The sequence below is a fragment of the Bidens hawaiensis genome, unplaced genomic scaffold, assembly GCF_021521415.1.
Source record: "Bidens hawaiensis isolate Kalapana, Puna unplaced genomic scaffold, B.hawaiensis_p1.1 tig00004748_1, whole genome shotgun sequence".
Classification (NCBI taxonomy): Eukaryota; Viridiplantae; Streptophyta; class Magnoliopsida; order Asterales; family Asteraceae; genus Bidens; species Bidens hawaiensis.
Genome location: NW_027491294.1, coordinates 1,149,578 through 1,221,666, shown reverse-complemented (window position 1 = coordinate 1,221,666; position 72,089 = coordinate 1,149,578). Strand labels below are relative to the sequence as shown.

The 72,089-nt window shown below is 38.2% G+C and overlaps 3 protein-coding genes across 3 annotated transcripts; 1 reads left to right on the top strand and 2 right to left on the bottom strand.

Moving 5' to 3' along the window:
- Positions 1 to 19,170: 19,170 nt before the first annotated feature.
- Positions 19,171 to 24,480, bottom strand: LOC143627981 (transcription factor E2FA-like). The gene is made up of 14 exons (XM_077097682.1): positions 24,254 to 24,480; positions 23,412 to 23,601; positions 22,702 to 22,755; positions 22,520 to 22,605; positions 22,349 to 22,437; positions 22,226 to 22,280; positions 21,998 to 22,050; positions 21,858 to 21,908; positions 21,704 to 21,752; positions 21,552 to 21,617; positions 21,396 to 21,472; positions 20,647 to 20,845; positions 20,471 to 20,537; positions 19,171 to 20,344 (listed from the first exon to the last, which is right to left on the bottom strand). Exons 1-14 carry the CDS (start codon positions 24,446 to 24,448, stop codon positions 20,220 to 20,222), a joined length of 1,356 nt encoding a protein of 451 aa, XP_076953797.1. The 5' UTR covers positions 24,449 to 24,480; the 3' UTR covers positions 19,171 to 20,219.
- A 7,940-nt stretch (positions 24,481 to 32,420) lies between these two features.
- LOC143627979 (2-Cys peroxiredoxin BAS1, chloroplastic-like) lies at positions 32,421 to 35,537 on the top strand. Its single transcript, XM_077097681.1, has 7 exons — positions 32,421 to 32,719; positions 33,896 to 33,967; positions 34,095 to 34,176; positions 34,294 to 34,373; positions 34,844 to 34,969; positions 35,064 to 35,177; positions 35,264 to 35,537. The coding sequence occupies exons 1-7, from the start codon at positions 32,522 to 32,524 to the stop codon at positions 35,378 to 35,380; spliced, it is 789 nt and encodes a 262-aa protein (XP_076953796.1). The 5' UTR covers positions 32,421 to 32,521; the 3' UTR covers positions 35,381 to 35,537.
- A 111-nt stretch (positions 35,538 to 35,648) lies between these two features.
- On the bottom strand, positions 35,649 to 40,297 carry LOC143627917 (cytokinin riboside 5'-monophosphate phosphoribohydrolase LOG7). Its single transcript, XM_077097632.1, has 7 exons — positions 40,168 to 40,297; positions 39,297 to 39,394; positions 37,867 to 37,897; positions 37,257 to 37,356; positions 37,107 to 37,177; positions 36,830 to 36,973; positions 35,649 to 36,027 (listed from the first exon to the last, which is right to left on the bottom strand). Exons 1-7 carry the CDS (start codon positions 40,276 to 40,278, stop codon positions 35,932 to 35,934), a joined length of 651 nt encoding a protein of 216 aa, XP_076953747.1. The 5' UTR covers positions 40,279 to 40,297; the 3' UTR covers positions 35,649 to 35,931.
- Between the last annotated feature and the right edge of the window lie 31,792 nt (positions 40,298 to 72,089).

Genomic DNA, 72,089 nt, shown 5'->3' with positions numbered 1-72,089 from the left:
CACCTTTAACAACATATGAGCCATTAAAGTGGTTAGCCATCAATAACGAATCTACATATACTTGAAGATACCTGATCCTCATGTGTTTAGCTAATTGCAAACCTGCGATCAGAGCTTCGTATTCCGCTTCATTATTGGTGGCTTGGAATGCACACGCAATGGACTAGGGTATTATGTCCCCCTGTGGCGATTTCAGTAGGATACACAATCCTGTTCCTCTTACGTTGGATGCTCCATCAGTAAAGAGGATCCAAGGATCCTTGGTTTCTTCCAGTTGTTGAACCTCCAAATCAGCTTCCTCTTGCATGTCACTACTGAAATCAGCCACAAAGTCTGCAAGCACTTGTGACTTAATGGCTGTTCTGGGCTCATACTGAATATCATATGCACTCAATTTCACAGCCCATTTAGCCATCCTTCCTGACAATTCTGGTTTTCTAAGCACATTCTTAACAGGATAATTAGTTCTTAAAATAATAGTATGTGTTTCAAAATAGTGTCTCAACTTGGTTGAGGCCATAATCAAAGCAAAAATTAATTTTTCAAGGTGAGAATACCTGACCTCTGCATATAACAGGCTTTTACTTACATAATATACCGGGTGCTGTTGTCCTTCATGATCCTTGGCCAGAACAGCACTGATTGCATTACCTGACACAGCTAAATACAGAGACAACGGCGCTGATGATAGATAATCCTTAAGAGCCTTTAGTGCATATTCATGCCTTTGAGTCCATTCAAACTTTTTATTTTTCCTCAAGATATCATAGAAGTCTTTGCACTTCTCTGAGGATTTGGAAATGAATTTGTTGAGAGCAATTATTCTTCCCGTCAGTCTTTGGACATCTTTAGCATTCTTAGGAGACTCTAAATTAATGATGGCTTCTATCTGCTCGGGGCTCGCTTCTATTCCCCTTTTGGTCACCATGTATCCTAGAAACTTTCCAGCCTTAACACCAAAATAGCATTTTGACGGGTTCAGTTTCATGTTATATTGGTCAAGTATGTTGAATGCTTCTTCAAGATCTCTAAGGTGATTCTCAGCCCTCTTTGACTTCACTACCATGTCATCTATGTAGACTTCCAAGGGTTTGCCTAACTGATCCTTGAACATCATATTAATCAATCTTTGATATGTTGCCCCTGCATTTCTTAGTCCGAACGGCATAGCAATATAACAATATATGCTGGTAGGAGTCATGAATGTTGTATCCTCTTGATCAGATGGTTCCATCTGAATTTGTTGAAATCCAGAGGAAGCATCCATAAAGGTAAGCATTTCATGTCCTGCCGTTGCATCCACCATGGAATCTATATGTGGTAACGGGAAAGGATCCTTGGGGCATGCCTTGTTTAAATTGGTGAAATCGACACACACCCTCCACTTTCCATTCTTTTTAGAAACAACAACCACATTAGCCAACCATCGAGGATACTTAACCTCTCTGATCATACCTGCCTTAAGAAGTTTTTCAACTTCTTCTTGTATGATCGCGTTCCTCTCAGGAGCGAATTTCCTTCACTTCTGATGGACGGGTTTAATAGAATAATCAAGGCCCAACTTATGAGTAATTACCTCCTTAGAAATACCTGTCATGTCTGAATGTCTGAAGGCAAATGTGGATTTTCGTCGCTTTAGGAAGGATATCATATCCTCCTCGATCTCTTCAGGGATACATGATCCTATGAACACCTTCGCATCTGGATCTTCAGGATCTAAAGATACTTCTTTTACGTCTCGCTCCCGAGCTTCCAGCACGTCCCTAGGATGTTGCTGTAATTGCTATGCTATCGTTTGTTTTAGTGTCGGCTTCATGGATGAAGAATAATAATTCTTGGCTTCCACTTAGTCACCATCTATCCTTACTACTCCCCAAGGAGTTGGTAATTTGATGCACTGATGGTAAGTAGAGGCTACAGCTTTCATTCCATGTATCCAAGGCCTGCCAAGAATAACGTTGCAACAAGAAAGACTGTCAATAACACAAAATTTTTTGTAAGAGTTTAACCCTTCGATGTATATTGGGAGTTTGATGACCCCCAATGTTTTCTTGGTTTCACCACTGAAACCCACTAGCACCGACATTCTCGGGATAATTTCCAAGTCTGGGATGTTCATTTTCTGTAGTACGTCATGCTGGATGATGTTGACCGATCTTCCACCATCGACTAGGATCCCGCGCACATAATGGTTAGCAATAAATAAAGTTACAATCAAACCGTCGTGGTGAGGATCCTGGATGCTTGTCTTATCTTCTTCATCAAAGAAGATTCTTTTGTTAGTCGTCAAAGTAGTGGATATGACTGGTCGTTCTCCGTTCTCAAACTTTGTTTCTTTGGCGTTTTTTTTTTGCTGAGGAGAAAGAAGTACCGCATATATCTGAGCCACCGGAGATGAAGTTGATTACTTCTGCGTCTGGTGGGGGTGGAGTTGCTTTCTGTGGTACATCTTCAGGATCCTGGATCCTAGGCTTTTTTCTTCCCAAGAGCTCTTTGAAATGGCCCTTGCTCAGGAGGTATCCAATTTCCCTCCTTAAACCAATACAACCTTCTGTCTGATGGCCAAAGTCTTCATGGAATGCACACCACTTGGACTTGTCTTTGAAGGATGTTGTTTTCTCATTTTTTCGAGGCCACCTTGCTTTCTCTCCAAGATCCTTCATGGCACAAATCAAACCATGGGTATCAACGGAGAAGCAATACTCGGAAATACTTGGGTAGTCCTCATCATCTTTTCCTTCTTCAACTGCCCGGACATTTTGATTGTTGAATTCGGAGTACGGCTTTGAGTCGTTGTTCCTAAATGAGGATTCTTGTTTCTGGTTAGATGACTCTTGTTTTGTTGGAGCTCCTAACCGTTCTTGGATCTTCTTGTCATCCCCTAGCCTTATAAATCTAAGTGCCCTGCTTCTGACTTCATCTAAAGTCCTGCATGGAGTCATCACAAGATCGTCATAAAATAGGGAGCCCCTTTGAAGTCCCATCTTGAATGCTTCAACAGCCGTAGCCATATCAAGATTCGGGATTTTTAAGGCTTCCCTTCCAAACTTTGTAACAAAATCCCTTAAGGATTCATCACGAAGTTGGATAACTCTATATAAATCACTAGTTAATTTCTCGAATTTTCTACTACAAGAAAATTGGCTATTGAAAAAATTAACTAAGTACGAAAAAGAAGTAACAGAATAAGGAGGAAGACTTAGCAACTATTTGAGTGCGGATCCTGTTAAAGTGGATCCAAAGCCTTTGCATAGACAAGCCTCCTTGAGTCTTTCAGGAATTGGATTAATTTCCATCCTTTCCCTATACTGAGCCACATGCTCTTCCGGATCAGTGGTCCTATCATACACCTTCATGTTGGGGGTCTGAAATCGTTTTGGGACTTAAGTATCACAAATAGGTGGAGCAAATCTGGACAACTTGTGGCTTCCTTCTGGTATTTCAGGAATTGGACGGACCACTCCTGGCACGCTGGATATCATATCCTTAAGCTTCTGAAGTTCCTTAGCCATAGCCTGGTTGATACCTGTATCCTGCATAGAGCCCAGGTTAGTGTCTAAGGATATATGATTATACATGTTACCTCTCGGTTGATTGAACGTTGGCATCCCAGGAGTGTAGCCAAGGTAAGAAGCATCTGCCATGGTAGCTGGTCCACCGGAGGCAATGGTTGGTATGGGGATTATGTCTCCTTCATGAACCTTTGAGGATCTTTGATGTTGCACCCCTGAGGGTCCTTGATTCTGCCATAAGGATCCTTGAGGTTGGGAGCTGAAGGATCCTTGGTGATACATCCCAGAGGATCCTTGTTGAAGGAATGAGGATCCTTGAGTTTGCTGACCCATGGACCTGTAACACCCCGACCGATGGCGGATTATACATCGGGGCGCTACGAATTGTTTCATTACTCGTGTCACTATTTGGGTGTCAATATTTAATAAATACATTTCATTGCGCATACGCGTATCACACCATAAAGTAACATAAATCACATATCATAACTCATAATATTCAAATACATAAATTTGTCTTGTTATATTTTAAACTAGGTCCAAAGTAAAAGAAAACATCCTACGTGTCCTCGAGTTTCCAAAAGCAGCTACAGCAAACCTGAACATGTGTTAAAATAAAACGTCAACACTTGCGTGTCGGTGAGAAATCAAGTTTAATAGATATAAATAGATAATAACAAAGCACTGCGTGCAACATGTGTATAACTGGTGTTCAACATAGTGTGTAAACAGATTGTGATCAAGCCTAAATAGATCATAGCTCATAGTTCATAGCGTGCTCCAAATCGAGCAAAAACAAACGTGTATGTGCAAACAAACCAAGAAAATCGTAACAATAGGTCTCCCGTGTTCATCTAATGGATCCATGAAAACTTCGGAATAGGCCGATCAAAGCGGTTAATGATCAACACATACAAATATACAGCACTAGTAAACGTCCATAACACATGGGTTTTGCGCACATAATTTCATAAACAAGTTTAAGACTCAAGTTGTACGAACACATGAACATCCCAAAACGTTAAAAATAAAAGGGGATTAGGTACGAGATTACTCACTTGTAAAAGGTGCGTTGAAAGATAACGTAAGAACCAACTTTTAAACAAGCGAAAGTTAACCTATAAATAAGAGGTTATTGGTTTAACGATTGGTTTTTATGTCTTGAATATATGCAAGTCACTTAAACAAATTATTTAAAAACAAAATTATATATTATATATTTACCGAGATTTCTGGGCAGAAAAGAAGAGAAGACGGATAGCAAAGAGGGGAGTTGGAGGCGTTGCTGAGGATCTTCGGCTGAGAGTAAGGGAGAAAGATTTTGGGGAGTGTTTAAGTGTTTGAGTGTAGTGTTTAATTATCCAAGAAATTAGTTTTATTTATAGGAAAACCCTAGGGAACACATCCCTAGAATTGGGGAAAAAGATCTTATCAAATCAAAGCAAAAGATATCAAAAGCAAGAGATATGGTGGCAGCTGCAGGGGATGGGGAAGGCTGACAGGTTACTGTTCATAGCATGGGAGGGGTCAGTCAAGTACTGCTCAAGACATGGAAAAGAAGATTTTAAAAGATTATGTCAGTTACTTTTTCTAACAACCAAGAGGGTTGGTAAGCAAGCTGCGCCGAAAGTGACTTTTCGGACAGATGTCAGATCTGGCCTACTGTACCCATACCTTGGCAGGTATAGCACAGAAGATAAGATATTTCAAAAGCATACAGGCTGGCTTAAAATGGAGAAAAGACTTAAGTGTCTAGCGCGAGAAGGCTTGAGTGCGCGAGGGCGAAGGCAGACAGAACAAATCCTTAGCGCGCCGCGGGAAGAACTACAATCCTTAGCGCGCCGCGGGAAGAACTACAATCCTTTGCGCAACGCGGGAACAATTCGTCTCGCGTAACGCAGGAACAGCTGGTCTTCACGCAGGCTTCCTTGTAAGGAGTCTGGCGCGTGGAGCTGCGCAGACATCCTTAGGCGGGAAGAACCAAAGGACAAGCAAAGAGTTAAGAGAAAAAAAGGGTTCAAGGCTTAAGGGTTAAGCAGAGGGGCGGGACGGCGACAAGAGAGAAAAAAGGGGCGGGACGGCGGAAATGAATTATTATTATTATTATTAGTAATATATATATATATATATATATATATATATATATATATATGATAAATTTTATAAAGATTATAATCAAATTTTAAATCTTAAAATCGGATCCGGAAACGGGTACCTGGGTCGGGTCGGATTGGGCAGTTGCCACAGTCTCCCCTACTTTAAGAAATTTCGTCCCGAAATTTATCTTGAAGTAGGATGTGCAGAGAAAAGGTGCGGGTATTTGATCTTCATTTGATCTTCCCTTTCCCAAGTGAACTCGGCTCCGCGCTTGGACTCCCAGCGAACTTTGACAATAGGGATGCGACTGCGCTTGGTTTGCTTCACCTCGCGATCCATAATCTCAACAGGCTTCTCAATGAAATGCATAGACTCATCAACTTGAACTTCATCAAGTGGTATGTGGAGGTTCTCGTCAGCTAAACATTTCTTGAGATTGGATACATGGAACGTTGGATGCACATTGCTGAGCGCGGGCGGCAGGTCCAGCTTGTAGGCAACCTTTCCCACTCTCGCAAGAATCTTGAACGGACCAACATAACGAGGTGCAAGCTTACCTTTCTTCCCAAAGCGGACAACACCCTTCCAGGGCGACACTTTGAGGAGAACAAGATCACCAACTAGAAATTCGAGAGGCTTCCACCTGCGATCTGCGTAACTCTTCTGTCGGCTTCTGGCAGTCAGCAGATGATCACGGATCTTGGCGATTTTATCGGTTGTCTCTTGAACTAGTTCGGGTCCTGTGATTTGAACTTCACCCACTTCGTTCCAACAAATCGGTGAGCGGCACTTTCGACCGTAAAGTGCTTCAAATGGGGCCATACCGATGCTGGAATGATAGCTGTTATTATAAGAGAACTCGATCAGAGGTAGGTGTGAATCCAAATTACCTCCGAAATCAAGAACACAAGATCGAAGCATATCCTCAAGGGTTTGGATGGTTCGCTCAGACTGTCCGTCAGTCTGAGGATGATATGCAGTACTCATGTCCAAACGAGTTCCTAACGCAGATTGGAGAGATTTCCAAAAGCGAGATATAAAACGGCCATCGCGATCGGATATTATGCTCAAGGGAGTACCATGACGGCAGACAATTTCTTTGACATATAGATGCGCAAGCTGTTCAACACGGTAGGTTTCACGAATGAGCAGAAAGTGGGCAGACTTGGTCAATCGATCCACTATTACCCAAATGCTATCATGTTTGCTTGCGGTCGAGGGTAACTTGGTGATAAAGTCCATTGCTATACTTTCCCATTTCCACGTAGGAATTTCTGGTTGTTCGAGCAAACCAGATGGGCGTTGATGTTCAGCTTTTACCTTAGAACAAGTTAGGCATTTAGCTACGAACACAGCAATATCCTTTTTCATACCGGGCCACCAATACATTTTGTCAGCGCCAGGATGAATGGAATACCGAGTTTTGTGCGCTTCACTCAGTATGTCAGTGCGAAGGATCTCATCATTGGGAATCCAGATGCGATTGAGATAACAGAGAGTTCCATTCAGGTTAGGGACTAGATGCGCTTCCGCACAACACGCTAACTCGGCGCGTAGGTTGCCTTTGCTGATCGATGCGCGCTGCGCGTCGCGAATGCGCGATTCAAGATTGCTTTGGATCGGCGCGAAGTGAAGCTGCGTGCGCGGCAAAATACAGTTGAGTTGACTGGGTTTGCGGCTGAGCGCATCGGCTACCACATTAGCCTTTCCAGGGTGATATCGGATCTCACAATCGTAATCGCTGATGAGTTCGCTCCATCGGCGTTGTCTCATGTTAAGTTCCTTTTGATCAAAAATGTGCTGAAGGCTTTTATGGTCGGTGTAAATGATGCATTTAGTACCATAGAGGTAGTGTCTCCAGATTTTTAAGGCAAATACAACTGCGCCAAGTTCGAGGTCGTGAGTCGTATAATTCTTTTCATGAATTTTAAGTTGCCTTGACGCGTAAGCGATAACCTTGCCTCGTTGCATAAGTACACAACCGAGACCTTGGTTGGAGGCATCACAATAAACGACAAGGTCGTCAGTACCCTCTGGTAACGTTAGAACAGGAGCTTCGCACAACTTTCGCTTGAGCGTTTGAAAGGCTTCTTCTTGCTTCGAGCCCCAAATATACGGTTTGCCTTTGTGCGTTAATGCTGTTAAAGGCAAGGCGATTTTTGAGAAGTTCGAAATGAATCGCCGGTAGTAACCAGCTAAGCCCAAAAAGGAACGGATTTCGGTAGGAGTGGTCGGTGTAATCCAGTGCTTGATTGCTTCAATTTTGGATGGGTCGACATGAATACCCATCTTGTTTACAACATGACCAAGAAACTGTACTTCGTCAGACCAAAACTCACACTTGGAGAGTTTGGCATAGAGTTGTTCGGTTCGAAGCTTTTGCAACACCAACAGAAGATGTTGTTCATGCTCGGCCTTGGTTTTGGAATATACCAGAACGTTATCGATAAACACGATCACGAATTGGTCCAAGAAAGGCCTACACACCCGGTTCATTAGATCCATGAAGACAGCGGGTGCGTTGGTTAAACCGAAGGGCATGACCAAGAATTCAAAATGACCGTAGCGGGTTCGAAAGGCAGTTTTGGGAATATCTTCATCGCGGATACGCAACTGGTGATAGCCAGAACGGAGATCGATTTTGGAGAAAAAAGAGGCACCTTGGAGTTGGTCAAAGAGGTCGTCAATACGCGGTAATGGGTACCGGTTCTTAATGGTGAGCTTGTTCAGCTCGCGGTAATCGATACACATGCGAAACGAACCGTCTTTCTTTTTAATGAACAAAACCGGAGCACCCCACGGCGAAGAGCTAGGGCGAATGAATCCTTTATCGGTCAATTCTTGAAGTTGACTTGCTAATTCTTGCATTTCAGCGGGTGCAAGTCGATAAGGAGATTTGGCTACGGGGGATGCACCAGGAACAAGATCAACACGAAACTCGACTTTCCGAGCGGGAGGTAAACCAGAAAGATCTTCGGGAAAGACTTCAGGAAAGTCACGCACGATGGGGATTTCATGAAGTTTCTTCTTTCCTTCATCGGGTTTGACCACATGAGCTAAGAATGCGACACATTCCTTTCGTAAAAGTCTTCGGGCTTCAGTGCATGACATAAGTTTAAGACCGTTAGATGGTTTCTCGCCGTAGATATGAAGATCTTGACCATTTTCCCGAGGAATGCGAATCAATTTCTTGGCGCAGATTACTTCGGCGCGATTTTGCGAGAGCCAGTCCATACCAATAATAACATCAAAACTTCCAAGAGGCATGGGAATGAGGTCGATTAGAAAATCGTGTTCATTAAGGTTAAGCGTGCAATCTTTGATCACGGAGTTTATTATAATTGTTTCACCGTTAGCCATTTCAACTGTAAAGTTTCCGTTTAAGTTTATTCGCGGTCGCGCAAGTTTTTGTTCAAATGCGCGAGAAATAAAACTCCTATCGGCGCCAGTATCAAAAAGTATAGATGCATATTGTCCGTTAAGTAAAAATGTACCATTAACCACGTCATTATTCGCTTGCGCTTGGTGCGCGGTTATATTAAAAGCTCGTCCGCGCGCCACTTGGTTTGAAATTTGGTTGACCGGATTAGCTTGCGTAATTTGTACTTGCAGTCTCGGGCACGCGTTCCGGAAATGACTGGGGTCACCGCAGTTATAGCACGACCTGGGTCGTGGATTATGGTATGTTGATTGTGGGTTTTGCGGGTAGGTTGGTGGTGTTTGCGCGATTGGGTTGGCGGGAAGGACTCTACAGTAATCAGCAGTGTGACCAATACGGCCACATCGGTTGCATTGTCGACACGGGGCTTGAGTTGGGTGATGAAGTTTACAGGTTGGGCAAAAGGGTTGGTTTCCTGTGTAAGGTTTCTTAGTTGACGGGGCAGGGAGCGCGGAATTGGTTAAGGCATAGTTATGGACTACAGGGGGTGTTGGGTAGGTTGACAGTGGGTTAGGAGCGTGTACTGGAGGTTGGTAGGCGGGTTGCTGGACAATGAGCGGGTTGGTAAGCGCGTAGGCTTGATGATTGGGTTTGCGCCTGCGTTTGAGGTTGTTACGGTTTGAGGGTTCTGGATTGGTTTCTGTTGGTTCTGGGACAGTCTTGGTGAGTTTGGTCTTCTCGGCTCCCCGCAGGAACAGGGTTCCTGCCCTGACATGGTTGTCGCTGAGCACAGCGGCCAACTCGATGGCGTCAGAGAGGATTACTGGGTTCCTGGCCCATACAGAATCTTGAATTTCCATGGGGAGACCCCCAAGAAACTTTTCGATGGCGCGGCGGGAAGGGGTAACTAGGTACGGGACAAGCAAACTTAGTTCGTGAAAGCGCGTAGCGTACTCGCGCGCTTCGCCACTGTACTGTTTCAAGTTCCAAAATTCCTCCTCAAGGCGCTTTACTTCGTTGGGAGGGCAGAATTCTCGAGTCAAAAGATCCTTGAATTCCTCCCAGAGCATGCTAGAAGCAGCCTCTGCGCCACGCGCGTGAGCTACTCTGTTCCACCATGTAAGCGCCCTTGATTCTAGGACACTTGAGGCGTATAAGGTTCGTCGGTCTGGAGGGCAATGGGTATGGAGGAAGGTGTTCTCAATTTTCTCGAGCCATTGGAGCATTACGGTGGCTCCTTCGAGCCCTGTGAATTTCGGAGGGTTACCCGCATTAAAGGACTTAATATTGTATCCGGAGGGGTTGGTATTATTTTGATTTAAGGCTTGGGCTATTGCGGCGGCCATTTCCTGGGAACGACGCTGCATACGTCTGCGCGAGGCTTCTCTCCTCTGATGACGGCGAGCTGATAGCGGAGGCATTCTATAAAAGTTTTAGTTTTTGTTAATATATTGGTATGGGAAATCGTTTTAGTGCAAAGTATATCTTTGTAAAGCTTGCTTCGCGGAGCTAAATGCTATCAAATTTTGAAGTAAAATATGAATTTAAATGCAAACTTAATACAGGTAATGAATTCGAATTGAAAATCGACAATTCAGGCATCACCATGACTTTTCAAATCTTCAATTTAAAATATACGAGTAAATAAGTATTGGAGGTTGACAATTCATGTATCACCATGACTTTTCAAATCTTCAATTTTAGAACATAAAGTTAATGGGGATTGAAAATCAACTATTCATGTATCACCATGACTTTTCGGATTTTCAATGTTAAGTCCCAACAACAAACGAATATGTAAGTAAAGAAACGAATTGAAATTTAACAATAAAAATCGAAAGATCGCGGATAAAACATGAAATCATGTGCTGCGTATGCGCAAGCATATTTTATAAATATCGAGTAATTAACAATTAGCGCGCAATCATGAGATTTTTCTCATGCGCGAGAAGGGACTCTTAGGTATTCTAGGTCGTTACGTCTAACCACCTAATCCTAAAGTCACGGAGCTCTGATACCAATCTGTAACACCCCGACCGATGGCGGATTATACATCGGGGCGCTACGAATTGTTTCATTACTCGTGACACTATTTGGGTGTCAATATTTAATAAATACATTTCATTGCGCATGCGCGTATCACACCATAAAGTAACATAAATCACATATCATAACTCATAATATTCAAATACATAAATTTGTCTTGTTATATTTTAAACTAGGTCCAAAGTAAAAGAAAACATCCTACGTGTCCTCGAGTTTCCAAAAGCAGCTACAGCAAACCTGAACATGTGTTAAAATAAAACGTCAACACTTGCGTGTCGGTGAGAAATCAAGTTTAATAGATATAAATAGATAATAACAAAGCACTGCGCGCAACATGTGTATAACTGGTGTTCAACATAGTGTGTAAACAGATTGTGATCAAGCCTAAATAGATCATAGCTCATAGTTCATAGCGTGCTCCAAATCGAGCAAAAACAAATAATCATTCGTGTATGTGCAAACAAACCAAGAAAATCGTAACAATAGGTCTCCCGTGTTCATCTAATGGATCCATGAAAACTTCGGAATAGGCCGATCAAAGCGGTTAATGATCAACACATACAAATATACAGCACTAGTAAACGTCCATAACACATGGGTTTTGCGCACATAATTTCATAAACAAGTTTAAGACTCAAGTTGTACGAACACATGAACATCCCAAAACGTTAAAAATAAAAGGGGATTAGGTACGAGATTACTCACTTGTAAAAGGTGCGTTGAAAGATAACGTAAGAACCAACTTTTAAACAAGCGAAAGTTAACCTATAAATAAGAGGTTATTGGTTTAACGATTGGTTTTTATGTCTTGAATATATGCAAGTCACTTAAACAAATTATTTAAAAACAAAATTATATATTATATATTTACCGAGATTTCTGGGCAGAAAAGAAGAGAAGACGGATAGCAAAGAGGGGAGTTGGAGGCGTTGCTGAGGATCTTCGGCTGAGAGTAAGGGAGAAAGATTTTGGGGAGTGTTTAAGTGTTTGAGTGTAGTGTTTAATTATCCAAGAAATTAGTTTTATTTATAGGAAAACCCTAGGGAACACATCCCTTGAATTGGGGAAAAAGATCTTATCAAATCAAAGCAAAAGATATCAAAAGCAAGAGATATGGTGGCAGCTGCAGGGGATGGGGAAGACAGGTTACTGTTCATAGCATGGGAGGGGTCAGTCAAGTACTGCTCAAGACATGGAAAAGAAGATTTTAAAAGATTATGTCAGTTACTTTTTCTAACAACCAAGAGGGTTGGTAAGCAAGCTGCGCCGAAAGTGACTTTTCGGACAGATGTCAGATCTGGCCTACTGTACCCATACCTTGGCAGGTATAGCACAGAAGATAAGATATTTCAAAAGCATACAGGCTGGCTTAACCTGGAGAAAAGACTTAAGTGTCTAGCGCGAGAAGGCTTGAGTGCGCGAGGGCGAAGGCAGACAGAACAAATCCTTAGCGCGCCGCGGGAAGAACTACAATCCTTAGCGCGCCGCGGGAAGAACTACAATCCTTTGCGCGCCGCGGGAACAGTTCGTCTCGCGTAACGCAGGAACAGCTGGTCTTCACGCAGGCTTCCTTGTAAGGAGTCTGGCGCGTGGAGCTGCGCAGACATCCTTAGGCGGGAAGAACCAAAGGACAAGCAAAGAGTTAAGAGAAAAAAAGGGTTCAAGGCTTAAGGGTTAAGCAGAGGGGCGGGACGGCGACAAGAGAGAAAAAAGGGGCGGGACGGCGGAAAGGAATTATTATTATTATTAGTAATATATATATATATATATATATATATATATATATATATGATAAATTTTATAAAGATTATAATCAAATTTTAAATCTTAAAATCGGATCCGGAAACGGGTACCTGGGTCGGGTCGGATTGGGCAGTTGCCACAGGACCTCTGTTGAAGGATAGATGATCCTTGTTGAAGGAACGAGGATCCTTGAGTTTTCTGACCCATAGATCCTGGTTGAAGGATAGATGATCCTTGTTGGAAGATGGAGGATTCTTGAGTCTCTTGAGCCACAGATCCTGGAGTAGTGAAATCCAGAATCCTTGGCATTAAAGGAGTCTGATCCTCCAGTGGCCTCTTATTCTTCTTAAGATCTTCAATTTCACGCAGGATCTTCTGGTTGGTTTTGTTCTGCTCTCCGTGTATTCCTTAACCTGTGAAAACATAGCAGAAACATCATTGTTATAGTTAACCACCGAAGTGGTAGCAGTGGTCTTTGAGCTCTGGAAGACTGGAATGTGCGTCTTGTTTCCAGCAGAAGCAACCCGTGTTGCTCCCGTGATTGGAGGAGGCATCGGCGGCAAAGTTCTTGATGAAAGAGAAACCGAAGATGGCATGGTTGATGAAGCAGAGGTTGATTGAGAGGCCATTGATGGTGATATGGGTATGAATGGTTGAATATTGATAGGGTATTTTCTGGATTATAGCACCAATTGCCCCACGGTGGGCGCCAAATTGTTTTGGACAAAAATCACTCAAGGATAATGTATCCAAATTCGTAATTGTGAGGTCTAGTGCTATGATGATAATAATGAATATGCAAACGAAATAATGATGAACACAAGGATTTGATCACGAGGGAAAAAGCCCTTGATTATGATAATCTTACTTCGGTGAAAAACTAGCAAGGTAATCTTTGGTCGAATCGCTTCGGTCAAGGATTAACAAGATAATCTTTGGTTGGATGGTACGTGATTATAATAGTCTCCGGCACAAAAAACCCTCGGACGGTGAAAACTATCACCGTCAAGTTTATTAATATGAAAAATGAGGATACAAGGTTGGAGATTATGATCAGTGATACAATATTTTCTAAGTGTGTGTGTGTGTATTGCTGTGTTCGTAGAGAGCAAAGTGTATTGTGTATTGGGTTGTGTTTCCTAGCTGATCATAACCTCTATTTATACATAAAAGGTAATAACTCTATGGAGTTATGAGTAATAATGACTATTAACTAATAATCCCTAAAAATCCGTCATTGCGTTCAATATAACTCTTTCCTTCATTATCCACGCGTTTTATTAATTTGATGGCGAGATTATAGCTTTGACCTGGTCATTAGCCGTTGTACCTACCAAAAATATCAACATAACAAATGAAAATCGTTAATAAGCAATAAGTACTGAGGATCACTGATCCTGACAGGATCTACAACATATTCTAAGGATAATTGATCCAGATTATATGTCAGGATAACATATCCACAGTGTCAAATTTCTGTGCACTAACAATATATATATATATATATATATATATATATATATATATATATATATCCTAACTGTTTGCACACCCGGTTAGCTCCAGCCAAGCTCCGGTACGTCACCTTGATCTCCACCGCATCAGCTCCGATTTGCACACCCAGTACGTCGTATAGTGAATTGGGTTTTGGGTATTTGACGGCGGTTGGGAACGATGGTTGACGGAATTGACGGCCGGAGAAATTTCTCAACTGGCGGAATAAACGGCCAGTGGTTGACGGAATTGACGGCGGGAGAAATTGCCGAACACAAGTGGTTGGTTATTAATATGTAAATAAATTAAAATAAAGGGGCTTCGAAGCCCCCGCACCATAGAGGGGGCATCTTTGGGTGGGGCTTTGAAGCCTCCAGTGCCCACGTTGCGCTGACATGGCACTGGGGAGGGGATTCAAAGCCCCTCACCATAGAGGATGGTCTAATATAATCATTTTGTTATCGTTTATCATTGAACTAGGTCATGCCACTCTGAGAGGACCGACTATATAATTAACTATAGTTCTAATATCACTTTATATGATCGATTACATATATATAACCTAAGTAGGGATCCACTCTAAAACCTAGTGATAATAGAACAAGTCGTAGTCTTGCGCATAAGCATTTACTTTCTTCTATTTGGAGCAAATTTCAACCATCTATGATCTATGGCTAATAGTGAAAATGGGATTTCCATGATACATATCAAGGATGCATATAAATTGGCATGATTATTGTAGAGTACGAATTTATAGATGATAGGGTGCACACTATGCATTGCTTTACAATTAATAAAGAACGTGCATACACATTAATTTTAAAGGTTGTTCTTGTGAGCTAACCCTACTGGTGCTACAAAGATTGAACCATGGTCCATGGGTCCCATCAAACTATGGTTTTGTTGATCAAGGTTGCAATGTGACGAGCCACTCGTACTGAACCAGTTTCTAGCCACGGCCGGTGCAGCTGAAAGAATGGATGTGCCACCCTCTTTCCACTTCAACAACACCATTTGGCACATGCTTTAGCCTTCACTACCACGTATATATTTATTAAAAAAAAAAAGAGGTGGTCCAAGGCGAACCGCTTTTGAGTTATCTAAGATATATTGACTAGCTAATAACATGAACTGAGTTGAGTCTAAGCAAACTCGAACTTAATAGGAAGTTTGTTTTTAACGAATTAAGCTTGAGCATAAGGTTCTTGTATCAAAATTGATTACTCTAATTTTTATTTAATATAATAGATAAAATATAACTATTTGTAAACTGTATAATACTATAATGTATAAAGTTACATATATGTTTTAGGGTAACTTTTGACATTTTCCCTTTTTTGTAAACTAGCTCTGCCAACCAAAAAATTTTGTTTTTGTAAACAAGAAATATATGGTGTCACTTTAATTGATTTTAACATACCTATTTAAGGATTTGGTTGATTAAAGATAAAGAATTTCAAATTATTATGTTTTTTTTCACATTTAACCCTTAAAACTTGATTAGCTTCAAAGAATGTCGTGGACTTGTCATCATTTTCATCCTTCTATCCAAAATCGTTATAATGACCCTATAGAGGGTTTCGAAAGAGGGTGGTTTTAGCAAAATCGCCCAAATATTCTTGGGATTTTCTCTCTAGAATTAAGCAAGTCGTGTGTTCAGGTTGTCAACGACCGGTTCGTCTCTGACCTTCACCTCCTCCACTTGCTCAGTATGACCTGAGCCAACTGAAGATTTGATGTTAGAGTTAATAACTTAATATCATCCGAGCATAGAGTTAAACTATCTAACTGAAAAAATTCATAAATCCAATTAGTTGCATGCCAATTAGTTGTACCTCATCAGTCATCATACAATGGGGCCCAATGATCATCATGTTGATTATATAAGAAAGCAATCCTAGTTTAGAGCTATAAAAACATTATGCTAAGAAAACAAAAACATAAAGCAGTTCCTCACTTTCAGGACTCCATTTTTATATTTTTTTTCTTTATACAATAACAACTATATCTTAATTAAAAATATATATAACAAGTCACACTCCAATCTGTGGATAAAAGTTTCAAAAAAATGAAGTCAGAAAGGACTCAAAGGACCGCTTGAACAAGAACACATAGGTCCCATGCCAACTGACACAAAAACTCTTGATTTGGCTGTATAATTATATGTGTTTGACGATAAATAAATGATGGATACTAAATATATAAAGTTGTGAGATGCCATCTACTTATTATGGTTGTTACAACAGGTTTTTAAGGGTCCCTTATATATGTAATTGCTTCAAAAGTAAATTCTAAATTTAAACAAGTAATTCCCATTTTGTATTTCTTAATAAGTTATAATACAAAATCAAGATTACTAAACAAAAAACTAGATGAGATTCCCACTAATTATAGATGATAATGGATAAACCAAATACGTGACTTGTGTTTGGGTACAATAAAATAAGCTTAAAAAACCTTAAATGAATCATATGTAATGGACATCAAATAAAACTATAAGACCGTGCGTAATAGGGAGGGGGAAGCGCCCCCACTCCTTTTTCTCTTTTGGTCCACCTGCAAATGACTTCACCGTCAAGAGCATGAGGGCGTTTTGTGCAAAGTGCTCAGTGACGGATCCAGAAACTTTCACCAGTAGGGGGGGGGGGATTATGTTCGATATAAACACTTAGTTGTAACGGGTTAAAACAGGTCGAGTATAATGGGCAAAACATGTCGATTGTGCAAGAAGTCTACATTGCATAAATCAATTCAAGTTAAAGAAAAAAACATCTAGAATGAATAGTCACTATGTCCGGACTCAGGAGCATTGTAGTTGTATAGACCTATGTCCTCCATCGTCAGTTGCCCACTTACCCGTGCATCAAAAAATATATATGCAGAAAAGTAATAATTAATGCATATTATTGCTTTAAGGGTTCATATTATAACCAGTTCATTTAAAAAAACAAGAAATTGATTTGATGTTTTCTGTTTTCATTTGGGCTTTCTAAAGGCCAAGGTGTATTCTTAATTTTGTCTTGGGGGGCAAGTGGATTATTTTTGGATTCCACTAACATATTAAGCTTGATGGGCTAATTTCAGTGAGGGTCTATCCCCTCCCTGAAGCATGAATGAATCCGCCTATGAAAGTGCTGGCAGATAATTTGAAGCCCAAACCGCCCCGTGTTTTGAGGGTCCTTTGGATGGTGAAACGCTCCACTACATATGGTCTAATAGTGATAGCGATGGGTGATGATAAATATTTACGATAATTAATAAACTATAATAGTGATGGGTGATGTAATCTTTTCAATTATTGCCGATGGCTAGAACATGTATTATGTATAGTTTTGAAGTCCACATTTTAATATATTTTCGTGGTAAAACTTACCCATAATTCGGATTTGACTTGAGTTGCCAAAATTGAATTTGAATTCGAATGTAACTAGCAAACGCCGATTTGAATAGACTTATTCAGATTCGGGTTATTTAAATACGCTGAGAAGTGTTTCAATTTGATCTCGGTCTGGTAACCTCACCAATTGCAACCGAACCTGATTCATACCCTGAAACGAAACACACACAGGGTATGGTCTTGGGTTATATTTCTAAAGAATAGTCACTCTCAGCCCGAATCCTGCCCGGTTCTTTCCCTTTTGCACTATTGATCTGCCGGCCCAAACCATGTGACGAGGCAATTTATAAATTAGCACAACTCTACTTATTTGGGCCAAACAAAGTCCTTTCAAGATTCAATTCATTCATTATTTACTTATTAGTCTCTAATCTTCAAGACCTCAGTCCTCAGGTAGTCAGGTATATTGTTTAAAAATGTATAGCATACTAGATTATTTGCTACCATAAAAATTACAACTTTCAACTAAATAGAACAATCAAGCATATGACATGTTTGGGCAACAGACAGAACTACGCCTGTGAAGTAGACGAACCAGGTCACAACACACGTCCTCGTTTGAAATTACGCCGGATGCCAAGTTATTGTGCAGAGCTACACTCCCGTCGCCGTCTCGTGTAATTTCTGACTTGTGAGTCAGTGACGTAAATGTAGTTCAAAGAGTCACCATTACAAGTAAGTTTTACCCAATAAAAACACATGCACTTATATAAGTTTCACCCAATAAAAACACATGCACTTATATAGTTAGTCCACCTGATTAGTAAATGTTGTTCAAAGACGTAGGTATAATTGCTTATCGGCAAAAAAAAAATTAAAATGAAAATTCTTAATTTAGTTTATTTCCATTTTATTTGGTTGGTTTAACACATCAATTTTCATTTTCTTCCTTTCAAGCATTTCTTCGGTTAACCGATTTTTCAATGTGCACATTGTGTAATCTTTCTTTTAACAGCATTTAGAACTATCCTCAATACCCGAGTGAGTCTTCCTGAGACTAGATGTCAACCGTCCATACTAATTTTGACGCTCTAAAATAGTAGAATTGACCCACAAATACCATCCAAGTAGGAAACTCACTATTGTGGAAATACTCTCAAGGTAGGTTTTGCCCCCGAAACCTTAGAGATCTCATGCTTTAATCATCACCCTCATGTCATTGAACCATAAGGCTAAGTGTTGTATCAATGTAATCTAACAGTGTTGGAATAGAAAATGTGACATTTTCTGTTAGGTATTTACAAAATCCTCATAGCCGCCGCCAACGCCGCCTCCTCCTACAGTCAATCAACCGCTATTTCTCCAATCAAAGAAAGCTGAAAACAGGCGGATAACCACCTCTCTGCTCTGCCAACACCAGCCGATTCGTGGAGAAACTCCACCTTCCAGCATAATTTGGATCACAGACTCCCCAGTTGGCTAAGACTTAACACAATCTAGGGTTACCCGGTTCGCCAATTCAGAACAAGATGCACAAATTTGTAGAGAAACAAAAGAACTTGTAACTTGATTTTCATTCATTCAATTGATAACATTTTTACATTTGACATGAACCTATTTTACAATTCTGTGATCCCTTTACATGAATTGACAGGAGAATACAATCAAAAGCAGTGGTTATAAGGCAGAAGAGGGTACCCGTGAACCGGGTCCACAGGCGGTGGAAGACGGCGGAACCATCTGACTCAGTAGCAGTTGACATGGGTTGAAGATAAGCCCAGGCTGCCTGTTTCACAAGGCGATTTCGAATCAAAATTTCATAACCTGGACTGGCAACGGTGTAGGCAGTTGCCGGTGACGGGAGGATGTCTCGAAGGGAGGTATATGAGGCGGGTTTGATGGAGAGGAGCTCAAATTCCACTGAAGAGGTGGCGGTGGTGAAGGAAGCCGAGTGGTGGTGTTTGGTTATGGTTTCGATGGAGTTCCACCAGAGGAGCGGCTGTGTGGTGGAGTCAACGGTGGCATTCATGGCTGAGATGGAATTGAGCAATTAAAGAGAAGAAAAAGATCTTTATAATAAAAATGCCAATAATTGGCGTATGCTGTTGATGATGTGTATTTTCTTCAAGATTTATTAAATTAATAGAGCGAGTTTCACACCATTAAAATAATCAGATATATATGTTCTAATAATATTAAATATTTTTAATAATATAAATCACCTACTTTATTTGAACACAAAAACAGAATATTCGTATCTTGATGCTTTACTTTGACAAGCACAAAACAATAAGTATGTATGATCCCATTCAAGTTCCAAACAAATTAAGCTTCTCTTCCCCAAATTGTTATTATTTTTATCATTTTTTATAAATATATAACCTCAAAAATAAATTATTATTTTTTTGAAGAGGTTATTCATTTATTGAGATTATACTGTATCTACAACATACTCTTTTTTTTCATTAAATACGCGTACAAGATAACATCAAACAAACATAATCAAGTTTATTGATTTACTCTATAACAAACCTGATGTTTCTTTGTTTCCGATTTTCACTCACATTGCTCACCCGAGCTGAACCGTTCGGTGGTTCTTGTTGACCATGGCTCACCCAAGTGCAGTACCATTTACACCATGACCAGATGGTAAAGCGGTTGACCGTGGTGTCCCTACTTCTGCCAACCCAAATTCTTCACTAAGCAAGTCAATACCGTCCCATTCGATTCCAGGTACTAAAACTAGTCAAGGAATGTAAGACTTCAATAAAGTATTTCTTATTTCATTAAATATAAATATTGCAAATTTAAAAAATATATGAATAATTAACAATAACATAAAAAGCATGTTAAAAGGGATACACACTGTGTTCCAAATATCTGTTAAAGGAACTTCTTTATCTGATAGAAGCCAATAGTCTGCATCATTCTGCAACAAATTACAAAAATACAAATTCATTTTTCATATATTATTCTCAATGAATAGTGAATACAACGATATATCATTTACTAACGAATAATAATTACTTATAACTTACATCAACATCTGAAGGGACTATCCTCATAATACTCCCGGCAGAATCTTCATTAGGATCAGAGTGAGTACTTTGAACATGTTGTGGTTGTTGTTCGATGCTGACCTGGTGATTATCATCAGGGCCAGAACTAGAAGCCACTGGTATCGTGGTCATAGGTTGGTCAGCCCCATCAGCATCCTCAAACTTTTCTTCAAATTGACTAAATAAAATGTTTCGTGTTTATCAAAGATTGAATCGACATAAGCATATAAGAATCGTCAGCCCTAAAATTAGACTTGTAAACGAATTGAACGAACACGAATGGGGCATGTTCATGTTTGTTCACTTAACTTTAACGGAACAAACAATCAAACATGAACAGTTAAATACCGGTGTCTTCATGTTCGTGTTCGTTAAGAAAACGAACGTTTTTATGTTCATTCGTGCGTTCATAGTGAATGAGAACAGTTCGCAAACACAGAACGAACGAATATAACTGAACATAACTGATCAAAAAATAATTAAAAGAAAACATAATATCCATCTGTTGAGCCTAAAAAAGTAATAAACCTGGACTAAATTACAGTGAGTAATGAACGAATGATACATGTGTTCATATCCGTTCATTAAACTAAATGAACAAAAAGTTTTGTTCATGTTCGTTCATTTACTATATAAACGAACCTAAACGAACTTCCAGCCAAACTGTTCACTGAACATTTGGTCTGTTTACAAATATACCTAAAATTTATAACAAAAATTACATTTACCTGACAAGATATACATCGATGGGGCCCATCGTGCTTCTAAGAATTATCCTATATCTCCTTTGTGGATAATCAACAGCCTATTATATCAACAGAAATTAATCATAATTCTAAAAACAATAAAAAGTAAAGTAATAACTTCAAATTCCATAGTCATACCTCATCGGGATCTGGTACTTCAAGGGTAGTCCCGTGAGGAGCCTTGATTGCTATCAAGGTTTCATTCTGTCAGTTATAAACATTAAATGTTTACATAACTAAAATATATATTAAACTAAGAATAAGTTGATACAAACAACATTTAACGGTACCTGTAAGCATGGTAGACCTTTTATGTCATCTTCAGTAACAAAAAGCCATCTAAAACAGAGGGATAACAGTAAAGATATATAATTTACAACATCAGACCAATGAGCTATCAAAAAATAACGTTGGATAAAATTATAATAAAATTATAAATATTACTTCTGGTTTGTGTTATCTTCACTCATGTCCCTCATTCTTTCCTGCATTTCACTGCAAAGTTATATAACCAACTATATAAGATAGATTTTAACTAATAATGTAGCACGAACAGGTTACTTTAACGGTATAAAAAATGTAACCTGATACTTTCATCTAATCTATTTTCTTCCATTGAAAGTTTTTGAACTTCTGCCTGCAGCCGAAAACCAAAAGTTAAAAAAGTCAAGAAATGAGATTAAAAAATGAGTGATTTTCAACCCTTTAGGCTCAATTGACCCGTGCTTCTTTTAGCTTTATTTTTATGTGGCCCATTTCAAATCAAGTTATTAATGAATAAATAGATCTAAATTGACACCTCAAAATATTACCTGTAATAAAGCAATATCATCTTCCAACTCTCCAGATTTTGAACCATCAAGACCTCTAAAAAGATAATAAAGATTCAAGATATTTGCATGGTAAAATATTTATGAAGCCTGAGAAAAGCTTACTTCCATCGAATTCTATTTTTAAGTGTCTTTTCAATTAGACCAATCCCTTCAAGCACATTTGTAATATCATATATTCGCCTCTTCTGCACCTGGTATCATAACAGCTTCTTAAATTAAATTTTATACAAAAAAAAAACACATGTCTTCAAAAAGGAAATAAAATAAAGATACCTCCAAGATATCAGCAGCATTATTCAAATCAAGAATGCCATCTTCAGCATGCTTGATGAGGTTGATAAATTTTTTTGTCAAAAGACCTGCAAAGTTTGGAACTTTCTGTTTATAAATAATCATGTTCAAACATAAAAAGAAGGTTTTAAAGAGCCAATAGAAACTAGTGTAAGACACGTTACCTAGTGAGCTGTCGTAGCGGCAGCTGCCAGCTGGCGTAAGTGAAGAAGGTGAACCTGAGTTAACATAACTAGATTTTATTAGAATAATATTTTTCGCAGTAAAACCAAAATCTCTTAAGAGCAATCCAATCTATTAGTTCTTTGTGGTAGACTGGTAGCAGACATAGAGCGTGTTTAAATTTGCATTTTAAAAGATAACTTGTGAACCAATTCTGCTTCAAATTATCTAATTATCTCTAGATCAGATTTAACCAGTTTTGGTCCTTTTGGATGAGCATATTGTACCACCCACAAAAAAACTGATTACCAAAGAGTAAAATAAAAAACTACCTAGCTAACCTTTCTTTTAAGTTTTAACCTAACTTCAAACTAATACTCCCTTGTCTCAAAATGTATGTCCTTTTTTTATGTATTTAGTTTCATAAATATAAGAATCTGTGACACTCAAACAGCTAAGTAACTTATATTACAACTGCAATATAAAAACAATGATAGTAAATAAAAGTCCAAACACTATCTCCTACAATGCATTTACAGATGTTTATCTAGTTCTGCTCAGTTAATAACTTAGAATTACTAATTACACTTTCAAACCCACATCCAAACACCCCCATAATCTCTGTCGCGTATGGTCAACAATGCTATTTAAAAAAAGGTCATGTAACAATAGTAATAATGCAAATATGTAAAGACTTGCAATCATGTCTCACCAGTATTTGAAAGAGGAGTCTGAGGAGCAGATTTGTTGCTTTTTGTGACCTTTGAACGTGCATTTATCCTTCCACCTTTTGCAGATACAGGAGTGTGAAGAGGACTATTAACTGCAGCAGAATAACCAGTACTTGCCAACTCATTAGATGGAACTCTATTGTAATCGGTTCCAAGTTTTCTCTTCACTGGCTGCGAATACATTGCAAAATTCCAACCATTTAACACTTCAACTATGAAATATATTCACTAGATGAACCATAATCAATGAATCACTAATCCATGAATTCAGATAAACAGCTTAATGACAGATACTTGATAATAGCATCAACAATGCAATTAATTCCTAGGTATTCATTCACAAATACAAGCATCAAGCATACCGTAACATCTAATCTTTTTTACAACTTCCAAAATGTTGGAAAATTTGATTCAAGTAACTTAACTATTTCGATCTTCTTCTTTTCCCGATCGCTAAATTTGTAATAATGAAACCATCTAAAGACTATATACATTAACTGTCATATATCCTTTTCACAATTTTAATCATGTCTGACAGAATGTGATTTGTGTTTAGTGAGATAGAGTGAACTTCTCATTATGATTAGCTTAATTACAAATAAACTAACACCTCTATATACACAATCAGACAATCTTCATAGTCATTATGTATGTACTTTACAACCAATTGGACATACTCAGCTGAATTAAACTTAAGACATAACCTAACAAAATATTAACCTACACAGTATAACTACATGCAAGCTTTCACTAGAAATCGAAACAACTCTTTAGCAAAACTCGCTAATTAGCCTTAATTAACATAACAATTAGCATCATAAACAGCACAATTAACAATAATTACTTCGGCAGCGGTGTTGCGTAGTGTAGCGGCATCACTTCCGGAGGGAATAAACGGCGGTCTGGTGGATGAGAAGGGTAAGTGACGTCTTGCTGGATGCAGGATCTGTCCACCGCCACCGGCAACCGGTACTGGTGGTGGCGCCGTGTGTCGATTTGGAGGTTGAGCTTCGGACATTTTGTAATTAATTACAGAGTATATGCAAAATTAGTTAGGTGTTAATTAGGGTTTATAGATTGTACAGGTGGTGGTTTGGGGGTTTTAGAGAGAGAAAGTGGAATTGATTGGTTTTAGAGAGAGAAAACGAGGGTTTGGAAGCAGAAAACGAGGGAGGGAACTTTTGGTTCGGATAGATGTGGAGGGAAGGGAAGAAAAATAAATAAGATTTGGGTGGGTGCCAATATAAGTCCCTTGTGTTTTGGGTTTATGAAGTACCAGCCTTATCAAATTTACTGATAAACAGTAACATTTTAACTCGTCTTCATTTAAAATCATGTATAATCACTCTATAATACATAGAGAACTAGTTTTTATCTCTCATATTACAGGGGTTGTTTTATATTATTTGTTCTAATTTTTATTTATTTTTTAAATTTATATTTTTTTATTGTATAATAATATACTTATTGTTTGATGATAAATTATTTCACAAATAAATGAAATGTTATAACCCAGTTTAAAAGCTATATGGGTTTGATGACACCCAATACTCGTTTATTTCTTTTACTATAAAATTGGTTTTTTAATTCTCTCTAAAAATCCTTAACTTTAATTCTACTTCTCCACGAATTCCTATCCTCAACCATGTCCTCTCCGAGGACATGGTTGAGGATAGGAATTCGTGGAGAAGTAGAATTAAAGTTAAGGATTTTTAGAGAGAATTGATTAACTTAGGGCTTAGACTTAACTTATTTAGGTCACATACCATAATGGTATTTCCCTTACATATATTATTATTATTATTATTATTATTATTATTAGCTTTTATATTGCTGTTAAACTGTGACCTTATTATTAATATTATTATAATTAGTAGTAGTTTTTATATAACTGTTAAACTTTGATTTCCTTTATTTTGCTTCATACACATGTACTTAGAGCCGAGGGTCTCTCTGGAAGCCACCTCTTTATTCCTTTGGATAGAGGTACGGTGTGCCTACATCCCACCCTCCCCAGACCCTACCTATAGCTTTGCTGTCGGTGGGATTTTACTGGGTATGATTGATTGATTGATTGATTGATTTATTAAAGTTAATAATATACTTATGGTTTGATGAGACCCAAGACCCGTTTATTTTTTTACTATAAAATTGGTTTTTTAATTTAAATAATATATATCTTTTTTGAAATAAATAAGATGTTATTTTTTAGTATAGCCTATTTTATAGGATTTTTACGTCAATAATTTAATGAGAATACTTTTTAATTTAATGAGATGTTATAACATGTTTAAGGAATATCTGGGTTTGGTAAGACCCATACCCATTAATTCATGTTAAATGCATGAAAAACCTCTATTTAAAAATCAAGCAAATCTGGTGAATCCAAAAAGGGGGAACGACCACATCGCAACACGTAAGATTTTTATATTTTCGTTTATATATATTACTAGTTTTTATCCCCCGTATTACGGAGGTTGTTTTATATTATTTGTTTTTAATATTTATCTATTTTTTGATTTTTTATTTTTTTTATTGTATAAAAGTTAATAATTAACTTATAGTTTGATATTAAATTGTTTCACAAATAGATGAGATGTTATAACCCGGTTTAAAAGCTATATGAATTTGATGAGATCCAAGACCCATTATTTTTTTTACTATAAAATTGGTTTTTTAATTATAAATAGTATATATCTTTTTTAAATAAATTATATATTTATTTTTAATATATTTCTACTTTATAGGATTTTTGTATCAAATATTTGGTGAGATTATTTTTTAATTTAATGAGATGTTATAACCCGTTTAAGGAATATCTGGGTTTGGTAAGACCCATACCCGTGAATTCGGGTCAAGTGCATGAGAAGCCTCAATTTAAAAATCAAGCAAATCTGGTTACTCCAAAAAGAGGAGGAGCGACCACATCGCGACACGTAGGATTTTTATGTCTTCTTTTATATATATTATAGATTCATTCACATAAATATAAAAAACCTAATGTAAATGCTCTTAACAGGGATGTGGAAGATAACAACACTAATTTTCATATAACTTAAGCATATAAAATCTTTTATTTGGACATATATAAACTTAAAAATCATAAAAAATGACGGTCATCTGGTATCAAAGGGTTAGACAAGGCTTTGGTTTTACAATGAGTGTGAATTCAAGTCTCACGTTTGTCAATGAAGGTTCGGTTTACAAGTAGATTACAAAGTGTTTGATGTTTAAGCAAAATTACATTTATATGAAGAAGCATGACATGTTAGGTGTAAATCGGCTCTTGTAAGTTGTAAGAAATGGGTGCCTGCGCCATTGTAAGTAAGAAAAGCGATAACTAAGCATAAAGTTGATTTTATTGCTACTGCTACTTTGTTTTATATAAAGGTAACTAACAAACCCTCTAAATCTATACTAGTACTCAAACAGGACTAGATCTCAACCATTTGAAGGAACACTTTTATTCAATATATTGATACCGCTGGGCTATAAGCCTATAATAAATTGTAGAGATAGGCCGCAAACTCTTATGTATTTATTGCACTTACAATAAAAATAATAAAGATGTGCATGATCATCCATAAAGTAATTGTCCATTGTTGTATAATCTCAGTTAATACATTAGTAGGGTAAAGTTATAATAAAAAGTGAGACAAAAATGAGAAGTGTAATGATCATACAAAAAACCATTTAAAAATAAATTCAAAAAAATTAAAAAAAAATCATAACACATATAAATAAAAAACAAACAAAATTTTAAAAAACTGAAATGTTTCCGCCATCATTCCCGTTTAAATTTTTTTAAAAAAATACAAAATAATTGACGAAAAAACACAATGACGAAAATGAACAAAAGATACCAATATAACTAAAAAAGACACAATAAATCGCAAAATATAACACAATGTCGAACAAAATATAGCATAATGTTGAGTAATATAACACAATATAAAGAAAAAAAGACACAATGTTAAGGAAAAAACACACAATCAATGGCGAAATAAACACAAAACACAATGATAAACATAAAGACACAACGACTTCTTTCACTTACCATTGTGTTTTTTTTATGAGAACGAGAAAGACGATGGAAACATCTTTGTGTTTTTATTTTTTTCGTTTTTTAATTAAATTTTGAGCTATGATTTTTTTATTTGTTTTTTTAAAAAAAAATTAAGGGTTTTTTCTTGTCTACAAATCACTCTCATTATTCTCATTTTTGTTCCCCTTTGTAGAATAATATGACGCTACATTAGTAAATTTAAACTAGTAATTGTAGTTCATTCTAAGAGACTAAAAAAGACCGGGTTACTTAAATGAACGAGATTAAAAAAGACCGAGTTTCTTAATCATGTATTTTAATTAATGTTATGATTTTGCTAAATTGGTTTAACTGTATCAAACGTTAGGTCCTTTCACATAAAATACTCTCAAATTGCCAAACATGTAAATTCAATTTAATTAAATTAATAATTTAGGGGTTGCTTGGATCGGTCAGAGATAAATAAATGGTGTTTGGATCATTAAAAAAACACCACTAAACTATTAATGATTTATATAGAGTATCTTAATTGTTAAGTTTCATAATGTTTCAGAGACTACCTTTTGATTAGTCAGATTTCTTAATGATTCAGCACATGAATACCAAACAGCCTCGTAGTCCGTTTTTAACCAACTTGTCTATAGCCATATGATCTTTATTGATCAGATTCAATTTGTTTTTTTCTTTATCAACCACTATGTTGTAAAAGATATTAACGCTCAATGGAAAGGTTATGCACTTATGTTAGTATTTTGTACTATGAATCACCAAGATTACTTGTGTCTCGTATTGTTTTTGGTTGTGCCTAAATTTTTAATTATTACGTGACAATATTTCATTACTATTGCACTCAATACAAAACGATGTATTGAAAAAAAAAGTTTACTGTTACAAGATTTCCTTACTATTGCTCTCTGAGTAGTGGAGTGCGTGTTGTTTCTTGGCCTTGTGTACCATTTGTTCATAAAAGTTTACCGTTCGAAAAAGAAAATTGCACTCAATACAAATAAATTATCATTGTGCTATGAGTTATAAGCATGTATTTGTGATCAATTGTACAATAATAAAAAAAAATGTTCTACTAACTATTATTTGACGCGTTTAAAACCACCATACAATAAATAAAAAACGATATATAGAAGAAAAACAAATTTGTTTTCAACAGTCAAAGTAAACTACATAAAAAAATTTGTTTGGATTCCCATGAGTGTGTATGAGTGCGTTTGGAAGCATGATTTGTTTAAAATCCATTGTAGCAAACATGTCTGGTCTAAAGGCTAATCAAGCTTGGGTCACATTCGTTTCAGCTATAAGTCAATGGAAACAAATCAACTTTAAGAACCGGCTGATATAGTCGCTTTCTTTCTTAATCCCTTGTTGGGACAATTCCCAAAATAGTCCAATACAAGAGAGATATTCCCTTAATAGTCCAAAACTTTTTAAAATTCCCAAACTAGTCCATGGAAACCTATCTGCAGCGTGACACTTGTATTCGTGACGTGAGATTTGAGTAGCCAATCACAATCTGACACGTGTAAATGAACGTGAAAGTTTCAACGAAATCTGTCTTCGCCGAGAGGATTCAACCCAAAATTATTTTCTCAGAAATCCATCTCCTTCGACGCATTTCAGGTGAATTTCATCTTTTTTTGCATAAAAAGAAGAGGTTTCAGAAAAAATGGTTTTTAGATAAAAATTATCTTTTTTCATAAAAAGAATAGTTTTCTATAAAACTTTTTTGAAAATCATATCCACCACCCCCACCCCCGCCCACCGCAATCATCATCCACCACCACCACCACCCACCGCCATCATCCACCACCACTACCCACCGCCATCATCAACCACTACCACCCATCGCCATCATCCACCGCCATCATTGAGAAATTATTTTTTTTAACTTTTTTGAAAATCATCTAACAAGACTAAATTCATTGGAAAAGTACCGTTTTTTTCTTAACTTTTTTGAAATTTCTCTTAGGAGTCGAAATTCACCTGAAATGCGTCGGAGGAGATAAATTTATGAGAAAATGATTTTGGGTTGAAAACTCTCGGCGAAAACAGATTTCGTTGAAACTTTCATGTTCCTTTACACGTGTCAGATTGTGATTGGCTACTCAAATCTCATGTCACAAATACCAATGTCACGCTGCAGATAGGTTTCCATGGACTAGTTTGAGAATTTTAAAAAGTTTGGACTATTAAGGGAATCTCTCTCTTATATTGAACTATTTTGGGAATTGTCCCTCCCTTGTTTTGCATAAACTGAAAGTCAAGGTGGCTCTCAGTATGATAAACCGTAAAAACAAACCTAAATTCTTGTCATGTCTATTCGTTCTTGATTATTTAGTTCTATCATTTTTGCTTTCTTTAATAAAATGTGTATTTAGAGTTAATTTATATAATTAATTGTGTTGTGTTCATATCATTAGTTATTGTATCATGAGACATGTAAATTTAAGAGTGAAATGATGACTTTTTCTTTAGAAAACCCAACCACTAACTAATGGTTTTGCCCACTTTTGGGTTATGAATTTTAGCATTGATTTTTTTTTTTCAATTTACGTATGAATTGTGTTATTGACATTAATAATGAATTGTTTTCTATACCTCTTAAATTGATTAGTTTTTGATTGTTTTGATATGACATTATCTTATTGATTTGTTGAGTGAGTAGTTTAGTTGAGTGGGGTAAACCGCTACATCACCCCTAAGGGGCATAATGATGCACCATACTCCATACACGCTACTACTTACGGTTAGAGCCAACTCGGTGATTGAACCTTGGCAAACTTAACACAACGACTCAAAGGATGAAAGAGTAAATAACATGAACAATCATATCAAACAAACAAACAAGAATAAGGGATTGTACAACATGACATAATTTGACATTTAGTATGAAGATGGAAAAGTACATTGACCACAAGACCAATAGGACACACATCCAAGACACTTTTAAGTCTTTAAACCATGTGGGTTGGACAAATATACTAAATGTGTGAAAAGCACTACTAACCTCAACACCACAATTGATATATCTAGGATGATTTATCAAAAAAATATTACATTTTGAAATCAATATCTCCTATCCAAGTCTAGCTTAATAGCAAAACCTTGGCTGCTGGTCCATAATTGTATATAGGTTGCTATCAAAAGCTTTGGAAGCCAAGAGTAAGAGTGATGTTCGATTCTGACGTGACATTGTTTAGATTATGAACCAGATAAATGCACATTGGAGGTGATGTTCAGTTTAGAATATATTCACAAAACTGGATGAAAGTAAACATGATAAGTTAGTCAATGTAATTAAATTTGCATTTAAATTTTGAAAACAATTTCAATCTCTCACTTTAATTATCTTTCTTTTTGAATTAAAAAATAATCTCTTCTTATTTGCTTTACTTTCAATGATAAAAATTTTTAATAAAAAAATATTACTGTTTATGTAATTTTAAAAAATATTAACAATTTGTGTGTGTGTGTGTGTTTGCGTGTGGTTGGTTTATTTATTGTTTATGTAATTTTAAATTTTTATTTATATGACTTATATTATTTTTTTTAAATCTATTTACTAGAACTTATTTTATTTTCAAATAATATGAAATAAAAAATAAGATACCTATAATAGTATTTTAATTTATAAAAGTATTTGAGTTTATAGAAATAAAATATAGTAGTAGAAGATTATGTGGAATATACGAGTGTTTAAAAGTGGATGTAGTGTTGAAGGAAAATAAGATTTTTTTTGGTGTTTGAAAGTGGATAAGTGAAAATCTGATATGACAGTTGATGTGGTGCGTTTAGTTATTTTTTACTCATCCACCGTCATGAATGCTCTAAGATGGAGTCTAACCTTTAAAGACAATGATGACATGTTGGTTAATTTAGTTTTCTTTTAACTTATAAGCATAATGTAAACAAGTCGAGTTTGGCATTATCTTGTTGAAGCTCAAGCTATGTTTGTTAGAAGCTCTATATTCAAAGATCAATTTGGCTCGTTAATAACTTTTCAAACTTGTACTCGTCTAGCTTATTTTTACTTTTAAAATTTTGTTTTGTATGTAAATTCTCATATATTCTTGTAATTGTAGTTTTATACATCTAATAAAACTTTTCTATTGTTTATATTATAATTTCATATCTAATACTTTTAATTGTGGTATCTTAATTATTATACAAAAAATAATAATAAATAAAATAGTTAATCATATAGTTTTTAAGATACTTAAAAAGTGATTTGCAGATTTTGTACATTTGATCATCAAACTTAACTAATTACAAACTTGTAGATATTACACGTTTGATCAACCATGCGGTAGGCTCAAGTTTGTAATTAGTAAATTTGAGAATCAAGCATGCAATATTAGCAACTACATGTACCAACGATGCAGTTAAGTCAATAAAAAATATTATACGCATATAAGTAACATACTTGTTAGGCTCGCATGAACGTAATGAAGTTTGACATGTGAAACTCGAGTTTTAACTAGATTATCACAAGCCAATCTCAAGTTTTTTTTAAAGACCAACAAATTCTTTCCAAAACTCTAGCAAGAAGCTAGAAAAGATTACAAACATACAACATGCTGGAAACAATCCAACACCCACGCCAACTATGAATTACCAAATGACCCACTAAAAACTAAAACATCGCCATTTATCCCACGTAAAATTGTTTCGCCTCCCTTTATTCTTCACCCATAAGAAACACATTACTTTTATTTCTTCCACAAGTCCGGCTATGTCGATCCGGCCCCCACCATGAACCAATAAATTTCTTATTTTCCACAAGCACCAAATTGCAACTAAGCACACCACATAGACTGCCTTTGCTTTCTCCGAGAACATAGATACAAATTTGTGAAGATCCAAAACATCCCAAAAGAAAAACAAGTGAATCTCAAGTAACCTCAAACTAGATACCCACCCATGTGTCCTATTCACCAACCTAACCCTATCCTCATTTATCCTTGACAAATCCCATCTACTCCTTTAAACCAATCCCAATAATCAACACAACACCACACTACCAACAGTGCAACAATGACCACTTCATCTGCTTCTGCATCTGCAGCTCTTCTTTCTTCCACAAACCGTAGGTCTCCAGCTTTCAATCATCCCAAACTTCAAACCCTAAGCTTCTCCGGTTCTTCCTCTCTCAACTTCCAATTCAAATCCCTCCGCTCCGCCGTCTCCGCCCGCTCCGCCGCCGTCCGCCGGAACTCGTTCGTCGTCAAAGCTGTAACTACTTCCTTCTCCTTAATTATAATTTTATCTTCACACGACTGTTATATATATATATATTTATATACGTTAGTCATAGCATTGTACTGTTGGTTAGATTATTCGTGCAATTGACATTGTGTTTTCCGTCTCAGTTTTGACCTAATTAGTAATTACTGTCTTTTAACCTTAATTTCGGATTGCTAATGGATTTGATAATTGATATAGTTAATTCAATATCAGGATTGTAGATTAACTGGTTTAAGTGGTATATTGTCAATCAGCATTGTGTTTTGAGACTACAATTTGACCTAATCAGTTATGGCTGGCAATTGGGTACTTGTTTAAGACACGATAAGACCTGTTAATAAAAAAAAAGTGTGGTATGTGATATTTATCTTATTTTTCTTAAATAATTGAAATTAGTAGGCTAGTCTCCATTATTTTCCCTTACTGGTACATGAAATGGTACATGAAACTTAAAACTGTCTTATAGTCATGATATATGAAGTAGTTAAATGAGTCGTATTCATGTTTGATACTTGTGTTAAGCGCGTCGTTTGTTACTTGTTAAACCTGTTTAAACACGAATTGCCAGCCCTGTAATTAGTATTATGTGTTTTAACCTTAATTTCGGATGATAATCGGCTACTAATGGATTTGATAATTGATATTTGTAAAGCAAGAGTTCATACTCGCTATTAATTCAATATCAGGATTGTGAATTTACTGATTAATTGATATATTGTCAGTCAGCATTGTGTTTTGAGTCTCGAATTTGACCTCGTTACTGTTTTTTTCGCTTATTTGCGGATGATAATCGATATGATATTAGTAAAGCGATTCGAGTTCATTTTCACCATTAAATCAATATAAGGATTGTAGATTTACTGATTTAGGTGATATCTTGTCAACTAGCACTTGGTTGCTAATTCAATGATGATGGTGGTGGTATTAGTTTATTGCAAATGAATGAAAATATTTCACGTAACTTAATATCCTGATAGTTAAAAGCAACTTTTATGTTCACATATTGGTTAATTTGGGTTTATGCAGTAAATGTAGCCTTTTTGGATGATGAGTCATATGACAGATGTTTAAAACAGGGGATTGAATAATGCTGGCTATCGAATACGCATTGTTTTTGTATGTGTTAGCTATCACTTGTTTTTGACTTTTTGTACGTGTGTGCAGGGACTGCCACTAGTTGGAAATCAAGCGCCTGACTTTGAAGGTGAGGCTGTTTTTGATCAAGAGTTCATCAAGGTAAATTAAGTGACTTATGATAATAATCTGATGCATGATTTTGAAACGTTATGATGTATGAGAATCCATGAGTTTTCAACTAGAAATTTGAAATTTCTGTAACTTTGCAAGTATTTTGTCACTGCAGGTTAAGCTATCTGACTACATTGGAAAGAAATATGTCATTCTCTTTTTCTATCCTTTGGACTTCACTTTTGTTTGTCCAACAGGTGAGTCAACTCATTACTTGTTAAACACATTAAATTTAGATGTAGTTTATAGATGAATGCGCAGTTAGCTGTTAGTATTTTGCTCCAAGTTTTACTAATCTTGTATTCTTAATGCAGAAATCACTGCATTCAGTGACCGATATGCAGAATTTGAGAAGATTAACACTGAAATATTGGGTGTTTCCGTAGACAGTGTGGTAATTGTTTCTTACAATGCTATACAACTTTTTATATAGTATTTACCTAATAATCATCTCTAGCAGAAGTAAATCCAATTATTTATCTTTTCATTAGAATATAGGGTACTTGATTTTGTTTTATGTTTTTGCATAAGAACACATTTTTAAAGGTGCTCACAACGTGGTGCACATGGTTTATTTTGTTATACTTAATCGTGTTGTTCACATGTGAAAAGCTGGTGATCTGTTGCTGCCGTGATAGGGTGATTTGAGTGAAGGGCAGTTTAGTCTTTTAGTTGTTTTTGGTTTATTTAATTACTAGGTTAGAAACCCGTGCATTACACAGGTTGAGTAAAGGAAAAGGAAATATTAAGTAGTACTAGTTAGTAACGAAGATTTAGGAATTATGAAATGGTATTTTAAGATAAGATATATTTTCATTTTTAGTTTTAAGAATATTTTCATCATTGCTCGTTTCTTTTTTGCAGTTTTCTCACCTTGCGTGGGTTCAAACAGAGAGAAAGTCTGGGGGTCTTGGTGACCTAAACTACCCACTGGTTTCTGATGTTACAAAATCTATTTCCAAAGCTTTTAATGTATTGATTGAAGACCAGGTACACACTTGTAAACTATTTATTAATCTCTGGGCTATTTATATATAAATAATTATTTACTATGTCAGTCACAATGTCGGTCTTCAAATTTCAGGGAATTGCATTGAGAGGACTCTTTATTATTGACAAAGAAGGTGTTATCCAACATTCAACAATTAACAATCTTGCCATTGGTAGAAGTGTTGATGAAACATTGAGAACACTTCAGGTATTACATACATAAAGCCCTAATATTAATATTCTTAATATGTTAAAGAGGCTATTGTTGAATGGGTATCTGTATTTGTACCATAGGCATTGCAATTTGTACAAGAGAACCCAGATGAGGTGTGCCCTGCTGGATGGAAGCCCGGGGAGAAGTCGATGAAGCCCGACCCTAAGGGCAGCAAAGAATACTTTGCAGCCATATAATTGTTTATTGGTGTTTTTATTTTTATTGAATTGAATTTTGGGAGTATTTTGTTTTTCGGGGTTATAAACTTGTTGAAACAAGAAAGTGTATCTGTTGTGTTTTATAACATTCATTAAGTACCTTGTTCAAATGGTTTGGCATATTAGATAAAGATTTGAGGTGTTTTAAATTAGGGGTCGGGCTTTCTTATATTGTTAGACTTGCAAACTATTTTTTAATATAATCTTGACGGTTGTGTGAATTGAACACATAGATTACCCATAGAATGCAGATATATAAAATCATAGTATAAAGGTTATAATATTTACAACACAACTAATTATGGTTTTAGAAAACAAGATAGACACAAAATGTAATATATATAACCATTAAACTAGCAAAAGTTTGAAACCAAAGTATCATTTCATATCATATGCATGAGATTTCGAAAAGTAAACCAAAACAGGCACCATACCAGTGGAGATGTACCATTTCATAAGCCTATATATATACCTAAAGCAAGAGCATATAAATAACCTTACTAATGTCACCCAACAATAATTGCCGTCTTTTACGTCTCAACACCAGCCTCGGGTACATAGCTTAACCTATCCACCTCGTCCCAAGTCAAACTTGCTACGATTTCATCATACTCGGGAACGAATTCCTGAGATCCACATTTATGCTTATATTATAAGATGCACTAAAGGGTGTTTGAATATGTGTTTTAAGAGTGATAAAAGTGATGAGTCTTGGAAGCCTAGACGAGCTTGTTACTTGTATACATAAAAAACAATTAAATCCTATGTTTGAAAGATGCATAACTAGTCGAGCTCGAGCTATAAACATATGACTCGAAATGATTATAGTTATAGAATTACTTGTATATATACACCAAAACAATTAGATCCCATATTTGATAAATATTTCACTAATCGAGCTCATTAGGCTCGAGCTTGACTCTTTTAACAAAGAGAAACAATATAAGAATTATATATATTTACATATTACAGTTACTATTTTAACATTCACTTCCGCCCTGTTCTTGAGTTTTTTTAAAGGAGGGAAATGAAAGAAAAACTAAGGATAGTTAAAAAATGTGTGTTCTTGAGTTTTTTTTTTAGGATGGAAAGGAAAGGAGTAGGAGGAGTTAGGAGGGATTAAATTAATGTATTTTCCCAATAAGTTATCCTCCCAAAAATGGGATGATTACTAATGATAACTATTTTTTAACATAGTTATCCTTTCCTTTCCTCTAGTTTCCTTCCAACTCAAGAACACACCTAATTAACAAAAGTTTCATTCCCTTTCCTTCCCTTTCTTATCCTTCCCTCTCCTTTCCTTTCCTTTCCTTTCCTTTCCTTGGTTAAAAAACTCAAGAACAAGGCGTTCAAGCTTCTTGGAAACACCCTTCAACTATATTTTCAATTTATAGTTGAAAATTGTAATCTATTTTCCAAATAACTAACCTCAAGCTGTCTAACCAACTGTTCGGCTGTTGGGGCGGAGACGATAATCCTACGAGCAATTTGCGATATAAAACCTTCATCAACAGCCTTGTCTATAAATGACAACAGTGAGTTATAGTAACCCTCCACATTCAACAGACCAACCTAGACATGATCCACAAAATAAGATACCGTTATTTAATTGTCCCCACAAAATAAATAAATAAATAAATAAAAATAAAAAAATAAAAATAAAATAAAATAATGTACACTGGCTTATGGGTGTTCATTTTCTTACCGGTTTATGGTGGATTTTGAGCTGAGCCCATGTGATGACTTCCAATAGTTCTTCAAGAGTGCCATAACCACCTAAGAAGATTCACAAAATGAATATATAATTTATTTTCAAGATTTTGAATTTGTAATGAAATATTAAAAGATATCATACCCGGGAGAGCGATAAAGGCGTCAGCTTGACGAGCCATTTCAGCTTTTCTTTCATGCATATCTGCTACCGCTTTTACTTCACCAACCGTCTCACCTGTTATCTGCATATCACAAATTATCATAGTGTTTTCGTACATTACATATAAAAAATAAGCATCATATATCAAATAAAAGTAAAAACATGTTGGCTAAATGGATGTTATTCTTTAAAACAATAATAAAAGTTAAAAAAGTTTTAAATTTTTATGGATGTTCTTCTTTATAAAAATAAAAGTTAAAAAGTTTAGATTTTCTACGATTTCAACTAAAGTGAACCAATTTAGTTAGAATACAACCAGCAGCCAAAATTAAATAAAACAACAAGTTGAGTTAATGATTTATTTACTATTTATGGTTCAAATAGAAGAAATACAATTTGTTGATATTGATTTGAAAAGTGAAGTTGGTTAAATGCAATGTGTATGAAGACATGTCAATGTACTATTAATAATCCAGTACAACTTTTATTGATGGCTAATGTACAACTCTCAATGCACAATGTACAATGTACAAGTCACAAAAACCAAGAGAAGAAAACTTAGATTTGAAGGTTTCTAAATAATCAAATATACCTCTCTGGGCATTAGAGTCCTTGGGATAACCCTGCAAGACACCAAAAAAGATATCACATTAAATCAAGGTTGTACAGTACAATTTGGAAGGAAATACCAACAATGCCCTTGTAGTAGTGATATGTAGACACTAGACAGTTTAGGCTTTAGTAATGGAATGTTTGTTTACATCTAAATGGAACCATTCAGATATAAACATCTGATTTATTCAGACTTCATACTGTTTGGTTCAAACAGAAAAACATCTGAAAGGTTAAAATTAGGTCTGAATCATTCAGACTTATTGTTGTTGCTGAATGAGTTAAATCTCTGAATAAGACATATGCTCATTCAGATTTGACTCATTCAGATATGAATGAACCAAACAACCACTAGAAGGGTAAAATTGAGTCTTCTCTTCTTATCAAGATTCAAGAAAGTAGACATGCTTGAATCACTGTCTAAAAGGTTTCATACTTTTTATAAAAATAATTTAAAAATTACTTAATTTGTTTTACCTATGAACAAACTGACAGGCAAATATGAGTGTTTTCATTAAACTTACGTAATGATCAAGAAACACTTTGTTTTATACAATCCAGCATGCTTTTCTAAGAGTGGGACTATGTTTTCAATCTTTCACAAAACTAAAGTTGTCAACTTTTTTGAGAACTTGATGTGTTTGTTCAGTTTTTAACAGGAAAAAGGTGAGAATAAGAGCTTGATTAAGTACAAATACCAGAGTTTTTCAAGCATTTGATCCCATGATGTCTGCAAAATCTAATTTTGCATAGAATACTGTGAAACTTTGACTCTTTAAAGTCAAAGTTATATATGTTAAAGTTGCAATTAGTAATGTTATTCTTCATCTTCAACCTTAACTCTTATTTCATGAGTTTATTGCATGTTGATATAAAAAATGTGCTAACACAGTAACACATGCACTGACTCCACATATCATACGGTTCGTATAAGGTTATACATAATGTATAACGTTATACGGTACATAATGCTTTTATATGAGACTTATAACTTCCGAATAACACACCCTTGTCTCATCTTTTAGTATTAACATTTTTCACGTATCATACAAGCCCGTATAATTTTTTCCACGTATCATATGGGTCCGCATAACATTTTCCACGTACATATCATACAAGCTCGTATAAAGAACTTATTTGTTCTATACGGGTCAGTATAACATTTGTCTCATGACTGTATAAGGTTGTACTGATCATATGATATATGAAAAATGTTAAGCATAGATTGAATAACATGGTAGTAATATGTCTATATATCATTTCAAGAGAGAAAAAAACAATCAATTTGATGATCAAAATCAAGAAAAAGCAACTTGTGATATATACTCAAAAGGCTAGCTTCAGCTTGCATATAGAGATACATTTGAAGTCTAGAGAGGGAAATTAATAGGAGAGAGATAGAGAGCAAACCCTAGAACATGGCGCCCACCATCATGAACCGCCTGAGAAACAAGACCCATGAGACCCACGCTGCCACCTCCATACACCAAATCAATTCTTCTTTCCACCTGCCAGTTATATATCATTCAACACATGACATGTGTCACTAACCCAAAGAAAATAAAAAGAACATCCTTTTTATAATAAGTTGAACCGGTTTCATTGATTGATGTGGAAAAGACTGAAATAAGATTAACAAATGGGCACACATCATTCTGTTTGTTTCTAACAAATGATTTTATTTTGTTTTTTCTTATTTTTTTTATGTTTTCTTACAACCTTTCACCATAATATCAATATCATGCAAGAAGGCTGCTCAACTGTTTTGTCATGCCAAACATAAACCCTAACTTCCATTCTTCATTCATCACCACATAATCAAAGCACAATAATCTCAAAAGAATAGTGAAGTATGAATCTTGGATAGTTGGTTTCTTTTAAATTGATGAAATAATGCAACAAAAGAGAAACTTTTTATACAATGCATGATCAAGCATTAATACTTTATAGTGGTATAAAAATGAGCTCTTGAAATCTTGTTCTAATAATATTCAAGAACTTTTGAAAAACAAAAAAAAATGGTGGGAAGAATAGTGGTATAAAATTGGTTCTTGAAATCTTGATGTAACATTCAAGAATTTTGAAAAAAAGAAAAAAGGAAAAAGGAAACATTGGTGAGCTTTGATCAAGAATGGTGACTTAAAAATGGGTTATTGAAATCCTGATATGATATTCAAGAAAGTTATAAAAAAGAAACAATGGTATACGTATTTATGAAATATTTATGAAATTTGAAAAAAATATGAAGATTACAAAGATCAATCATATGATATATATATACCAGTTCTTTGCCAAGGTCAATAGCAGCTTCCTGGTAACTTGCTTTCTTTCCTGAGCTGCTTCCACAGAAGACACATATTCTCTTGAATCTTGATCTTGTTTCACCTTCCATCTCTCTCCCACTTTCTCTCTCTAAAAGTACTTGGGAAGAAGAATATGATGTGCTTCCTGGAACAAGAGAGGAAGAGGGGAGGGGCTTAAGAAAGAAAATAATGTGTGAAGTTGTATAAATTTTTTTATACCAATAAATTGATTTAGAAAAAGGAAAATCATCATAATAAGTTAATAACCTTTTTTACCAATCTAATTAATAAAAAAAAATTTAAAACGACCGATGAAAAAGGCAATTTATTAAAACGAGCTCACGAGGCCAACAAGAAGTAGGCACCCACAATACCCCATACGAAACAAACCTTTTACAATAAACTCCTACAACAAAAATAAAAACACCAACATTACAACACAAAATCAAAGTTCCACCATTGTCCCAAGATAAACCCAATCGCTTCGATCTATTACAGACCCAAAGTAAACTCAAAGCTTATGCTTCTCGCAACACTTTAATCATACTTACCGGTTTCCCTCGTAAATCATCTTACTTCGATCTTTCCTTCCAAATACTCCAAGGGTAAGACAAATTGCATGGAAAACCTTTGTAACTCTTGACTGAATCGGAACGAATTTGTATAAATCCAGAATATCGCGTGACGAAAACGCAAATATTTTAGAATCTTGCACCATCTTGCTATCTCTCCCAAACCGCTTGTGTAAACCTACAAGACAAAAAGATGTTCCCCCAACTCCCGTAGTCTCCATAAAAAAACACAAAGAACCGAATTTACTGATACTTGTCTTTTTGCCAATGCTAAAAGGGAGGGAATTCCCTAAATTTCCGTGTGCCAAGCAAAGATACCCACCCTCTTAATTTGGGACAAAACGATTCCAATCAAACACATAATCCATGTACCATCCTAAACAAATCCCACATTGGCCGTGGACAAGAGAGATCCTTGTTTCATAAGTAAATACCATGCCTCTTAAATCACCAACGCGTTTTGGGCTTAATGGTAGTGGACGAGAGGAGAGCTTCACAATTAAGCGTGTTCAACTGTAAGTAGTAGTAGGATGGGTGACCACCTGGGAAGTCTCCATCCGGGCAACAAAAAACAAATCCGTGATCTCTTCTTGGGCAAAGCGAACAATATTGATAGTGCGAGGGACCGAATGTTACAAGTGGTATCAGAGCCACTCCGTGCCATTCGGGATGGTGGGGCAAACCTCATCAACGACGGTGAGTCCCCGGGGGTGTTGGGAGCTACACCTTAGGCAAATCCCACATCCTGGATGGGATGGTAGGGGCAAACCTCATCAAGGACGATGAGTCCAGGTGGGGGGGGGGTGTTTGTAACATCCTAGGCAAATTCCACATCGGCCGTGGACAAGAGAGATCATTGGTTCATAAGTAAATGTCTTGCCTCTTAAATCATCAACGCGATTTGGGCTTAATGGTATTGGACGAGAGGAGAGCTCCACAGTTAAGCGTGCTCAGTTTAAAGTAGTAGCGGGATGAGTGACCTTTTGGGAATTCTCTATCTGGGCACAACCAAAAAGTAATACGTGAGCTCTTCTCGGGCAAAGCGGACAATATTGGTGGTGCAAGGAGCCGGATGTTACAATCCGCACCCTTACTCATTTTTAACCGAGAAGTCTCGTGCCTCATCCAACCCCCCTAAAGCATCAATCTTTGCTGGAAGAAAGTCTCACATGTAGGCATAGTAACAACAGCCCCCTCAACTCTTCCAACTCGGCTTGTGAATTGAATATTGTTGTCTTGACCATCCCCATTGACCACATATTTCCCCTGAGTACATCAATAATTGATTCGCCATTTTGCACCCTTTGTTTGTTTCCATCTGATACACTAAGGGAATCTATGATTTTAGGATACCTCCCCCGCATCAATGATCAAGCCAAAAGAACGTGCCACAATAATCTTTTACCCCATTACGTATCTCGCTTCGGATATCTATACTAAACTCGATTAACTCATCAGATATTTTCACAATCTTTTTCCAGACCCGTTAAAGAGACTTTCAACAGTACAGTCGTCCAAGACATATACGAATGGTGAAGAGCCCAAATGAATTTCCTCCATAAACCATTGTTCTCACATTCAAATCTCCACAACCACTTAGCTAACATCGCGAAGGTTGTGTCGTTTAAGGAACCCAAACCAAGACCCCTTTTTTACTGGCAATATAACTTTTTTCCAAGTGATCCAATTTATTTATTTTTCTTTTCCAGTCCTCCCAAAAAAAACACCCGCCTCAACCTCTTAAGGGGGTGTTTGGTACAGAGAATGGAAATGGAGAGAAAATAGAAATGGAAATGGAATTGTAGAGAAAGAGAATTGGTATGGAGAATGAGAATCATTTCTCTTGTTTGGTACACGAGAAAATAAACAGAGAACTCTACCATACCCAACCCCACCTCCACCCAACCTGACACCACTCACCACCGCAGCCCCACCACCACAGCCCCACCACCACCAGCACCACCACCACAGCCCCACCACCACCACCAGCCCCACACCACCAGCACCACCACCACAGCCCTTTCTTCAACCACAGCCCACCTCCACCGGCTGCCGCCACCAAACCCCCTTCTTCAACCACAGTACACAAGAAATTAAAAAGATTCAAAATTTTGGAACATAAGATATAGAAAAAGGAGGCTCAGATCTGTCATCACTGCCTCTTTGGAGATTTTGTGGTGGTGGTTGTGGTGGCGATGATGATGATGATAATCAGAAGCCACCTGCAACCACCGCCGATTTCCACCACCACTGTCACCCACCTGCGACCACAATCACCCGACCATCTGAAAACCCTAACCTACCACGAACCACCACTTGAAACCCTAATCTCCGTTCACCCGTACCACCTGCAACCTACAACCGGTTACCATCTCTGTGTTCACCACTGCGAACGGCGGAGACGGGGTGGTGGTTGCAGACTTGGAGACGAGGTGGCGGTTGCAGACTTGGAGACGAGGTGGCGGCCGGAGACGAGGTGGTGGCCGGAGACGAGGTGGTGACATGCTATGAGGAGGCTGCTGAGAAATGGATTTCTCTTTGTTTTAAAGAGAAATGGAATTCTCTAGTTTTAGAGAAATAGAAAGAGAATAGAAATGAAAAGTGGAAAACAAACAAAAGAAATATTTCTAATTCCATTTCTCCCAATCAATTCTCTGTACCAAACACCCCTAAGTTTCTCCAACACCCTATCTGGTATCTAAAGAATTAAATAACCATTTTGATTAAGTTTGTCAAATGGCTCTTTTAACCAAAAGTTTTATCAAAATATCCATGTTATAACAATAATTTATCACTTAAGTATTAATGTGTTTTTTTTGACAAAGGAGGACAAAAAATGACATAGGAAAAAGAATGACAAAAGAGCGAATGGAGCAGGAAAAAATGACATCACATGAAAATTAAACTTAAATTTATTTTTAAAAATATGAATTTAATTTTAAAAAATGTAAGAGAAATAAAAAAAATTAACTTATTACTTAGAAGTATCAGTCCAATATTTATTTAAACAGTATCAATTTTCCGTATTAAACTTTGTAATTTATAGTATCGAAACAATAGAAAAAAAGAAAATTGCTAATTTGTTGTGCCGTCGTCTTCTGCGACATTAAAAAAAAAACTCGTGTTGCGCTATATTGTCCTGGTCCGTCATTTCTCCTACGTCATTTTTCATCCTACTGCTCTAAAATGACACACTGTCGGATTTCGGTTAAATGGTAATTTCTTGGTTTAACAGAGTTTTTGATAAAGAAAAAAAAAGAAGGTTATTATGTGATTTTCCCTTTGAAAATGAGTACGTGAATATGTGACCCGCGACTTAACAATCACACTGCCCCACCTATCTCACGTTCTCTAAACCCCGTGGCCAAGTGAGATTTTCTTGAATTTGTTTATTTTGAATATTAATTTATATCTTGATAATAACTTGGTGAATAGTATACTATATTATAAAAGAGTGTAAATATTCTATAAAAAAACTTGTTGAATATATGGTGATCATCAACTTTTCGAGTTGTAGGAATTTAGATACATTTGGATTTTTTTATTGAAACAAATTCCAATCGATTCAAATTCGAAAATTAGAATCTGCTTTGATTCAAATATACTTAGTTATGAAAATAGATAAACAAATAATAACAAACATAATAAATAATATATGTTTATGCTAATGAGCTGGTGGTGAAGTGGTAATGAAGAATTTGGTATTCCATCACTCCATGTAACCCAAGTACGATGACTTCTTCCATCATTTAGTTTCAGTGGCACCAGGTGATGATGAGAGACTACGCGAGTAGGTGATATTCACTAGGTGGATCCTTGAACTGAACTGGTTTTATCTCACCGCATCGTCGTGTCTTTGAGTGATCAAGTGTTCACGGACGCTGCCCTTATGTGAGGGTTTTCCCAGATCGAAAAGCGAGTGTATCTCAATGTGATGAATTTAACCACTAGCCCATTTGGAAGGATTCATTAGTGATTAAAAAAATACATGTGTATTTATTTATAGAAAGTTATATAACTATATTTTCCGAGTCAGATATGTTAGAACACAAGTTCGAATTCAATTCGAAAAACGTGTTGTTAAACATTCCTGATTGCCCTCATTTTTACTAAACGTACCATATCCCTTAAGTTTTACATTAATACAATCCAATCCGTTGTTTATTTTGTCATTTTGTTATATTTTATTATTGTTATTATTGTTATTTCTAATACACATTTTATAACGATTTTCTTTATATATATTAAACTTATTTTTTGTATTTTATAAAATAACAAATTCATTTTTTTCTTATTTAAAATAAACATTTTTTTACGTAAAATACATATTGTTTTTCTACAACTGTTTTATATTTTTAGATAGTTTTTTTTTTCAAATAGTTTTTAGAGATAGTTTGTATATTTTTAAAAAAACTTTCATAATTTCTGTTAATAAAACTGATAGTGTACTTACATAATAAATTGCAAAGTTTTATTGAGAATAAAATATATATTGTTATATGATAATTATTGTCAAATGAATTAAAAATCTAGGGGAGGGACATGACAAGTAAGAAAATGAGATAAGTTTAGGCTTTGGCCTAACCCTTCGAGAGAACCGTTCTCGAAATTTCGTTACAAACTTACAATCCATTTTGACAATCTTAGTTAAAGTCGGTTGGCTTTGATTTTGATCCTTTTCCAAGCTCCATTCAATAAATTGATACCCTCATATAGTCGCATACCTTTGTTATTTGGTGATACAATATAATTTGAGTTGTCAAACAACATTTGATTATTATCTTAACTATTACTCCATTAAAAAGATAATTATTAAAGAGAGCTATCAATTTAAATCGATTGTTTTAAAGATGAAGAAAGATAACTATTCCGTAACTATATATTAAAGTGTCAAAATCATCTTTAAGGTTTAGTCACTTATGCAACTTTCGTTCAAAAAAATTATTTTGTGTAACTGGACCGTCAAGGTTTTTCATTTCTTGCCAATTACGTCCAAAACTACTAACTCGGTTAGTTTTTTATTATTAAGTTAGAGGTATTTTAGATATTTTACCTATTTGTTTATCTTACTATTTATAGAGGTAGGGTACCAAAATGACCCAAATACCCGTATTAAATACCCGCGGGTCAATCAGAAGCTCCTCATAAGGCACCCGCGGGACATATAAACCATCCGCATAGTCATCTGAGGAAGAAACACCCTCATAGCACATGCGGAAGCATCACAACACTCTCGAAAGTCATCCGCAAGAAGGAATATCCTTCCGCGTAAATAACTACGAGGTAATGCTCCGGGACAGTTGTTAGCAACCAATTACATTCTAGAAGAATCGCCAAGATGCTTTCTTAGGCAATACGTGATCTATTGGCGAAGTAGCTAATGACACGTGACAAGGTCGTTATAACCGTGCACATGGCCAATATTACCCTGTTAACCAATAATAGAGCGACACGTGTCCAGGTTGATATACATGCACATGCAACGTATAAGCTAAACCTATCACATAAGGACACGCGTCCAGACGGTTATGCAGGCATCTTCTAAAATGACAGCTGGCCCAATCACTTCCTCACATCCTTCGGCTATAAATACCCTCTCAATCATCATGAGGTATCCATTCACCATCACTGTACTCTCTCAATTTACTTAAGTACTTTATCTCTTCGTAAGAACGGTACTTATTCTCACGCCGGAGGGTGGTTACGAGAAGAACCCCCTCTTGTCCTTCCCGTAACGAGCTCACGGTGTTCTGTTTTGCAGTATTCACGTCACTGGACTTTAGGAATTGTGTTCATATCGTGTTGGCAGTAACCGTATCCTACCTTGTGGACTCATTGGATCTAGGACCTATTAGTGGGGAGTAGATCCGTGTTTCTTCATTGGCGCCATCCGTGCTTTTGTTAGAACAGCTAAAAATTTTTCCGTTCTTTTTACGATATGAGTCAGTTACCTAAAGGGCCGACGGAGAATCAAGCACAACCTCCGCGTGATCTCAACCTTGAAACACATGAAGGAGCGACGTCTGTGTTTGCTCGAATTTCGACCCCTACCGCAAGAACCGACACCGTCAACCCAGGAATCCTTTTCTTGGGTGGTTCGACGGCTCGGGGGTTGTTTGCTCAACAAGAAGGTGTCACTCCGATAGACACCGGAAATATTGTCATACCAGCTACTGACTTGGGGTACGTCACAGCCCTAGGAGGTTCTAATATAAGGAATCTAGAGCGTGTTCCAAGAGAAGTCCATCGAACTCAGTCGGAGATAGGTTTGGAAGAAGATTCTGGTGACTCTAATCCAAGGAGAGCCCACCGTCATAACCCCAGGACTGAAGAAACCTTGTCTCCTGACGAGTGGCTTCATATTCAACAAGAAAGTTTGAAAACAGAGTATGAGCGTTGGGTCCGGAGCGTTTTCATGGCCGTACTCTGACGTATGATGAGCCTCCCAGGAGATCTATTTCTCCTCCTATAAGGGTAAGTCACATCCAGTACAGTTTGCCACCGGAGCGGAACATGAGCGACATCCAAAGGTTGCGTCCTCGTCCCCGCATAGATATGCGGGTACAATCCTATGAGGACGAACTGGACGGGTACGACTCATCTTATCGTCCGGATGGTAGTTTTTATAGTGGGGATAGCCGCCTTCCTTCGTACGGAGGAACTAGCTATCCGCGCCCAGTTGTCCGCCATGCGGAGTATCATAGCAATGTTGAATATGGTTTTTCCAAACCATATCGCCTAGAGTTTTTCGCAGAAAAATCAAAATTCGTTCCGAGTATAGCGACAACTCCATTCCCGATTAATGCAAAGATTCCAACATCCGTTGGAACATATAATGGAATGACTGAACCCAGTGACCATCTGTTAAGGTTCGAAGCAGTCGGAGGAGTCAGTGGTTGGACTCTCCCGTATTGGTGTCATGTGTTCGCACTAACATTCCCCGGGGCGGCGCGGGAGTGGTTTGAGAAATTACCCTGCGGAAAGATTACAAGTTGGAAAGACTTTGTAGCAAAATTCTCTCAGCATTTTAGTCAGCAAAAGAAACATACTCGTGACCCTTCGGAAATACTAGATGTTACAAGGCGAAATAATGAGTCATTGAGGATTACATTACTTGTTTTACTAACGAGAGCCTTAACATCGGAGGAGTAAGCGAAGATATGCTGCACGGAGCACATCCACAGTGATGCCTTGATCCGTACTCTAACGGGAAGGGACGGAATGCCTGAGTCATGGGATGAAATCATGAAGGCATCAAAGTTGCTTGCAAGAACTGAAAAAACTCTAAGTTCCAGCAGTCAAAAGCAGTCCCCAAGGGTCGAGTTTCAAACTCCGAGACCAAACAAACAAGCTAAGGGACCAATATGGTCAAGACTTCAGCCAAGTACGGAAACACCTAAACCTTTTGATGCAAGATCTTTGATCGGCAACAAAGGTAAACGTAATTTTTCAGCTTGTTCCACCAACAGTTGGACTCAGTTATCAAAGACTCCCTCAGAAATTCTCACTACTGAGAATCTGACTTTCCGGAAACCACAACCAATACCACGGAAATTATTCCTCGATACCAAAAAACTTTGCTCATATCATAATGATGTTGGACACAACACGAATGAGTGTGTGGCTCTCAGAAATGAAATTGAAGCGGCTGTTAAAAATGGTAAACTCGAACATTTGGTCAAAGGCGTACGAGGAGGGACTGGCAAACCTCCCGCAAAGGATAGGGGCCAAAAGGCAAATCAAAGATCTGAATGTCCACATGATTCAAGGGGGACATTCAGGTAAGGGAAGACGGAGAGAATATTCGGACGAAGAGTGGAAAAACGAGCCTGTTATCTTTCCTCGGATCAAATGGGGCCCGTGTAACAAAAACCCGCTGATAATTACTGCCGAATTTGGCCACTATCGATCACAATATGTGTTCTTTGACAAAGGCAGTACGTCCGATATTATGTACGAACAATGTTTCGAACAACTGGATGAAGAAGACAAAGAAAGATTACAACCAATTCATGCTCCTGTTTCTGGTTTCGAGGGAGAGATAATGCACCCGCGGGGTGTCATCACTTTCCCGGTCACACTAAGTGATGGAGTACATTCAAGAACAAAGGAAATTGAATTTTTGGTCTTACCAGCAACTTCTAAACATGACGTTATCTTGGGACGAGAAGCAATTGGAGATTTCAATGCTCACCCGTCCACAGCAGATGGTGCAGTAGGAGTTCCAACTCGCACTGGTGTGGCGATAATTCATGTAAATCGACATTGTTTTACAACTAAAAGTTCAAGACTAAGCAAGGTTCCAAGACAGGCTCAGAGGACAGGGCCCGAGAAATTGGTTTTGAATAAGAGGTTTCCAGACCAGACAATTACAATAGGACCCGCTATCTCGGAGATAGTGAGAACCTTTTTAAAGAAATTATTGACCGAGAACATTGACGTTTTTGCTTGGCAACCCGCGAACATGACCGGTGTTCCGCGGAGCATTTCGGAACACAAGTTAAGGGTGAATCCGTTAATCACCCCAATTGTACAAAAAAAAAAAAAACGAAAGATGGGTCCAGAACAAATGAAGGCTATGAATGAGCAAGTACAAGACATTCTTCATGCTGGGATCATACGAGAAATCAAGTACCAAACATGGGTGACTAACCCAGTGATTGTCACAAAAAGCAACGCGACATGGAGGATGTGCATATATTGTAAAGACTTGAACAAGGCATGTCCGAAAGATTGTTACCCACTTCCGGAGATCGACTTAAAAGTAGACGCGGTGGCCCCATTTAAATTCAAGTGCTTCATCGATGCCTATAAAGGGTATCACCAAATTCATATGGCAACTGGCGACAAGGACAAGACAGCGTTCCGAACTGACCAAGGAACATTCTGTTACAGAATGATGCCTTTCGGATTAAAGAACGCGGGGGCCACATATCAACGACTGATGGATCAGGCTTTCAAAAGTTAAATAAGTCGGAATCTCGAAGTTTATATGGACGACTTGGTAATCAAAAGCATTGAAGAAGATAAGATGTTAAGAGATATTGAAGAGACCTTTGAAACACTACGAAGCATCAATATGAAGTTGAATTCGGCTAAGTGTTCATTTGGCATGGAAGAGGGTAAATTCCTTGGAGTCATAGTAACAGGCGCGGGCTTTAAAGCCAACCCGGATAAGGTCCAGGCAATAGCCCGCATGCCTTTACCTTCTTCCTTTAAGGAGGTTCAGACACTTAATGGGAGACTTGTGGCGCTGAACCGATTCTTAGCAAACCACGTGGCCAAGTCTCATCCATTCGTGTCAACACTTAGAAATTGCCTTAAAAAGGAACATTTCAAGTGGACCGCGGAAGCTGAAAAAGCATTCTTAGAAGTTAAGAAATGCTTAATGGAGCTTCCTACTTTAACAACACCATATGCGGGTGAACCTCTGACACTATATTTATCTGCCTCGGACATTGCCATAGGAGCCGTTCTGCTGACCGATAGAAAAAATGTTCAAACTCCAATCTATTACGTCAGTAGAACGTTATCGGACCCAGAAATAAGATATTCGATGTTAGAAAAGTTGGTTTTGGCATTGGTCTATGCCGCCAGACGACTCCGCAGATATTTCCAGGGCCATCCTATTTATGTGTTAACCGGGTACAAACTCAAGAACGTGTTGAGTAAACTCGAGTTATCCAGACGACTGGCAAAGTGGGCTATCGAATTGGGTGAACACTCGATTGAATATAAGCCTAGACCAGCGATCGAGGGGCAGGTACTCGCGGACTTTGTCACGGAAGTTCCGCAGTACAAAGAGCAAGAATGCGTAATCGAACAACAACCCCAAGCACCTTCGGAACAAGGGCAAGTTTGGCCATTGTTCACGGACGGAGCTTCCAGCAGTGAAGGGTCAGGTGCGGGTTTAAGGCTAGTCAACCCTGAGGGGCATGAATTTACGTACGCCATCAAGTTGGACTTCAAAAGTACCAACAATGAGGCAGAATACGAAGCCTTCCTGGCAGGACTACGGATAGCGAAAAAGCTGGGGTGAAACATTTGGAGGCTCGGGTGGATTCTATGCTAATTGCGGGACAAATAAACGGAACATACGAAGCCAAAAATGATGTCATGGCTTCTTATTTGTCACAAGCAAGAGTCTTGATTCGCCAATTTTCCTCCTTCAATATTGTTCACATTAAGAGGAGCGAGAACAAATTGGCGGACGCTCTTAGCAAACTAGCTTCAACAAATTTTGAGCATTTCGCCAAAGATATTCGTGTAGAAGTTCTAGACCATCCATCCGTTCCAGAGAATCAAGTACTGGTAATTCAAACGGGCGTTGAATCTTGGATGTCACCCATTATAGCTTATTTATCTTCCGGAGCACTTCCAGCAGGAAAGGCCGAGGCTCGGAAGATTAAGCATAAAGCTCTGAATTACTAGTTGATTGACGGTATCTTGTACCGGAGGTCATTCCTTGGTCCGTTATTACGTTGTGTAGACGCAGAAGATGCAAATTACTTGATCAGAGAAATTCACGAAGGCATTTGCGGACTACACGCGAGACCAAGAATGACAGTGGCAAAGATTATGAACGCATGGTATTATTGGCCCGACATGCATTTGGACGCTGTGCAAGAAATCAGAAAATGTGATTCATGCCAGCGCCATGCTCCCAACACCCTGCGTCCAAAAAACGAACTGATTCCAGTAACATCTGCATGGCCGTTCCAAAAATGGGCTATTGATATCATGGGACCTTTCCCAAAAGCCTCGGGATGAGTCAAGTTCTTGATAGTTGCCATTGATTATTTCACCAAGTGGGTGGAAGCCAAACCGGTTGCATCAATCACGGCTTCAAGCGTGAAAAAATTCCTTTGGGAATTCATCATTTTCCGGTTTGGTCTCCCACAGGAATTGGTAAGTGACAATGGGACCCAATTTGCCGACAACGGACTACAGGAATGGTTAAAAGAGCTTCAAGTCATTCAAACCATTACATCCTTAGCTCATCCGCATGCAAATGGTCAGGTTGAAAGGACCAACCGAACTATCAAAGAAGGGATCAAGGCAAGGCTAGGGACGAAACGAACGGGTTGGGTGGACGAATTGCCTCACATACTCTAGGCCTTCCGTACCCAAAAGAACTCCAGCAATTCGGAAACACCTTTTAGCCTAACCTACGGCACTGAAGCCATGATCCCCGCAGAAATCGGAATTCCATCTGCAAGGGTTCTACTGATTAATGATAATGATCAAGAACTCAGGATGAATCTAGACCTGTTGGAAGAAAGAAGAGAACTAGCATTGATTCGCGAGCACAATTATAAGCGACAGCTTGAGAAATATTACAACTCGTGAGTCAAAGAATGCAAGTTCGACGCGAGAGACTTCGTCTTCCGCAATAACGAGGCTTCCGTCCAGGAGCCTCCGGGCAAGTTAGCTCCAACTTGGGAGGGACCTTATAGAATCAAACAAGTATTATCCAAAGGTGCCTACAAGTTGGAAAAGTTGGATGGGGCGGGAATCCCTCGAACTTGGAACGCAGCACAATTAAAGAAATGCTATATGTAGCAATCTCATTTGTTCTTTACTTTGGCCTGTGTGCCCACATAGACTAGCAAGTTTTGCAATTTCTTTTATTGTAAGAAGGCTTATGCCTAATGTACGAGAATATCCAATCGACTCCATGGTATTTTGATAAGTTGTAATCTTTTATTGACAAAAACGAAGTTCCGGACAGACACTTATATTATAGTACATAAGACAAAGTGCACCGGAAAGAACGAAAAGACTTCTTATTTATAGTCAAAAGAGATTACAAAGGAACAGAAAACGTTACAACAAAAACATGTATTTACGGAGTAACATCCTCATCTTCCGCAGTACTGTCAGCTTCCTCGTCTCCTCCCTCATTAAGATCCAATAGTTCTCTCAATTGATCTATGGCATCTTCTTTGTTCGCAAGCTCTGATATGTGGTCGGAAAGGGAAAACTTCAAGGTATCAAACTCCTTGGTTTTCGCAACAAGGATGGAGGCAGTGTCCTTACCGGCTAATACATATTCCTCCGGGAGCCGAGACGTTGAACCAAACTCATATCCCTCCTCAAAGCCCATTTGGCGGCCAGCTTTCTCGGAAGTGCGAAGGAGCACAACAACACAGTTTCCAAGAACATCACTATTCCGAATGTCTGTGATAACCTGTTAAGATGAACAAACATGTGTAAACACATACACATCCGAATTGATCAGGTTAAAGAAAACGTGATACCTAAGGAATCGCTGTCGATATAAGCCACTTTTTGTCTGCCTGAGCTTGGACAAGATTCATCTTGTGACCAGCACACTCCAAGGCTTGGTCCCGATTCCTATCATTCAGGTCAGACAAGCGCCTGTCCTTCGTTGCCGAGTCAGCTTGAAGAGTCTTTATCAGTTCAGCTTGTTCATCCAGCTACTTCTGAAAAGAAGCTTTAGCTTCCTCTAAGGCTCGATGGCTGTCTTGAGTGTCAGTTAACGCTTTAAGAGCCTCTTTTTTGGCACCAAGCAAGTTCCGCTCGGTCTCCTCCAACTCATCATTCATAGATAGCCAATCCCGGCGAAGTTCCTGGTTGGTAGACACAGCATTCGCCACATGATAGGAATTAGAGTCGAAAAGCTCTTGGCGGATGCGACGACGTTGTCGTTCCTTCTCTGCAGGAGGAAGACTTTCGTCGAGGTATTCCTGGCAAACGTCCGCACTACTCAACACCGTGTTCCGCCGTAATAACAACGAGGAAGATACGGGGCAGTATCCTCATTCACTCGAGAGGAGGAAGCCTGACCCCCGCGTTTAAACTCACTGACCCCACCTTGATCTTGGAAGGTATGCTCGTGACGGGATGGAGATGTATGAAACCGATCAGCTTCACCAACTTCTTTGTCCTTAATAGGAGAAGAATCCGATAAATCGATCGGCTCTTGAGCAGTGTTTATTGGTGAAGCTGGTGGAGTCGGAAGTTCGGTAGCAACAGAATCCTTAAGACCTGAAATACTCCAAGAAATAAAAATCTTTAAGTCACTAAGAAGCGATAAATAGAAGAACAATCATAAAGGGCTAAGTCTTACTTTTAGAAGCGTCTTGGGCAGCAAGCTCCCGAATACGAGCGCCCAAGACCGGGACATCAACCTTAGCCTTCTTCTTTTTCTTCTTCTTGGGCGCGGCATCAGAAGCTGGTGCTTTCCGTTTCCCAGCAGCTTTTGAAGCACCCACTTCCGCAGCCTGAGGTTCACCCTCAACGGATTAAGGACCACCTTCATTACCTGCTGATGGATCGGTGATGGCCTTCAAATCTTGCTTGCGAGTCAAACCTACAGACAAATGCGAAGGGTTAGTAGTACCACTTGGTAACCCTCCTTCGCAGAGCGACGACTCCTCGCTAGATGAAAATAGTACTATCACTCCGCTTGAAGTAGCAGCGGTTATAGGTCGAGGTTGGGGAATACCTTCACACTTGGTGACAAACTCCTCACCTTGTGCGAACAGCGCCTCGGAAACAAGAGGCTCCGGAGTAAGAGTAATAGAGAAAACAAAATTATTCCGTGTACGTTCCAAAAATGGTACATCATGCTGAGTAATAGGACAACGAACCATCATGCCTCCCATCTTGTCCACAAGAGAGGAAAGGATCGTACCTTCACCTGCAGTCGAAGAACGTTAAAGAAAGTAAACTGGGAAACCAAAATGTTATAAATAAACACTTACTCCCATCAGAATTCTCGTAGTAAGGCTCCAAGGTAGGAAACGGCCACAAACGACTCATCCGGGCATGCACCATCGCCCCCCATGAATGGGACGCATGGGCGTTGAAGTCTTCGTTAACGTAAGAAACCAGACGAGACCTTCGTGTTCGGAAGCAGGGACTTCCGGCAATTTGTCCTTTGGCTTCCGATAAGTCATGGCAAATGGGATAACATCCTCACGGATCCAAAAAATTTTGTTTTCCACCCATGAATACTACGAAGCCATTCAAAGCCAATAGTTCCTTTACCGGTGGTGGCGAAACCATACCAGCCTTCACGATAGGTCATCTTATAGAGTGTGGCGAACATCCCGACAGAGGGATCATAGTTGTGTGCTTCGCAACAGAATTCGAAATGCCGAATTCTAAGCATTCCAAAAGGGTGAACTTGGGACAAGTGAATCCCGTAAGCCGTCAGGACCGATTGCACGAACTTAGTCACGGGTAACAGGAAGTTCCCGGTGGTGAAGTGGTCCACATAAACGGCCATTTTCTCCGTCAGGGGCGCCGTCGCAATGGTTCCTTTAGATGGACGTTCGGCTTCCCACTCCGGTGGAAAACCATATACATTTTTAACGTCTTCAAAGTCCTTTTCTTTAATGTCGCATCCGACTTCATTAATAGCAGGGGGATTTTTCTTCTGAGCAGCCATTGGAATCGAATAATACAAAGCGGCTATAGGAGAGTAGAGTTCTTTAATATGAATGAAAGCAAAAACATGTAAGTGATAAGAAGGGGTCGAAGGCATCAAGGCCTATTTATACTCATCGCAATTAATGCGACCGTCTGACTAATAGAAAGAAAGAGAAAATAAGGACCAATGGATGATTGACACGTCAGGAGGAAGATTCGAAAAAGCGCTTACAGGCTGTCAAACAAGCAATTAACCCGTCTTGTCAGCCACCGCCTAGAAAAATCTCTCTCCGCCACGTCACCAGTACTATCCAACTTTAAACAAATTCAAAAAAGCAAAAGAAGAAATATCACAAAGATATTATCAACTTGCGTTTCCTTTCATTTATTTTCAAATAGGTAATTACAAAATACGGAAAGAGATTACAAGTTCAAATCTTAACACCTACACCTATGGGTTAGGGGATGTCGTGTCTTTCGGAGCGTTATGGCCCGCATCTTCCGCCTCGTCGCAGTCAGACTTATCGTCCTCAGACTCGTCATCATCAGACTCATCATCAATATAGATCCGCAACTGCTTCACACCGTCTTCGGATAAGGCAAATTCCGGAAGCATATGTTGCAGCTGAAAGATCAGATTGTCATATTCTTGGACACGTATGTCGAGTTCTTGCTCCGCGTCAAGTACGTGAAGGGGATGGCTCTCAATAGGTTGTCCAGACTGGGCGAATGCCAACCCTTCGTTGAAACCCTTCACCCGGCCAACCCCTTCGGAAGCAGTAGTCAAGTTCACGAAACAATCAGTAAGTTCCCTGCTCCTCCTAACATAACGGATGACCTATGAACAAAATTGTGTCAACATCATGGAATTAATAATACAACAATAAAAGAGTACACGAAGAAGAACTTACAGAGTAAAGACCACAGTTGAGGAAGTATTGCCTCTCCCGTTCAGCACGTTCCACCCTGCCACGAAGTTCTTGCAACTCGGCAAGAGCGCGGTTACTTGCTTCAGTTTGGGATTGCAAGTAGGAGTCATATGCAGATTGCATTTCAACTATAGTCTTATCTTTCATTTCAGACTGCTCCCCTTGCAATCTTAAAGCTTCCTCGAGCTCTTGGATCTGGGTGTTTTGCTGAGACACTTCTTCCTGTGCCTTTGCCAGTTCGTCCTTCTTCCTTTGAGTTTCAGCCCGGGAAGCTTCTAGGGTGACATTAGACCTCTCACAGGCCTCTTTCCAACTCTTGGCAGCAGCAGCACTTCGATCTTTTTCCTTTTGGAGTGCAGCTTCAGCGTCGGTTTGTTTCCACCTAGCCCCACTCGCTGCTTTACGATGCTCCTCGGCTTCCGCCTTGGCAACTTTCAAGGCCTCGGAAGCTGTACCAAGCTTCCCACCCATCGTTCGCCACTCCCGCAGAATTTCCTGACTACAAGCTAAGCTGTTAGTCAAAGAAGTAGCCTGAACAGTATGAAGGTCCTGGCGGGAGCGAGTTCGCTGATACACCATTTCAGCGGGTGGCATACAGTGTTCAACGAAACTCATACAGGTGTTGGGATTAGAAACCCGAGACCCGTTGACAATGTCCCAAGACGGGACAAATAAATCATAGTCTCTTCCCAACTGAACGTTCTCGAAGTACTGGGAACTGGAAGTCCCGAGATGAACAGGAGTAGAAGAAGACTGTTGCGGTCCACCTTGCGAGGAACCCCCCCCCCCCGGCCTCATGGACAGATGGCCCAAAATAGAAATCATCTTTGCCGCCCGGTGCAAAGGGTGAAGATGTAGGATTGAATTAAGGACTGGATTGAGAAGGAGGTTCATCAGCCCTGAAGCCTTCTGCCGTGACTTCAGGGTTACCTTGTTGAAAACCAGTAGTATCCCCACCTTGAAAAAGATAATCCAATGACCCGATGGTCATTGGCTGATCGTCAGCCCCCTCCACAGTCGCTTCAACAGGAGGGGTAACAGGCTTGTCCACCTCCTTCTCCGGAGGAGGTGACGGTTGCTTCTCAACATTTGGTGTCGGCATTGACAACTTACCAAATGTGCGTCCTTTAACAATGGACGGATCTGCATAAGAACACCATAGTCAGATCTCATTATTATGGTTGACGAAAGTTAGCAAGTAGAAACTTATCTTTCACTGTCCCCAAACGCTCCGCAAGATTGGGTGGAAGTGGTTGCCTCGGAAGATGCGTCCGACGTTTCTTGGTTTTTGGTTCCTTCCCGGCATCCGCAGCGCTAGTACCCGCGTCACTCGCCTGCGATGCACGGAGAGACCTCTTCCGGTAAAGTTTTGCTAACAAATGCGAGACAGGAAAAACTTCAGAAGCATAATCTGAGCTTTCCCCCTCAAGGAGAGCAGAATCGTCACTTAGAATGACAATCGTCCCGTCGGAGGTCAGCACATTAAGAGGATGAGGGTTTAGAATGTACACACCTGTTTCAAAGATCGCCTCAGAGACAATCGGTTCGGCACGCACTTTGACAGGAAAGAGGAAATGTTGAGCAGTCCTCTCAAGGATAGGCACATCCTTTACATCACGGATAGCCTTACCCACACAGCCCTTGCCATCATTTAGAGCGTTCAACATTGATCCAAATCCTGAAAACAACTGCAATCGTTAGCAATAAATACCCAAATATGGAAGAGTAAAAGAACAAGATATCAAAACTCACGGCCGTCTAGCCCGATAAAAACAGGCTCCATGAAAGGAGAAGGCCACAAACGGCTCATACCAGCTCATACAAGGGCCTCTTCCGGAAGCGCCCGCATAAAAGTTGGCGGAGTAGTGAGCTTGCGAAACCAGTCACGCTTCTCATGAGCGTCTGGTGTAATATCAATAAGGGCGTCGTTTGGAGAACGACGAGTCATGGCCTCGGGTACCACGTCCTCGGAGATCCAAAAGATTTTTTTCTTCCAATCCTTGGAAGTGTCCTCGGTTACGCTACCGATAACTCTATCGGGCAAGCTATGACAAGTGTACCATCCATTTCGGTTGGCCATCTTGTAGAATACAACAAACCGGTCCAACCGGAGAACTAGGTCATGCGCTATACACACAAACTCGAAGTGACGAATTCGCATGACGGAACGAGGATGGAGTTGAGATAAGTGAATCCCAAACGCCTTGACCACTCGTTGAAAGAACTTCGTGATAGGAAGCCGGAAATTCCCGTGGTCAAAATAATTGGCATATAAAGCCATCTTTCCTGGAGGAGGAAAACTGGCTATTGAACCAACAGAGGGGAACTCTGGTCCCCACTCTGGTGGAATGCCATAGGTTGTAATCAACTTTTGATATTCCTCTTGGTCCCAGCAAACTTCTATCTCATCGACCTCAGATTGAGAAGGCGCCATTTAGAACACTTGATAATAATATCTGATTTTGTTCAAAGAAACCAAAAAGAGATTGAAGGATTCAGAAAGAAAAAGCAAGTTCGAGAATTCAAGGGCGATAAAACTTCAAACAGAAGTTAACTCCCTCTATTTATACCCACCGCAATTAATACGATGGGATGAGAACAGTAGAGAAAGAAAAAATCGTTCAATAACAGATCGCCACGTCACGCTGGAAATTCGAAAAAGGGGAAAAGTTGTACAGTCGGTTACAGTAACAGTCGTCACAAACGTCCTTTCACCTGCACACGCGCTTGCGAGTGGTCAACTTGTCATTTTTCATAATTATCCACAGTAACAAAAGATATTTCTCACCAACTTGCAAAATTAAAAATCCCCAAATCAACGATTAAGTCCAGAGTTCCACCCGCATAAAATACTTCACACTGAAGAAACACTGGACCGGGGGGGCTTATAGAGGTAGGGTATCAAAAGGACCCAAATACCCGTATTAAATACCCACGGGACAATCAGAAGCTCCTCATAAGGCACCCGCAGGACATATAAACCATCCGCATAGTCATATGAGGAAGAAACACCCTCATAGCACATGCAGAAGCATCACAACACCCTTGAAAGTCATCCGCAAGAAGGAATATCCTTCAGCGTAAATAACTACGAGGTAATGCTCCAGGACAGTTGTTAGCAACCAATTACCTTCTAGAAGAATCGCCAAGATGCTTTTTTGGGCAATACGTGATCTATTGGCCAACTAGCTAATGACACGTGACAAGGTCGTTATAACCGTGCACATGGTCAATATTACCCCGTTAACCAATAATAGAGCGACACGTGTCCAGGTTGATATACATGCACATGCAACGTATAAGCTAAACCTATCACATAAGGACACGCGTCCAGACGGTTATGCAGGCATCTTCTAAAAGGACAGCTGGCCCAATCACTTCCCCACATCCTTCGGCTATAAATACCCTCTCAATCATTATGAGGTATCCATTCACCATCACTGTACTCTCTCAATTTACTTAAGTACTTTATCTCTTCGTAAGAACGGTACTTATTCTCACGCCGGAGGGTGGTTACGGGAAGACCCCCCCTCTTGTCCTTCCCGTAACGAGCTCACGGTGTTCTGTTTTGCAGGATTCACGTCACTGGACTTTAGGAATTGTATTCATATCGTGTTGGCAGTAACCGTATCCTACCTTGTGAACTCATTGGATCTAGGACCCATTAGTGGGGGTAGATCCGTGTTTCTTCACTATTTTTCAAACTCAATTATCTCTTTCAATTAAACAATCAGGCTACCGATTCACGGCAATTGCCACTCACCGGAAAGATTTATCTATGTCTTATCCCAGTTACCCGAATCCACACTATCGGACTCTTGCTGGAGACGCTTTTCGACAGTTGATATATACACCGACAATAACGAGCAACAGAGTCCTAGGGCGCCAGTTCTTCACCGGGAGATAAGGAACAACAGTGACTGATCTTGGTTTGACCTGTAATCGTCCCCTGTGACCGAAATTCAAGTACTTCGGATTATTGAATTTCAAAAAATATTTTTTTTAAAAAAAAGATTCCCATTGAGTTGTTACAAAGAGCCGTTTGAATTACAAACATAAGTTAGAAAAATGGAGATAATGTCTTAGGATGAATCATAAGAGAGAGACCCTTATTTAAGTTAAAAAACGAATTAAATTAAACGATATGGACATAATTGACAAGAGGTGGGAAACCTTGATGGTTCAGTTACATAAAATAATTTTTTTTAGACGAAAATCGCATAATTGACCAAACTCATGGACGATTTTGGAACTTTACTCTTCACTATATAATGTATTTTTCCATCAAGATAGTAAACACGTAAAACTCGGTAATCGAAAAATATAAAAATGATAATTGTGAATGCTTGTGTGTATTTAAGGGGTTTTATTCTTTTAATGTGATTTCTTAATGACTTAAGAGTTATTTAGATTTCTTGTTAACTAAGTTTGAGTTAACAACCTAAATATGTTATAAAGCCTAGGGTTATGTTGGATAGTTGTTATAAATGCTTTATGTTATATTTATGTGGTAAATTGTTTGTGTTTGTATCGATTCAGGACTTGATTTTAGTATGTTATTTGGTTTATAACCGATAACAAACAACTAGTATTGAACCAAACCAATGATTTTAGTTTCTCATTGGTTTATCGATCAATACAAAGCTGAAATAATAACGTGTTATTTTGTACTTTTGTGAATTTAGTTATTATTTGAACAAACTTTTGATGTGAAAGATATACAATTTGAAATTGTTAGCATAAGTAGAAAATCACGACAGTAGTTTTGTTTAAGTTACATTTTTGGTGATTCGTAATAATGAAGCAGTTGCGGTTAAGTGTAATAGAATATAGCTAGAAATGTGATAGTAGGGAACATTTGAGACATGTTTCTTCATTCTCTGTGTGAGTTCTCAGGCCTTGACACAATGTCATGAGTTTGTTGTTACTCAAACATAGTGGATTATTGTACGTGTCAGGATATATATTCAGCCGGTAGTTGATGTCGTATACAAACTATGTTGTGCGCTTGACACACGTACTAATCGACACTGAAAAACAAGACAATGCGATATACCCTACGTCAAATTATCTTTGTCTTTATCCAACACGTGTTTATATAACTTTAGTTACAATCATGTGACACTATTCGTAGGGTTTATAGGAACCGGTCCTCAATTTTGCGTACCATTCGTAGGGGATATAGGAATGTGTTCTTAATTTTGGGGACCATTGTTTGGACAAACTAGCAAAGGCACACGAGGAGTCATTTTGTATACATTGCTTAATTTATAAAATCTACATAGTTCGTTAAATTTTTAAAGTATATTCAACTATATTCAATTTTTGTGACTAGCGTATAGTTTGTTCTTTCTTAATTCAGCAATCAGAACCTCACATGAAGACACAATGTACAATGATGATGTTGTGGTCTTGTTTTTATAATAACATATTGATGAAATACACAAAAATTCTTTGTTATGCTAATGATACTCGATTATCCACTATTGTGTGAGTTCGATAAGGCATTACAATTCGTATGCTTATTTATTAGATTCATTAAAAATGTTTGATAAGGGATTGAAATTTAAATTATGTAGGTTTATTTACTAAGAATGTATAATAGGCAACCATTGATTGTTCGGGTTACTCGGGTATGTAGTCGTATTATATTGAAATGAACTATATGTGACACAACTTGAACAACCAACATCGGTTTGTAAAACAACTAACAAGCTAATTAGTTCTTACTAATCACTAAAAACAATGTCATTATTATCCAATACATCCATCAAGTGATTTTACGTAGCAGTAGAATGTTACAAATCTTTATAAGTTGAAACAAATGCACACTCAATCATTCCATTAAGTAATCACCACGAAACTTTTAGAGAGGGCTATTTTCTCATGCTCAAACTTTATTCAATTGTCGTATAACATCTAAAAATCTCTAGATACGAATATAAAGTCTAATGCCGGTATATCCACGCACAACTCGCTAAATATCCTAGCAAAATAACAATATCTTAAAATTTGTCTTTTAGAATACTACAAGATGAATTTTCAAACGTAAATCTTGTGCGTAAACAGTCCGGCTTAGCGTATTTGCACCTTGTACCAAGGTAAAACATACCACCATACCTATACAAAATTGTCATCTTTCAACTTTAACTCAACCATCTTGATTTCGTGCTTCTCGTACCTACTTGCAATCATCATAGAAGTAATACATACATCTTTTCACCTAGATTCAACTTATAACTCTTGATTGATATCATCAAAACTCATTACTAATTACAATACTTCCAACTTGCATTAGCAAAGACGGGTCAAAATCATTATTTAGCAAATATGCAACTTGAAAGTCACATTATCAAGGTCAGCTGGGAGGGTATGCGAATCGGACCGCCGGTCAAGGGCACATAATTTTTGAGGGCCCTAATATTTTATATGTATGTTTTTTATATATAATTTATAAATATAAACCTTATAAAATATGATTGGATCTTGATTATTTTATAATTATTGGGCGCAATTTTTTTTATCCATAATCCATATAATCAATTTTAAATTCTTGGGCCCAAACCAAAATTAAAATTAAATAAAATAGCGGCCGCTTGAAATTCCTCATTGTCTCCCTCCTTCTTTGTTGTCATTTGTCAAGAATGCTAGGAGCTTCATGAATTATCGATTAGGCATTAGCTATTACGACATTTGATTTTAATATTATATATTTGCTATGTTTATTGTTATAACGTTAATCGTTGTTTAAAAAAATTAGCTTATATATTTCGTTACTCGTTAGCGCTTACATGTCTTTTCATTTTAACTAGACCGAGGTATCTAAATCTTCGAAGACGGCCTTGCACATTATATCCAACTTTGACCATGATGAGTCTATTAAACAAATTATGACTTCCATACACTCGCTTCTTAGTGGACCTTCAATCATATAATTCGAATATATGTTCAACCATATGACTGATTAACGGATCTTGTCACTTAAAAATCTTGTTACATTTAGCACACGCATAACTCTATTGACAACATTTCATTATGTTTCCTCAAAGTTCCTACTAATAGGTCACACACCCTTGTAACATATATAAGTTTAGTACACATACTTCGTTTCTCCGTTAAACGTTCTTGATTTTTATCTTCGATCACTTCGTTTTACTAGTAGTCGTTGAACATCTAACAAGTTTGCCTATTTTAGTTTAATAATAGAATTTCTATTGTACTGACGGTCACATAGCTACAATGGAAACATATTATCTACAAGAGTTTAGCATATACATGTATATCTCTACAAAGATACAAATCATTCGCAATATGCTCAACATGTATAAATATTCGTATACATATATTTAGGAGAAACTTATGATTTGTACTCCTGTGCTTTTTGAGCGGGAGCACTTTGCATGTCCAATATTTAGTAGTCGGATTAGGACTTGTAAAATTCTCCCGCCCATAAAGCATAGGGATACAAATCATAATTTTCTCTATATTTGATAGTCGTTGAATTTCTTTATTAAACTCCTCCAAGTAATAATACACATTTTGATGCTCTCTTATAATCACATACAACCCCTATATTTATTTTTTATGTTCTCTTAGAATGGGTATTGTGGGTGGTATTGAGGGCTGCATGAGGGGCTTTGAAGTCCCAAACACCTCCTCATGTCATTTTTGTGGGGTGGCATGAGGGGGAGGTGGGTTACCGAAAGATGGGCGGCGTTGGAAATTAATGGTGGGGCCATGTGCTTCTCTCTCTCTCACACACATGTATATTATATTATACGGTAAAGGTGCTTTAAATCTCAACAGAGCTTTATGAAGAGAGCTTCGAAACACCGTTTCCTATGTGGCGATGACGTGGAGGGGCTTTGAAACCCCTCCACAACACGCATCCTTATCAATAAACCTCATGCCCACACTAATGGGCTTCTTACACGAATTTTAAAACAAACTAAACAACGATAGATTATGTGTGCGTCAACTATACACAAAATATCATAATGTATGATGCTAATCACACAAACGCACTTTGATGTGAAGTCTACAAGGGTGTATATATATATATATATATATATATATATATATATATATATTATTTCCCATAACATCAGTTTTGTATTATTATATTATATATTTAAAGCAAACCAACGACGCTACTGTAGCAATCTACAGTAAATATTTCCTGTTTCTTAGTGTAATCCTTGGAGTTTGATTTATTTACTTATTTTAATGTAATGAAATGGTCTTTCTCAGTTTTATCGTTGAATGTTGTTTTTTTTGTTTTTGTTTTTTTTTTATTAACATATTGGCTCTTTATTTATTTACTTATTTTATGAAAGTGAAAATGCACACCTAACTATTTTAACGTGTGTGAGGATGTATACATAACAAAAAGCAGCGCACAAAGTATACCATTTGATTACTTTATTTTATATAAATTTATGAATTTGTATTGAATGTATGTTTTTATGTCTATAGCAATCATATATGCAAAATTCATTTGCAATATACACATTCAAACCTTAAACTAAAAAAAGTCATTTTTTACGGTAGCAATTCACACACACACTATCAACCTTAAAAAAGGTAACAATGTAAAAATAATCAAACTCAAATATTAATTATAGAAACCCATGTGGGTTATGCTTTAAATCTCAAATTGGACAAACATGTTATGTTGTAATTTTAATAAGATGCAGCTCAGGTAATTTATTATCTCCTAACAGGTTTAGTCAAGTTATGTTTTTATCTATAATGGGTTGATTGGGTTACGTTTTATCAATAATGGGTCAATTGGGTTGTGTTTGATGACGAACCAATAATGACCGATTTTTCGTTGCGTACATTTTTGAACTTGCAGTAAACTGGCATATGTTAGACGGCTATGGCACAACACGCCAAGGGCGTCACTAGTTACTATTATTATAGACTTAAAGAGTCGTAGGTAAGTAATAGCATTTATGAATGTATCCGCTTACTGTATGATTATATATGAATTTTGCTCTTTCATTACTATAAATGTATAACACAACTATAAAACTATCTATTTTAAGATATATCATAGAACTTTAACCCATATTGTTTTATGTTTTTAATTGTATCCTAAAAAAACCGTATCCTACAATAACTGAACAAGAAATTTCTCTGGTCCTCTGCGTGTAGAGATGTGTACTCTGGGGAAGGTCCCTACCCAGTTGCTTCTCTGTCTCGGCAAAGCGCTTGGCCGCCGTCATGATGGCATCCCATGTGGATGGCATGCCGTCCTTACCCGTCAACGTGCGGATAAGCTCTGGGTATTCGGCACCCTGGATGAAAGCGGCGCGAACAAGATCTTCACTTATGTTGCCCAGACTCAGCTTTTTGGAGTTGAAGCGAGTGATGAAGTCTAGTAAAGATTCATCTTCCTCTCTCACGCAGTTGAGGATCGTCCACTGCTCTTCAGTATATTTCCTCTGTTGACTGAAGTGTTGGCTGAACTTGTGTTGAAAGTCCGCCCAATCATAGATGTGGTGGACCGGTAAACGATCAAACCACGCCCTGGCCGCTCCAACCAGCGTCATTTGGAACATATAACACCACGTGGGTTCCGTCTAGTTACTGACGGTTGCCCCCGCTATGAATCTGTTCAAGTGATCATTTGGGTCGGATATACCATCATAAGTGCCGATGTTGGACATCTGTTTGGCACTTCTCGGGGCAATTGCTTCCGCAATGTCCCTTGCAAACTTGGATGCTCCCGCATTTGCAGCAGTTGGTCTAAAGGTTTTGGAGAAGTCGCGTGGGTTTCCCCCCGCGTTCCTTGGTTTGAAGGTTTCTCCGAAATTCCTTCTTGGTTGGAAGTCCGTTTCTTTACGCTTCCCTTTCGCCCTATGGCGAGGGTTTGCGTCAGTGTCGGATTCCTCCCAACCATCGTCCTAATACTCGCACTCACTGTTCATGTTGAGCTGTTGTCGAGTGCTCCCGAAATCGTCAGCCTGTTGGAGTGAACGCAAGCGTTCATCCAACTCAGCTTGGAATTCCTTTTGACGTGCTTCGGCCCACGCCTTAACTTGATCGAGTGTTTGGCGAGGGAGCCTCGTCTGTTTCTCCAACTGGGCATCAGTGAACCACAGTGAAATATTGTTTACTGCACTTGCCCCGGCTTGGGTAACCGGGGTAGTGTTCGTAAAATTTGTGTAACCGCCGGTGTTCCCCCCAGTAGATGGGGTTGTGGTTACCGGGGTTTCTTGGTCACTTACTGGCCTTGGAACCGGAGTAACGTTAACCATTTTTTCAGAAGTTTTGAAAAAACTGAATTAGTTCTAGCTTTTTCCCACGGATGGCGCCAATGAAGAAACACTAATTGACCCCGGGCAGATTACGGATAATCTGGGGGTTAAGTAATGTTTCCCACGAGGGTTAGGTCCGGCAAAGAAGGATGATCTTCAGATGACCTGCAAAACAGACACCGTGAGCTTGTCACTGAGAAGGGGGGGTTCCTCCTTGTGACCACCCTCCGGCGTGAGAATCATACTAGATTGCTCTGAATATAAGTGTATATTGAGAGAAATAGCTAGTGAAGGTAAAATACCAGATGATCATACCGTTCCAAGGTGTTGGAGTATTTATAGCCGAAGGTAGGTTTCCAAGCAGGTACAGCCAGTTGTATAATATTCCTGTTCTACCAACTACGGGCTACGCACGTGCCATGCTGGTTGGTGGGTAGGCAGCGGCTGATAGTGACCAGGCCGGCTGTGTACTATTCCTTTTCCACCAACTGCAGGCTATGTGCGTGCCACGACAAGGGTTGGTGAGTAGGCAGCGGCTAATAGTGACAAACAGTACTAGAGCATGCTCCTCGTACTGTTTGTCGGTGAGCTGTCACCCTGTGATTGGTTCATGGGCTGCTTTGGTCAGATCTTGTCTATTTTGTCCATACCTTGGCAGGTATAGTACAAAAGATCTTCCAGAAGCATACGGACTGGCTCATTTGGGCGGGAGTATTCCCGCCCTGCTCTTTCCTTCAGGTGACACTGAATTATTGAGTTAGTGCCTTGTGCGTGTAGCCTTGCTATTAGTGCGGGTAGCCTTCCGTGATTGCTTGTATCCGCAGCTGCGGGGACAGGCGGGGTACTTCACCATTGGGAGGCTTTCCCTGCATGAACGGCTGGCGTACTGCGCGTAAGGTCTTCATCTCTGAGCATGGTGGGTCCTGCTGAACCAGTTGGTCCTTGCGCAAACGTCCCTCTTCAAGGTGAGTCTTGCGGGTCCAACTGGGCTCTGCTGGGACCTACCTCTTCAAGGATATATAACATGATTTCGATCAAATTCGTATCAGTTTGTCACCGCAACATGTATGTTTTGTTTTATTTTTTTTAATTTTGTGAATTTTTTGTATTTGGTAGTTCACAAATTTAATTTTTGGCTTAGTTCCGGGCCGCAATCCCTGACCGAATTTGCGTTAACTTGCACCCGCGCCGTGCAGGTTTAATTAACCGACTATACGTCATTTTATATATGTTTTTAAATTTCTATCATATGCTATCCGAAGGTCAATACTATTCTTATGTGCATTTACTTTATTGGGTTTATTGTCGTTACCATTACAAACCTAACAGATAACAACTGAATTCGCGTAACCATGCAACGCGAGCTTTTGCTAGTTCTTGTTTAACAACTGCAATAAATATTCGAAATCATTAATATGTCGCTCTTCAACGTTTACAGATAATAAACTATATTGTATTTATTTGAGCCGCACCCGATGGCATTGGCAATGCATGTGTTATGTGCCATCCTAACTTACTATGTCGAACGTAGAACTCACATGCCATTCGTGTACCTATATACACATACTTACATTATAACATAAGAACACTCTAGGCATTCTTTACCTCATTCATTTAACAACCATACCCCTTGTCGTTACGTGCAATATCCGAAGATCGTTCACGCCCCGACAAGTATTCATTTGAAATATTCATACATCTTCGATATATAATATTCGTACCTTTATTTTTAACCTGACAGTACCCGCAATATCCGAAGATCGTTCGCGTACAGACAAACAATCATTCATATCTATCACACATATCACATATGACATACACTTATCACTTAGGATAAATGTATTAACAACACATCGAGTATGCACACAGCCCCGAAAACATAACAAGGAATGGGGCTAGAAACTCACCTGAACTCTGCTTCTTTCTTCTGATAGCTGTAAATCCCTTCTTTAACTGAGCTCGGCTGACTGTACAAGTTACACGTATCAATACTCGCCTGATCTAATCTGGTGGCCTAGTATTAGCTTACTTTTACTTATCGCTTTTAATTTATTTCCTAATCGAACTCGGCTTTAGGCGAAGTTAAACTTTAGGCGAAGTTACCAGCTAGGCGAACCTAGATTTACAGCGAAGTTGCCATCAGGCGAACTTAGCTTGCAGGCGAAGTTAAACCTTAGGCGAACTTAGCTTTAGGCGAAGTTACCAGCTAGGCGAACTTAGCTTTACAGCGAAGTTGCCAGCAGGCGAACTTGGCTTCAGGCGAAGTTGTCATCAGGCGAACTTGGCCTCAGGCGAAGTTACCAGTTAGGCGAACTTAACTTTACAGCGAAGTTGCCATCAGGCGAACTTAGCTTGCAGGCGAAGTTCATCAAGCGAACTTAGCTTGCAGGCGAAGTTCATCGCTTTGAAGGCGAAGTTGCCCAGATCAGCCGCTGTTCGGTTTCTGTCCAGCATTTTTGGGCGATTTTAACACCCTTGCTATGGTTCGACATCACCCACTACGTTCCCGACCATTTTCGGTCGTATATACAATATAAAACTTAGATCTTTAAACTTCAAAGATCAAGAATCATACCTTTTTGAGCTTGTTTGGATCTCGTTTAACTTGTTAACACAACTAATCTCTCTCTCTCTCTCTCTCGGATCTGCCCGTTCCTCTCCTCGGATCTGCCAGGTTCTGGCCGCCGGCGAAGTTGTGGTGTGTTTGTTTTGGGTGTGTGTAGAGATATGGATAAATGGATGGAATGGAAAGGATTGGGGTTTAAGGGGGTATTTATACTCCCTCAAGCCCATGGACCGAAGGCCCATATTTCCTTTTGGTCCATATCCAAACTCATCTAATTATCCTACTAAGTCTTCATATTTTGCTATTATTATTATCGTTCCACTAACTCGTTTATTTCACCCGACAAAATAATATATTAAATATTACTTAAAAATTTCGGGATGTTACACTAAGACTAGAAAGATGATATGAGTAGTGATAGTTAATTGATACATGTAAATATTATACAGTTAGCCGTGCACAGCTCAAGAAGGGAATAAAGATTAACGGAGAGCGTAACAAGATCCAGGTGAGTTTCTAGCCCCACTTCCTTGTTATGTTTTCGGGGCTGTGTGCATACTCAATATGTTTGTTAATACGCTTATCCCAAGAGATAAGTGTATGCCTTATGTGAATAATGTGAAATGTATGAATGATTGCTTGATGGTACGTGAACGATCTTCGGATATTGCACGTACTGTCAGGTTGTAACGCTATATATAAGGTAAGTATGATATGTATGCTTATGTGTATGAACGTGATAAAGTTAATAAAAGAAGGAAATGATGGTTGTATGGTTGTATGGTTACGAAAAGGGTACCGAGCCCTAATAATACTCGAGGTATGATGTATGGTTGTATGGTAACGAAGAGGGAATCGAACCCTACTAATATTCGAGAACTAGGGAACCGAACCCTACTAATATTCGAGGAAAGAGGGTACCGAGCCCTAATAATACTCGAGGAAAGAGGGTACCGAGCCCTAATAATACTCGAGGAATGAGGGTACCGAGCCCTAATAATACTCGAGGAATGTAGGGCGTAATGCTCTTTATAACGTAAGATATGAAAGCAAGTTAGTACAAAAGAAAGTATGAAAGTATGAAAGTATGATTGAAAGAATATAAGTTTATGTGTATTGTATAATGTATGATTAACTAGAACTCACTCAGCGTAGCTGACTTTTAGTATGCACGCAGGTGAGTAGGATGAGGCAGCTCGCTTGAGGAGACACGTGGCATTGAATAAGAGGCTGACATCAGAAGGCTCAAGACGTGATATGATTTAATTACTTTGTTTTTGAAAGACAAGTTGTTTGTTTAAGACAAGTTTTGGATTGTTACGAAATGTTTTATGAAAGTTTTTAATGTTCCGCGAATGTTTTAATTAACTCTGATATTTAGAACTGCGTTTATGAGTAAATCCAACACAAAAGTAGGGCTACCGGTAACGGGGCCTTACAAGACCTACCATCAAACGCTAATCCTATTAATCTTCATCATCTGCTTCTTTTTCTAGGGTTAGGGTTTGTATGGCTCAAGAATTGGGGATCTGGCTTGATATTTTTGCGGCAGAGATAGAGGTGACGGAAGAGTGTACAGTGGCGTACATCACGACGGTGAGGGGAAATATCCACGACAGGTGGATATGTGGACTGTTTGTGGAGGCAGTGAAGGATGAGATGGCGAGATCTTGTTCACAATCGCCGGAGAAAGGTCGTCTCCGGCGGTGGCGTTGTTCGAATTGGTGGTGGTGGTGGATTGAGATATGAGGGTGGAGTATGAAGTTTAAAGGTTTTGTAATGAAATTACAATGGGTCTTGGAATTTTTCAAAAGATTAGAAGATGATGTGAGGTCTTGATGGAGCTATGTGAGGGTTATGTGGTTCTGTTCAATATTTGGAAAGAACAGATCGATTTTGAAGATGATGGGAATTTGGATGAATAAGGTAGTAGTGTTGGAATACCATATGCCCGAGACACATAATTAGGTTAATGTGGCTAGTTGTGTTTGATCCAAGTCGGGTCATACCCAATAACGAGTTAGACACACACCAATTATGTATTTGTTAAGATAAGATCTATGAGACAAATACAGAACACGATACATTCAGAAAATCAGGTTTCTGAATACTTACTTGAAAGTGTTAAATAAATTAATTGGTTAATTTATTTATTCAAATAATTATTATTGGAATGATTATTTAACTATGTGTTCTTTTATAAAATGGTTTATAAAAGATGGGGTGTTTATATATTTTATAAAGTATAAAGTATAAAATAAATAAAAAAAAAATATATATATATATAAATATATTTGGGGCCGGTTTTGGGTGGGCCCCACACCCCATGATTTTGGTCAATATCTTGTCATGGATTTGGTATGGTTTGGTAATGGGTTACTTGACCAAAACACCTAACACCATGTTGGATGTGATTGAATGATGATATAAAGATAAAGATCATCAAATACTTTCAAGTAACCAAAAAAACCAAACAACTCTTTTCCTTTCTTCTTGTTTTCGGCCAAGACAAAGGAAGAGGCTCGGGTCTCGGTTTTTGGTGTTCAAGCTCCCTAACATAGCTCGGTGTGTGTTGGAGGCTCGGGGTATATTCCGTTTGAGGATTTTCCTTTGAAAGTCTAGCATCAACATCATCATCTTCTTCAACCATCAACTACATCTCTTAAAGGTTTAAGAATGTAAGTTTTACAAGCTTTGATAGTTTAGTTTTTCCGTATTACTTGATCCTTGCCTCGGGTTTCTAATATATAGATTATTGGTAATCTTATGACATGAATAAACTAGGTTGTTCATGAACACATATCATATAATCTTGTAATATATATATATATATATATATATATATATGGATAGATATGTTTAGTTTGTAAATATCACGCTTCCGCCTTAATTGTGACTAGTTAAATGGTTAACTAGGTATAAATTATCCATAGAAACCCAACAAATGGCATCAAGAGCCGGGATACGGGAAACTAAGCTTCGGGTTTTCGGTTTTATATTTTTCCCTTTGAAAGATTTTATACAAAAATAAACATGCATGATTTTTTTGTATTTAATCTTGTTATTATTTTTGGCTTTGTTCAAAAAAAAAAAAAAAAAAAAATATATAAAACCGAGTTCATGGGCCGAAGCCCAATTCGGATGTGATTGGGCCGAAGCCCACTTCAT

Coding starts and splice junctions, on each gene's coding strand:
- LOC143627917 (XM_077097632.1), bottom strand. CDS start 40,278: ATGGAAGGTGAAACAAGATCAAGATTCAAGAGAATATGTGTCTTCTGT. Junction 39,395..40,167: donor TTGACCTTGGCAAAGAACTG/GTATATATATAT, acceptor TATAACTGGCAG/GTGGAAAGAAGAATTGATTT. Junction 37,898..39,296: donor GGTGGGCGCCATGTTCTAGG/GTTTGCTCTCTA, acceptor GGTGTCTTGCAG/GGTTATCCCAAGGACTCTAA.
- LOC143627981 (XM_077097682.1), bottom strand. CDS start 24,448: ATGTCCGAAGCTCAACCTCCAAATCGACACACGGCGCCACCACCAGTA. Junction 21,909..21,997: donor AGATTAGATGAAAGTATCAG/GTTACATTTTTT, acceptor ATAACTTTGCAG/TGAAATGCAGGAAAGAATGA. Junction 21,753..21,857: donor GAAGATAACACAAACCAGAA/GTAATATTTATA, acceptor CCTCTGTTTTAG/ATGGCTTTTTGTTACTGAAG.
- LOC143627979 (XM_077097681.1), top strand. CDS start 32,522: ATGACCACTTCATCTGCTTCTGCATCTGCAGCTCTTCTTTCTTCCACA. Junction 34,177..34,293: donor CACTTTTGTTTGTCCAACAG/GTGAGTCAACTC, acceptor TTCTTAATGCAG/AAATCACTGCATTCAGTGAC. Junction 35,178..35,263: donor AAACATTGAGAACACTTCAG/GTATTACATACA, acceptor TTTGTACCATAG/GCATTGCAATTTGTACAAGA.